We start from the raw sequence: 72,089 nt of genomic DNA on the forward strand, positions 1-72,089 counted from the left end.
CAGACTCGAGAGCAGCACCGGCTTCACTTGCTCAAACTCAATGTTTCAGATCCTCCAATTCCACCTTGAGTTTGAAGGGGGGTGTTAAGTATATGAAAGCCCATCTAATATAGGCCCATATGGCCCATGAGGCTCTCTATATATAGTTATCTCCACTAATGGAGTTATTATCTTCTCAAATTACTCAGGTTAGTAACATAATCACAACAAGAAGAATAAGGACAATGCAAAAGCTCCCAAAAATGACAATAAGTGTCATGGATGTGGAGATTTTTTGCATTTTGCCAAGAGTTGCCGTACTCCAAAGCATTTAGTGGCTTTGTACCAAAAGTCTATCAAAGAGGCTAAGCCTGCAGGAGATAAGAAATATGAAGCACACTTCAATCTTGCAACTGAGGCTAACAAGGAAGTGGGTTGTTCCAAGATAGCCCCTAAGGAACAAACCCATAGTAAATCTCTCAATATTGAAGAGAAAATGCCATCGACACACAACATGCTCATAGATTTTGAATCTGGAGACGTATTTGGAGATTTAGAATAATCTAATAGTCTAAAACTTGATATCATAATATATATATAACCCTATATATAGTGTTGTAATTAGTCTAAGTCATACCTTATATTTTGTGTGCTTGTGAATTGTACATACTTGTTTTGTTACATCAAGTTTGTATCAAGTTGTTCATATTGTAATATATCATACTTGATATTTAATATATATATATATTATCATATTCTTGTATGATTCATTTATAGTATTTATTTTCTTTACTATACATATAGATGTCTGTTGAACTCAATCCACTGGAGGAAGAATTATGTATTGTGGACCCAGGGGCCACAAACTCTATACTTAGAGAAATTAAATATTTCCAAACTCTTAAGAAAAGAGAAGGGAACATCTTGACTATTGCTGGTCATGATGCGTTAATTGTTACTCTCCCAATGGGTACACAGATTATGATAGAGGATGCATTGTTGTATCCCGAATCAACTCGTACCCTTCTAAATTTTAGAGACATCCGTAAGAATGGTTTTCATGTGGAAACACATGAAGATAGTAAAGACGAATATCTTCTCTTTACCAATCGCAGCATTTGGCAAACGAATTTGCGAAAAGATTTCTTCACTCCAACATGGATTGTATTTCACATACATAAAACATGTAGAACATGTTGCCTACAAAATAGTTTTTCGAGATGTCGATACATTCCATAACTGGCATGATCGACTTGGGCATCCTGGAATAGGGATCATGAGGAAAATTATTAGCAATTCTACTGGTCATGACATAGAAAATGCAAGATTTCCCCAAAATAAAGATTTTTGTTGCACTGCTTGTGCTACGGGGAAATTAATTTTAAGACCATCACATCTTAAAATTAGAGCTGAACCACTTAAATTCCTTGAACGAATTCAAGGAGATATTTGTGGTCCGATTCAACCATTATCGGGGCAGTTCAGGTATTTCATGGTTTTAATAGACTCATCCACTAGATGGTCTTACGTGTGTCTTTTATCGACACACAACCATGCTTTTGCCAAAATAATAGCTCAACTTATTAAGTTGAAAACACATCACCCTGAACACCAAATTCAATCAATCCGAATGGACAACACTGCTGAATTCTCATCCCGTGCTTTCAATGATTATTGCATGGCATTAGAAATTCAGGTCCAGCATTCAGTTCCCTACGTCCACACACAAAATGGTTTGGCTGAATCGTTGATTAAAAGAATCAAGCTAATTGCACGACCATTGTTGATGAATTGCAAATTGCCTACGTCGTGTTGGGGACATGTAGTTCTGCACGCTGCTGACTTAATCCAACTACGACCAACTGCATATCACGACACATCCCCTTTACAATTAGTACGTGGGAATCCTTCGAGTATTTTCATTTGTGTAAGTATGGGTGCGCTGTATACGTACCCATCTCACCACCTCAACGAACATCAATGGGCCCACATAGGAAATTGGGTATCTATATTGGATACTCATCTCCGTCAATTATTAAGTACTTAGAACCTCTTATAGGGGATATATTTACTGCCCGGTTCGCTGATAGTATTTTTAATGAGGATCATTTCCTGGCATTAGGGGGAGAATTTGAAACGACCTGATTTTCCACGAAGGGAAAATCCACATAGTCGAAGTGTAAAATGACCATTTAAATCAAATTACCCAATTCCAGTTGATAATCATCATCCATACATCGTACAAAAGCATTAAGAATAGAGAATATTACATTATTACATTGCCACATGGCAGAAACAAAATCTAAATTATCAACCGGAACAGCTCGATAGATGCGGAAGGTAGAAACTCCATCGACTTGAGCGAAGGCATGAATCCCCTAGTCGCTATATCCCTCGGAATCATAAGAACCTGTATGCCAAAGTATCAGTACGATTTGTACTGGCCACTCCCACCCTATGCGCTAGCTTTGTGGAATTGGATGCAATAAAGGTAAATTCAAGAGGCCTATAATGAGCTCTGGTTTTCCTATGCATAAAGTAGTCAAATTTTATAATAATAATAATAATAAACCAATTATTTATTCCATACCCTTACCCCACATCTCCGTCCATACCAAACCATATCCAACCACCCCATATCCACCTCCATCACATTCACCAACATAACCCACACTCAGGTCGACATGACAACTCCCACTCGGCCTATCTCAGCGGCCCGCAGCCCTCATCCTATGGCTCACGGCCGGAAGTATCTCTCGGGGAAGGTAGAACACTCCTCTCTCTAGTCTAGTGAAAACAGAACACAGGAAAGGTCCATAGCCGAAAGGACGGCATATGTATCGATCGATCAAGCATACACTCTGCAGAGGTTTCACCATTCCACAAGATAGCCGTCATCGATGCTTGGAATCATCTAGGCAGATTCCGGGCGCCTACCGGCTAGGACAATGCCACTCTACCTCTCAACCCTGGAACACCCCACCTAGAGTGGCTGAAACTGTGAAGTCATGTCCCCTGTCCCGAATAGGGAGCCATGATCGTCTTGGGAGGGTGTGAGACCAACCCTGCCCGTACCTCCCTAACACATCCTCGCCTAGTAGTAGTGGCATCACCCTACCCGGTGGTTCGGCCGTCTCCCCCCCATGGGAAGCGAGTGGAAAGCAAGGATTCCTATGATCCGGTTACTAGCACTATCAGTCCTTAGGTGTGACCAAACTGGAATATCTTCACTAGGGTTTCCATTTATCGTGCCACCACAGCACCTCCTCCCCGAAGCTCCTCCCATCGGAGACTTACACCGGGTTCACCTCGCATACACCTCTACCACATATTTACCCGCCACAGGTATAACCAACACGAATGTCCAGTTCATTCCACAGCATGACTCGCCCCACAAGCTCGTCGTAGATCCCAGCCTGGTCGACTCAACCCTCACCCTCCACACACCTAAGACACACGCCAAGATCACCACATATCCTCACCATAAACCCCAGATCCAACACGATCACCCGGTTCAACTTCCCAAGCCAAACCATCCCCTTAGGTTCACCATCGGTGTCACATCATCGATATAAAGCCGAAGAATATATATAAAGTAGAAAATATAAATAAAGCGCGTGTCTAATCTATCAGCGGGTGAGCAGGGTGATAGGTAACACAAGGCAGGGTATAAGTATAGTAATTCTACTATGCAACCCTATAGCAGCAGTTATATTCAACAGAAATATAAAGCACTAGCAATTCTAATATTTGCGATGCGTAATGGGATCTACGAAAATGGGTGGGATGTGGCACCTTCGGAGTAGTCTTCGCCTAACTCCTCCCGATATTCCCGATCCTCGTCAGTCCGGTCCTCCTCTGACTCTGCACGTAGATTATTGGTCGTAGAAACGACCCCTATTGATGAGCACAAAGAACGAACAATAGTGAAAAGATCCAAATGCACACAAAAAGTATACCATCAGGTAGAAATTTATTTTATATAAATTTCGATATTTATTGTGTGATTTTTGGAGTTCGTATGAACGAGATATGATTTTTCTACGATTTTTAGCAATTATTTAATATATTAAATAGGACCTCATAAATTAATTAATGGTAAACTAGTAATCTATAGCTCCACTGTGTAGATCCTGTCGAGACGAACCCAACGCAATTTGAATCGCTCGAATCGAATTTAAAATGGAGAGGTTATAAATTTTCAAAGTTGATCTACTTATTTAAAAGAAAAAGGAATTTTCTTTGCTGTTTTGCGCGTGGGCCGAAATGAGGGGCAAGGCCTGCTTGGCCACTTCCTCTCTCGGGCTGGCCGTGGACGAGCACCGACTGGGCCGAATGCAGGGGGTCAGGCCCATGCGGTCTTCCCTCTTCCTCAGGCGTGAGCTGGGCCGCGGAGCCGGCCCACTCGGCCTCATCGCGGCCTGCGGCGCGGGGCTGAACGGCGGCGGCGTCCGGGGCGCGACGCGGCGGTGTTCGGGGCGCGGCGTGCGGAGGCGCGGCGCGGCAGAGGCATGGCGCAGCGCGCGGAGGAACGACGCGGCGGTCCGGGCGAAGAAAGAAGGGGCGGCTAGGGTGCTCACCTTGGAACGAAGTGGGTGTGGAGCGGGTACGGCTCGTCGTCGCGTCGCGGGCAGAAGACGACGGCGGCGGCGTCCGGTGCGCGCGGTGTGGCGCGGCGACGTTCGGTGCGCGCGGTGTGGCGTGGCAGTGCGCGGCGGAATGGCGTGGGGGCAGGTGCTGTGCGAGGGCGGGGTGTGCCGGCGGCCTGTGCGCGAACGGCACGATGTTGGTGCGGTGGTTGCGTCGTCGGGCAGGAGTGGGAGGTGAGGCCGCGGGGGCCACTTATGGTGGGTTGCAGCGGCTGCGCGTGGAGTGCGGGGAGGGCAGGGGCGGTGCATGCGCGTTGCGGGGAGCGTGTGGACGCATGGCATGGCGCGGTCGTGCGGAGGCGCAGAGCTCGTGGGCGTGCGCTGGGTCCCCCAGGAGAGCGCTGTGCGCGGGCGGTGATGCGCGATGCATGCGGGAGCGCGGTGCGCGCGCGTGCGCGCGGTGGCGAAGGCGGGGTCACGGCTGGATGACCACGGCCTCATCTCTATGCATGATCAATGCTCACCATCCGAGAGAGCAGAGGGAGAGGAGGGTTGCTCGGTGCCTCGGTCAGAAATAGAAAGGAGAGGAGAGGACATATGGCTATTGTTTCTTGCATGAAAGAGACTTGTCCATCGCCCATCTGAAAGTGAAAGGAGGGAATTGTGGGTAGCCATGAGAATAATGTTGCCTCCTTTTATTTGTAACTAATAGAGGGTAGGCTATATATAAATTATTACTACTTCCAGAGATTGCTGTGATGCTCCATACGTGCATGGTTTGGCCAAATTAAAGTTAGGAGTGTGGATTGTTACGTGAATGAGAAGTATATATTTATTCTTTTTGTTATGTGAGTGTGGATTGTTTTGCCAAGGACCGGTACACCCTTATATGCCATTAGTTTAACATAGTAATTTAATAGAGTAAATAATTATTTATCACTTAAATAATTATTTAGAAAATTGAACTACAATACAAAAGTCCAAATAAAATTCCAAATCACCGTCATGAGTTATAATGCAATAAGAGTATATGCTTTTGCAATAAAATCCTAGGGTGACAATATAATAAAAATAAATGCAATGTGGTGAGGCTTGTTACATGCCACTCATCAATCATGGGATATTTTCATAAATTTTTTTTGTAGTTGCTATTTTTGTATTTGGTAATTTTTAGGGTTGTTACAGAATTGTACCAAAAAGAATGCCAGGAAATAGATTGGGATGCTAAAGGCATCTCATTTACTGATCCACGTACTACAGAAACTGAACTACAAGTTCAAAGTATCATTGATTTGCAAAATATTGCAAACAATCTGCCAGACGCTTTCATTGATCACAAAGGTGTCACAAAGTCTCTACATCCTGCAAGGAATGTGTCCGAACGAGTGGAGGTACCTAATAAAACCACTCAACCCCAATTTGGTAAAAAAAGGGGGAGAAGCACTTTCAATAAACAGGATCTGACTATTGACAAGCAAAGACACCTAAAGGACACATATTATCCATCAACTAGCTCAGTTATGCGCATAAACACTGAGGCTGGAACAGCTGAAAACCCTCGATCCATCATCTTGGGAAATCATGATGAATCTTTAAGGGTAGACGAAATTTCTATAAATTTCACTGAGACTGGAGAATCTTACAATCGTAAGTCCATAATTGTCGACGTTTATTTGTCTAAAGAAATTGCAAACATCATCCAAACTGATACAGATCCCAAGTCCATAGCTGAGTGCAAAAAGCACTCGGACTGGGATAATTGGAAGATAGAAATTCAAACAGAGATTGCCTCGCTTCATAAAAGGGAAGTGTTTTTGGCTGTAATGCCAACACCCCTGGTATCTTCCATGTGGGATACAAATGGGTTTTTGTCGGCAAAAGGAATGAAAACAACGAAGTGGTGAGATATAAAGCAAGGCTAGTGGCACAAGGTTTTACGCAAAGACCTGACATTGATTTCGACGAAACTTACTCTCCGGTAATGAGCGGAATAACATTCTGATACTTAATAGCATTGGCAGTACAAAATCGTCTATCTATGCAGTTGATGGACATCGTGACCTCATATTTATATGGGTCATTAGATTCGCATATATACATGAAGGTTCCAGATGGAATCAGTATACCGAACCCTAAGGCAAATCGCAATATGTATTGCGTAAAGTTGCAGAAGTCATTATACGACTTAAAGCAGTCAGGCCGAATGTGGTACAATCGGTTAAGTGAATTCCTTAAGCTAAAGGGATACACAAACAATGATGACTGTCCCTGTGTCTTCATTAAAAAGTCATCAACTGGATTCTGTATTATATCAGTTTATGTTGATGACCTCAATATTATCAGCAATGGACCCAATATTGATGAAGTACGTCATCATTTAAAGACGGAGTTTGAGATAAAGGATTTAGGTCAAACCAAATTTTGCTTGGGTTTACAACTTGAGCACCTACCTTCTGGTATATTCATATACCAATCTACCTATGTCCAAAAGATATTGAAGAAATTCAATATAGACAAGTCATATCCAACAAAAACACCGATGGTAGTAAGGTCCTTAGATGTGGAAAAGGATCCATTTAGACCTCGGGAAGAGGATGAAGAGATATTGGGACCACATTTCCCATATCTCAGTGCCATAGGAGCACTAATGTATCTTGCTAATAATACCCGGCCGGATATTGCATTTGCAGTAAATTTGCTGGCAAGACATAGTGCTGCACCTACAAAACGCCATTGGGTAGGAGTCAAAACGGTATTTAGATACCTTAATGGCACAAAAGATCTTGGTTTATTCTATAGCAGAAATCAAGATCCAATTTTGTTAGGATATACAGATGCTGGTTATCTATCAGATCCACATCATGGTAGATCCCAGACGGGCTTTGTTTTCTTACAAGGTGGTACAACAATATCTTGGAAGTCTTCAAAGCAGACACTAACGTCCACCTCTACCAATCACTCTGAAATAATTGCTTTATATGAAGCATCACGCGAATGCATATGGCTTCGCAGAGTAATTCACCACATAACACAATGACGATTATTGGTATAGCTGAGACACCGACGATTATCTTTGAAGATAATTCGGCATGTGTTACTCAGATGGAGGCAGGATATATTAAGAGTAATATGACTAAGCATATTATTCCCAAATTATTCTACCCTCATGAGCTCCAAAAGAATGGAGAAATAGAGATCTTGCAAACGAAATCTTGTGATAATCTAGCAGATATTTTCACAAAATCTCTACCATACTCCACATTCAAGAAATGTGTTGATGGAATTGGTATGAGAAAGCTTAAAGATTTGCAAAGATCAGGGGGAGAATCTCTCTAAAAGATATTCTACTTCATCATTATATTATACTCTTTTTCCTTTATATGAGTTTTACTCTATTAAGAGCTTTCTCACATAAAGTTTTTAATGAGGTAATAGTAACACAAGGTAATTGTCATATTATCTATTTTTCCTCATTGAGGTTTTTCAAGGATAATATTTGACGTTTCGATATCTGGTCAAATTGTTTTAGACTAAGTCTTTAGGTCACCTAAAGGGTCTATTAACATTGATTTTGTGTTTCTCCTTATTTTTCCCACTGGGTTTTAGGGAGTTTTACCTAGTATATCGATATACTTTGGATTTTTTCCACAGAGTTTTTCCAAAGCTTCAAGACATTTACTAATGAACAAGGAACGGTGCCCATAAGAAGATTAATTGATCAAGGGGGAGTGTTAAGATTAATTAGGTTAATTAATTAATGATCAATTATTGTAATACACGTAATTAGCATGTGCTAATTACCAACAACCGCTTAGGCCTCTTGGGCGCCAAGAAACCTTTTCGTCCTCTGTCACTAACAAAAGCAACTGCTTTGTATATATACCATTACTGTTCATCAGAATAAAAATACAATAATTATCAAAACACACTTTTCCACTTTCACAAAAAGAACGCACACGTTGTCTCCCTTCATGTTTTCAGTTTTAATTTCATGTCTGAACCGTTCAGTAAATCAAGGACCTGGGACGAACCTAAGCTCCTGCGGAGTGTGAACTGCATGTGCCATGGCTACTCGAGCTGGTGTCGAGCATGCCTAACCCTACTGCGCCTCTCGCCATCGCCGCCGCCGTGGTGCAAGAAGCCGTGCACTCTGCCTTCCCGCCCAACAATGAATCACCCACTGCCACTGGCAACACCCCCTTGCCAAACCATGACTGGAACCGCAATGGTTTCGTTTCGTCCCCTCTTTATAATTTTACCCCCTCCTCCCCCTTCGTAGAGAGCATTGCTGCTGCAGACATACTGTAGACATACAAGGAGCTAGGCTGTCAGCAGACTCGGATCAACAACGGCTAAGTGCCCAGGATATTAGGATCTCAACTATCTACCGGCAGAACTTGCGCCCACGCCGCGCTCATGCCGCATCTAAGACTTGATGACCACACTCTCGCATGCCCGGTCTTCACGGTGCCCGCGCCGCTGGGCACACTCGCGGCTCTCATGTGTAGCCATGGCTAAAGGCCAATGATGTAACACTATACATGTAGATATATATGATCAATGCAAAGTGTCCAGTTGATCAATTCTACTATATACATGGTATCAGCTTCTTCTTCAATCCTACATAATCCTTTTGCCTCCACTTCCTCTTCTGCTCCCATGGTGCCCTCCTCTGTCCACTCCTCCTCCTCCTCCTCCGACAGCTTCTCCACCGCCCCCACCTCCGCTGCACAGATTCAAAGCCTCTCCATCTGTCATCATGTCCCCGTCATCCTCGACATGGACGAGGGCAACTTCGGACAATGGCGCCACTTCTTCACCTCTAATCTTTAGACCAAAAAACCCTTGACTTATTTCTACTCTACCTTCTAATTTGGGCTGTAGGCTAGCGTGCGCACCACAACAACTCTGTCCAACGACTGCGATTGCGAGTGGCGCGTGATCGATTCATGCGTCGTCAACTGGATCCTCGCGTCCGTCTCCAAGGGTGTCTTCGACGTCGTGCGGCGTGATCGCCACGGCGCGTTCACCCTCTGGCACACCATCGAGGGGCTCTTCCAGGACAATGAGCTACAGCACGCCGTCTACCTCGAAACCGAGCTGCGATCTCTACAGCAAGGTGACATGTCCATGAATGACTACTGCACCAAGCTCAAGCGCATCGCTGATCCGCTGCGCGACATCGGCCACTCCGTCTCCGAGCCAAGCTAGGTGCTCAACCTCCTTTGTGGCCTCAACCCCCAGTACCGCTACGTCAAACCGGTGATCACCTCCAAGTCCCCGCTGCACACCTTGCAGAGCACCCACTCCTTCCTAATCCTCGAGGAGCTCAGCTTCCAGCACGACTCCAACGCCGAGGCAAGTCAGGCGCTCACCGCGTCCCATGGCGATCACTCTGGCAGCTCCTCCAACACCAACTTGGCTTCCTCCAGCACCAAAGATAGGTCCTCTGCCTCTCCTACCCCGTGCTCCACCAACAATCGCTCCGGCAATGGTGGCGGCAACAACCGCTCCAACAATCGCTTTGAGCGGCGTCACGATCGTGGCGGCGGCGGTGGCTCATCACGGCCCAATGCCAATGCCTCCAACACCCAGTCCACGCCATGGGCCGCAGGCTACAACCCATGGCAAGGCATGGTGCAGGCCTAGCCCATGCCTTTCTGTGCCCCAAGAGCCGGCGTTCTGGGACCTTGCCCCCATTCCAGCTGCAGCAGGCAATGGCAGCGTCCTCCTCCCACCCCAACAACGCCTTCGACACCAGCGCTCTGTACGCGGCGCTACATTCTTTCGGCGTGCCACAACATCTGCCGAGCACCAACGACCGGTATTTCGACACCGATGCGACATCACACATGTCTTCTTCTCCTGGTAACCTTCTTCCCTCGACTCTCTGATCGTCCTCCTCTACCATTATAGTAGGCAATGGTGCTCATGCGCTAGTCACACATCAAGCACAAACATTCATTCCTACAGCCACAACTTCGCTTTGCCTCGATGACATTCTCGTTTCCCCTTTGCTTGTTAAAAATTTGATTTCCATCTGCCGTTTAACTCACGATAACAATGTTTCTATCGAGTTTGACCCCTCTGGTTTTTCCATTAAGGATCTTCCTACTTGATGTGAAAGCAGCAGCGATCTTTATCCTCTCTGCCTCCCACACCATCAAGCCCTTCACGCGTCCTCGGTGATGTCCTTGTGGCACCAGCGACTTGGACACCCAGGTGTTCTAGGCTTCCAGCAACTACTCAAATTTTGCATAATTTCTCTTTCCGATGTAATAAATCTGCTGCACATTCATGTTCTGCATGTCGACTGGGCAAACATACTCGCCTGCCGCTTCATGATTCTACATCACAGTCCTTTTTCCCTTTCTAGTTAGTTCATTCTAAGATTTGGACATCGCCTATGTTAAGTCACTCGGGATATAAGTATTATGTTGTGTTTCTTGATGATTATACTCACTATTTATGGACTATTCCCTTACGCAATAAATCAGATGTTCGTCCTTCCATCCATGCATTTATTTCTTATGTTCGCACTCAGTTCCGTCTACCCATCCTTGCCTTCCAGATCGATAATGGCCGAGAGTATGACTCCAATGCCATGCGCCTCCTCCTATCCTCCCTCGGCACCCAACCCCGCCTTTCATGTCCTTACACATCGCAACAAAACAGGAAAGCTGAGCGCATCCTCCATGCTGTTAACGACTCTCTGCATACAATGTTGATTCATAGTGCAGCACCACTGGAGTTTTGGGCCGAGGCACTCGCCACGGCGACATACTTGATCAATCTCTGCCTTTTCCGTGCCGCGGGAACCATGACACCTTACGAGCTCCTATTCGGTGTGGCATCGTCCTACGATGAGTTGCGTGTTTTTACTGTTAGTGCTTCCCCGACACGATCGCAATGTTGGCTCATAAACTCGCCGCATGCTCGTCCACCTGCGTCTTCATTGGCTATCCGGTGGATCATCGTGGCTACACCTGCTACAAGATTGCGAGGGGGCGCGTCATCACCTCTCAACACATTATCTTCGACGAGACCGTCTTCTCATTCTGCGACAACATCAGGGTCGTGTTGGCAAATCTTAACGCGATCACCAAAGGTAGACACAAAGTCTAGTTCCTCAGCAATGACGCCAGAAATGTTTGTTGGCACTTCTTAGCAACACTAGTAGAGGACAGAGATTAACTACTATCCTAGTAGTGGTACTAGAGGTGCCGGGTCGGTTGTTCTTAGCTACACCTACGGTGAGGCTAGAGTTGGCTAGTCTACTAATGCCTAGTGGGGTTGTCAATCTCAACACTAATAGGGCCAATAGGAGTGATCGCAATCTACCTAGATAGATGGGATCTGCAAGCACACAACACTATCGTGTGTAGCACTTCGCCTGGTGAGTAGCTAGGTGTAAATTTATAATTTCCCAAAGGAAGGCTAGGGGGATGTGGTCAAGTTGGATAAGAATGAATGATCAGAGTTAGGATTGGTAAGGAATGGGTTGGCTAGCAAGAATGGATGGATGGGTAATCAATATGTGGGTAAAAGATAAAATAAAAGATAACCAAACTAACCTGCCAACTAGCCTGAGGGGGTTAAAAGATAAATAAGAGCGGTAGTAGATTTAGGGGACTCAGTAAAAGGATAGCACTAATTATTCAAGTCAAGCAAAGAGGCGTACGCATCCTAAACTCACTCAAGAGAGTTGATTAGGCACGATGTACGAGCCTTACGTTTTAAGAACTAGACCGAACATGGGGGAATATGTAGGCAATCAAGGATGTCACCACCTGGTGCTACCCCTGCTATCGTGGGTCTAGCCATATCTGAATGTAAGCCTATAGCCTAAGCACCACGCTTAATCTATATTCCTACTATCTTTACCCGAGCTCTAGAGTAAATACACCCTAACCAGACGATAGAGAAATTCCTTAGCTTGAATACTAACACTAAACTAACCAAGCACTTATCCCAACACAATGAAGTACCTAAGCTCACTAATGATGGTATGCATTCCTTTTTGTGTTTTCCTTTCCTCCCCCTAGCTCTGGTTCGTCACCATCTTAGTGATCAGTGCAGTGGCTTTGTTGATGGTGAGGGAGAGGAAGGCTCCTCTAGCAGCAGCATCAATGTGCCCCTACACATCTAGGTTAGCCCATCATAGAAATACTAGAGCACTAACCAATCGTTGATGCCGTGGTATGGGCATGCTTGGATGTAGTCTTGTAGTCTTTCCCATGCCTCTGGAATTGACTCGGTGGTGTTCTGATGGAAGTTGGAAAATTTTCCCCTTAGGGCATTGGGGTTGCTAATGGGGAAGAACTTGGCGAGGAACGCCGCGGAACATTTGGCCCACGTGTTGACAACTTCCTTTTCCTTGTAGAACCATTGTTTCACTTTTCCCACAAGGGAAAAGGGAAATGGACAGAGCTTTATGCTTGCAGGTGCGACGTCTTTGATGACTATGGTGTCGTAGAGCTTGAGGAAGTGTTGGAGATGTACGTTTGCGTCCTCACTTGGCAAACCATGGAATTGGTTTGCCAGCACCATCGTGATGAGGCCAGTGCAGAGCTCAAAGTTTACGTTCCCAGTGTCGACGGTAGGCTCGGTGGGCACGTTGGCAACATCGCGAGCAGAGTATTCACGGAGAGTCTTGGCCATAACAGTAGTAGCGGATGGTGCATGGTGGACGAGATCATCTATCGGTGGAGGAGATGTGGCAGGAGATGTGGTGCGGGAGGAAGTGGTTCGTGTATGACTCCTCCTCAGGATCGCCTTTGGGTTGTCGACGAAGTTCTTCGGCAGATCGGACCTGGTCGTACACTATCCCTATTTTCACCCACCACAGGAGAAAACAAGCAAATTTAGCCTGTCAATGGCTATCTTGCATGCATACTATTATGAACATATCATTATGAATCTTAATCATTTATGCCTTTCCCGTCAACAGTGCTAGAAATGCTTGTTGGCATTTCTTAACATAGTCACTAGGAGTAGGCAGAGAGCCTATCCCCAGCCACTGTGCCAGAAATGTCGGGTGTCGATTTTACTTAGAGACATCACTAAAGTATAGTACTGTCACTAGTATTGACCTTGATAGTTCCCTGATCTCTTTTAGATATTAATCTGCAAGCGTACGGAGCTATCGTTTGTAGCATTTCACCCAGTGAGTATTCAGGTATCGTTATTTTTATTTTCCCAAAGGAAGGCATTTGATTAAGATTCTAATATGATCATGAATAGTAGTGCTATGCAATTTAACTAGCTGTTCATACAGGGGGATTGATAGTAGAGATAGTGGATACACAAATGAGCTCATCTCAAATGATAAATAAAAGAGAAACTAATAAAATAAGATTTCTAGACGAGCATGCATTAATCAAGTATAGTCATGTTACGGTTAGTTAATATTCATACAATTCACATAATTAGGATTAGTGCTAAGTGTGATATGGATCAAGAGAACATGCCGTACTAGTCTGCCAGCAAATGTCGTGCCAATTTAGACTCCTACATCTCAAACGAACAGGGGGAATGCCAAGGACTTACAGGGTTGTCACCACCTGCCGTCGTCCACCTCACTAAAGCAAGGGCCATGCAGACACCTGCCTCTCCATACCCAGGCACCTAGCCTACGTATGTAGAGTCTACCCAACTCACCCCGTGACTCCAACCCTACGGATCAACAAGTTATGAATTGGCACACCTTGTGGTGCGATGAACCACCACATCCAACCTAACTCTAGCTTTAATTAAGTGAAATGTATTTATTAGGCACAATGTTAATGATGTCACTCTATTGACACATAGGCTATACTCTAGTTCATATATCAATAGCATAACATCACAACTATACTCTAGTTCATAATCATGACTAATTAAATAATGAGAGAATGAACTTGGAAGAACTCATGATTCTATTCATACCCCAAGTGGCCTTCTTCCAAGGAGTCAAGCTCTCCAAGGTAGCTTTGGGTTACTCTTCTACTAACAATAAAATAAAAGAACTACAACTAGAGAGTGGAGATGGAGAATGGCTCAAGTGTTGGTGTGTGTTGAGAGGGGGGGTACTGCCCCCTATTTATACAGGTGAGCGAGGCGATGCTCTCCCACAATCTGTGCATAAGCACTCAATCCACCGACCCCAGGGAGCGCCATGCAGCCACACAACAAAGGCGGTGCTGAGAGGGCTCAGCCGGCCAACCCCTAGGTGGCGCCCCTCGGCCTCCAGCTTCACGTGTTGGACCTTGGGCCTCTTCTCATGAGGGCTGCGTCTGGGGAATTGCTCTGGAGAAACTTCACTTGACGTCTTGGTTATTTGATAGCGTAACCTTGCATTAAAAAGCGACTTTTTGTGGTGTCCTCATGTATTTGTGCACACGTCCTGTAAAAAATACAATCTTCCAAATACATGTGGAACTAGGTTAGAAATAAATGCATATGTGATGTTTGTTTGCCAAATTTACCTATTTTTGATAGTAATTGACGGTCGGATTTATGAGTTAATGACCGTCAATAGACTCTCGTACCGTGACCACCTGGCGCCGTGTCATCATAGGCAAGTGGGTGTTCAAGCACAAGATGAATCCAGATGGTACCCTTTGAGCGCTACAAGGCTCGATGGGTTGTTCGGGGATTCAACAATGGCCTGATATTGACTTTGGGGAAACATTCTCACCAGTGGTGCCACGATTCGCACTGTCCTCACGCTCGTGGCAACACACAACTAGCCGACGCATCAACTAGATGTCTCTAATGCATTTCTCCATGGCAACTTGTAGGAGCAGGTGTACAGCCAATAGCCCACTGAGTTCGTCGATCCTCGCTGGCCAGATGATGTTTGCCTACTGTCTCGGTCGCTCTGTGGTCTGTGCCAAGCACCACGGGCGTGGTTCGACCGCTTCGTCGGTCATGTCACTAGCCTGGGCTTTGTCCAGTTGAAGTCTGATTCATCCCTCTTTGTCTACCATGGCAATGGCGCGACGGTGTACCTTCTACTGTACATCGATGATATGATCCTCTCGGCATCCACGACCATGCTTCTTCAGCACATCATCACCTGACTCCATGACACTTTTGCTGTGAAGGACATGAGACCAATGCGTCACTTCCTCGGCATCAACGTTCGGTGCACAGCAGCAGGGTTCTTCCCATCGCAATCTTCTTATGCCGAACAGCTACTGGAGTAAGCTGGTATGGCCAACTGTAAATCAGTTGCCACGCCTACGGACACCAAGCCTAAGGCATCGACAAACGATGACAAGCTGATCGATGACGCCACAACCTACTAGAGTATCGTCGGTGCATTGGCGTACTTGACGATCATGCATCCGAACATCGCCTATGCCATGCAACAAGTCTGCCTCCACATGCACTCGCCACAGGACGTTCACCAGACGATGCTAAAATGCATCCTCCGATACGTCAAAGGCACGACACGTCTCGGCATCCAGCCGCGTTGTGCACCAACGCTGACGATCACTGCCTACTCTGATGCCGACTGGGCAGGCTGTCCCGATACTCGACGTTCAACATCTGGGTTTTGTGTCTTCTTCAGCAACTCGCTCATCTCGTGGTCCTCCAAACAGCAAACCACGATTTCACGATCAAGTGCCAAAGCTGAGTACCGTGCCATCGCCAATGCTGTCTCCGAGTGCTCCTAGCTATGACACCTTCTCGATGAACTTCTCTACAATGTCCCGTCCACGACTGTGGTTTTCTACAACAACATATCGTCTGTATACATGTCTAGGAACCCCGCTCATCATTGGCGCACCAAGAACATAGAGCTCGACATTCACTTCATCTGTGAGAAGGTCACCATTGGGGAGCTCCGTGTCACCCACGTTCCCAGTGCACGACAACTTGTTGACATGTTTGTCAGCGGAACAACCTCTCCAACGGCCAGAGCCTACCGCGTCACCAAAGATCAGCACCTAAGAACGACGTTTGCGCACTCGCCACACCAATGGCTTCCGCAAAGCACGCTCAGCCGCGCACACACGCGCACCCGGTCTTCACGGCGCCCACTCACCCGAGGCTCGCGTTCATCCACTCTAGTGTAGTGCATGTGTGTGTTCATAGTCAGAGAGGCATTGCACTATATAAATGTACACTGTATGAGATCAATACAATCATCTAGTTGATCCTCTCCACTCTACATGGTATCAGCCTACTCTCAGATCCTCATGAATCCCTTTGCCTCTACTTCCGCTTCTGCACCCATGGACAATTTTGTTCTCTCCTGTGACTCCTCTGATGATGAGTTCGTCGCCCCCACCATCGCCTCTTCCATTTAGGGCATTTCTATTTGCCATCATGTCCTCATTGTCCTCGATATGGAGGAGGGCAACTATGGACAATGGCGGTGCTTTTTCGACTCTAGGCTCGGCAAATTTGGCCTCACTAGCCATGTTCGCTCCACCACCCCTTTTGTGGAGCGCGATGGTGAGTGGCGCATGGTGGACTCATGTGTCGCCAATTGGATCCTCACCACGGTCTCCAAAGGTGTCTTCGACATCATTCGTCACGACCGCCAGGATGCCTTCTCTCTATGGCACGCCATCGAGAACGTCTTCTGTGACAACAAACTCCAGTGCATCATCTACCTCGAAGCTGAGCTGCACCATGAATGATTACTGCACCAAGCTCAAGCGCCTTGCAGATCAGCTCACCGACATCAGTCACCCCATCTCCAAGCCAAGCCAGGTGCTCAACCTCCTCCGCGGGCTCAACCCCAAGTACCGCTACATCAAGCCGGTCATCACCGCCAAGTACCCTCCGCACACCTTCATGAGTGTGCGCTCCATCCTCATGCTCGAGGAGGTCAGCATCCAGCACGACGCTGCCGCCGAGGCTACTCAAGCCCTCACCGCCACTCATGGTGAGCAGTCCGGCAACAAGGAGGGCTCCTCCTCTAGCGCACCTCGCCGTGACAACTACTCCAACAACGGCAATGACAACTCCTGCTCCAACAACCGTGGCGATCATCGCCGCGGCCACAACTACGGCAACGACAATGGCGGTGGTCCCCGATCTAACAACTCCAACGCCCCCAACAACCCATGGTAGGGCTTGTGCAGGCCTGGTCCATGCCGTTCCACGCTCCCCATGCCGGCGTCCTCGGGCCTTGTCCATCGTTTCAGCCGCAACAGTTGACGATAGCCTATCATCAACTGCCCGACGGCGCCTTCGACAACAGTGCCCTCTACGCCACCCTCCAGTCCATGGGTCATCACCAGCAACCCTAGAGCATGTCCGACTGGTACTTCGACACCGCCGCAACGTCGCACATGTCTTCTTTAGCTGGTAACTTTCCCCCATCTGTTCTTCGCCCATTCTCTTCCTCCATCACAGTAGGCAATGGTGCTCAGCTGCCTGTAACTTACCGAGCACAAACACTCATTCCTACTGCCAACTCTTATCTTCACCTAAATGACGTTCTTGTTTCTCCATCACTCATCAAAAACTTAATTTCTGTTCGCCATCTTAACCGTGATAATAATGTGTCTATTGAATTTGACCCCTCTGGTTTCTCCATCAAGGATCTTCCTACCAGGGCGGAGATGCTCCGATGTGAGAGCAGCAGCGACCTCTACCCCCTACGGCTGCCTCACCATCAAGCTCTCACTGCATCCTCGGCAACCTCACTGTGGCATCAGTGGCTGGGTCATCCTGGCAGCCCAGTTACCAATAAGATTTTACAGTCATTTTGTTGATGTTCACTCTTGCTCCTCCTGTCGATTGGGCAAGCATACACGTTTACCTTTTAATGATTCAGCATCACATTCATATTTTCCATTTCAACTCGTTCACTCAACTTGTTCACTCTGATGTTTGGACTTCCCCTTTTCTTAGTCATTTTGGGTACAAATATTATGTTGTGTTTCTAGATGACTACACCCATTACCTATGGATTGTGCCACTGCGCAACAAATCAGACATGTTCCAAACCATTCGAGCATTCATCTCCTATGTTCACACACAATTCCATCTCCCCATTCTAGCTTTTTAGACTGACAATGGCCGTGAATACGATTCCAATGCTACGTGCCTCCTTCTTTCCTCCATTGGCACACAATTGCGCCTCTCTTGCATCTATACATCTCAATAGAATGGGAAAGCCGAGAGGATTTTATGCACTATTAAAATGACTGTTTACGCACCATGCTAGTTCACAGTGCAGCTCCACAGGCTTTCTGGGAAGAAGCACTTGCTACAGTGACATACCTGAGCAACCGCCGGCCATGCCAAGCCACCGACAACACGACGCCATTCTCCATGCTCTTCGGTGTTCCACCATCCTACACTGAGCTGCGCGTGTTCAGTTGCTGCTGCTTCCCCAACATGACAGCAACCGCACCTCACAAGCTCGCCGTGAGATCGACGACGTGTGTCTTCATCGGCTACCCAGTGGGTCACCGCGGCTACTGGTGCAACGACATCACCACCGGCCGCGTCATCACCTCACATCACGTCGTCTTTGACGCATGCGTATTCCCTTTTTGACAAATCGATGGCCAACCTGAGCTGCGCCCACCATGATAAACGATCGACGACCCAGACAACGACGACACACTGAACCACGGACCCACAGCGCGGGCGCCTGCACACCTCGTCATCAAGCTGATCGCACACCCCAAGCACGCACGGATTGTGCGCCCAGGACGTGCCCTAGCAGCAGGGGTCGACAACACCGGGACCGCGGTTCCCTTGAACGTGGACTCTGCACCCACACCACCAGCGACTTCTACATCCTCCCTAGGCATGATGTTGACTCCATCCACCCCGACACCAGGCTCCTCTCCTGCACCAGCAACCACCGTCGCACCGACTGGCCATCCGATGGTCACCCACGCCCGTCCTGGCATTTACAAGCCAAACCCCAAGTACGCTTTGGAGGCAAGCGTCGACAACACCATCTCGCCGGTCCCTCGTAGCGTCCGCTTTGCCATCAAGGACCCAAATTGGTATCCTGCAATGAAAGCTGAGTTTGATGCATTACAGGCCAACAAGACATGGTCCCTCGTGTCACGACCACAGGGCACACGATTGATCACCGACAAGTGGGTATTTAAACATAAAATGAAGCCCGACGGGACCCTTGAGCGCTACAAAGCTCAATGGGTCGTCCGTGGCTTCTATCAGTGTCCCGGCATCGACTTCAGGAAAACCTTTTCACCGGTGATCAAACCGTCCACCATACGAACGGTGCTCACACTCATCGCCAGCAAGGGCTGGCCGGCGCACCAGCTCGATGTCTCCAACGCATTCCTGCCTGGTGCAGCGAGCAACCCACCGGCTTCACCGATCCAGCAAGGCCAGACGACATCTGCCTCTTGTCCCATTCCCTCTACGGCCTTAATCAAGCACCACAAGCGTGGTTCCAACGCTTCGTCGCGCACGTCACTTCTCTTGGGTTCATGCAGTCCAGAGTAGACACCTCCCTGTTCGTCTACAACAATAATGGCGCCAGGGTGTATTTGCTGCTCTATGTCGATGACATGATCCTGTCCGTGTCGATGACTTCGCTCCTTCGACACATCGTCCAGCGCCTACATGACGTCTTCACCGTCAAGGACATGGGGTCGGTTCATCATTTCCTCGGGATCAGCGTTCATCGCAACTCCACCGTCTTCTTCCTCTCGCAAGCTCAGTACGCCGAGGAGCTTCTTCAACATGCGGCCATGGCCTACTGTAAACCAGTGCCCACGCCAGCTGACACGAAGCCGAAGGCCTCCGCGACCGAGGGGGCACTCATCGCCAACGTGATGAACTTTAGGAGCTTCGCCGGCGTGCTCCAATACCTCACCATCACGCAACCCGACATCACCTACGCCGTCCAATAGGTTTGCCTACATATGCATGCACCACGAGATGTGCACCTAATGATGCTGAAACGCATACTACGGTATGTCAAAGGCACCATCCCCCTCAGAGTTCAGCTGTGCACCATCTCAACACCAACAATCTCCGCCTACTTGGACGCCGACTCGGCTTCTACATCTTCCTCCTCCCTGATATCATGGTCGTCAAAGCGCCAAACCACTGTGTCGAGGTCTAGTGCCGAGGGAGAGTACCACGCCATTGCCAACGCCGTCTCCGAATGCTCCTGGCTACGACAACTACTCGGTGAACTGCTCTGCCCAGTGACCACCACGACAGTGACGTTCTGCAACAACATCTCTTCAGTCTACATGTCTTGTAAACAAGTACATCACCAACGAACCTAGCATATCAAGTTTGATATACATTTCGTCAAGGAGAAGGTCGCGGTCGGTGAACTCCGTGTCACACATGTTCCTAGTGCGGTAGCTCACGAACGTGTTCACCAAAGGGCTTCCCTCAGCGCAGTTCTATGACTTCTGAGACAGTCTCTCCATTACAAATGGCGACATCAAGACTAGGGGGGTATCAGCGGAACAACCTCTCCAATTGCTAGAGCCTACCGCTGTTGCACCCGACCAACATGTAATTGTGTCAAACATTGTATCCACATGTAGGTGCATTAGGTGTGTGTTTAGTTAGCACGTAGAATCATGGGCATAGCGGAGGCTGCACGCTGTGCATCGTGACCGCGTCCTGGGTGTTTCCCCCCGCCATGGTGAGCGCGCCGTGCATGTCGCACGGGTGCCGCAAAATAAGGTTCACCGTGTAGCGGCTGATCGTGGTGGGGAATGCGGATCACGTCCCAAGTTTAAGAACACGAAATGCATCAGAAAAAAGGTACGCCATTGCAGTGAAAACTCCACTCTCTCTCGTGTGTGCTCTCGCCATCCAGCTCGCGATCACCAGGTTCCGGGCATCGCCGGAGCCGGTGTTGTTCTTAGCGTCGGTGTGTCGCTAGCCCTAACACGTGGTATCAAAGCGAGTGCATGTTCTATAGCGGCTCTGTGAGCCTGCTGTTTTCGCCACTGAAGAAAGTCCGCATCGTTCCTCGCCGGTCACTGGTGAACAAGATGGGAGATGTAGAGTCAAGTGTTTGGGGGCATCAAGGAGAGCAGCCTCATGTGGCCGATGCTATCAAGGGACAACTACTCCGAGTGGGCAATGCTCATGCAATGCAACCTTGAAGCGTTGGAGATCTGGGATGTGATGGACCCAGGCACCAACCCGAAGCGCGCGCAAGATCGCCAGGCTATGAGCGTGTTGCTGCGCTCAGTGCCGAAGGAGATGTGGCAGGATCTTGGGCGGCACAAGACCATGAAGGAGGCATGGGAGGTGATGAAGCTGATGCATTTGGGGGCCGATCGAGTGAAGGAAGTCAATGCCCAGCGACTCTTGGGAGAATTTGAGAACATTCGGTTCAGGGAGGGTGAATCAATTGAAGATTTTGGCTTGAGGAGCACAAATCTTGCCAGGAATCTCAGAACCCTAGGTGAAACTGTGGAAGACGTGCGCGTCATCAAGAAGTTCTTGCGCGTCATTCCGGCAAGGTTCGCTCAAGTGGTAATCTCCATTGAGATGTTCTGCAACCTCAAGGAGTTGACAGTGGACGAGCTGGTAGGGCGTCTGCACGCGGCGGAAGATCGACTCGACGAGAAGGTGGATCACATCATCGACAAAGTGGGACGACTCTTGCTCGCGGAGGAGGACTAGCTAGAGAAGAACAAACATTGTTTCCACCCCAAGGCCAAGCTGGGGGAGCGGTGCAGGCGCGAGATCCTCGAAGGGCAAGGCGGCGACACGCTCAGGTGGCGGCAGCTCAGGTTAGGTCAAACTGACCTTCGAGGGCACGCTAAGGAGGAAGGGCCAATGCCGAAATTGTGGCATCTACAGTCACTGGGCCAAAGACTGCAAACGGCCTAAGAAGGACAAGAAGAAGGATGGTGGGTAGCCGGAGGCAAATGTTGCCATCGGCGGCGTAGACCAGTCTGGCGCTAAAATGCTGGCGGCCTGCGACGTCGTGCACGGGCCACACTACGTCCATCTCTCAGAAAAGGTAGTACCTGTGGATGTCCCTGAAGGTCAGTGGGTGTTGGACACTAGGGCCAGCAACCATATGACAAGCTCAAGAGCGATGCTGCCACAACTTGATGATGGGGTCTATGGTTCAGTCCATTTTAGAGATGGATCACGCGTTCAAATCCAAGGTATGGGATCTGTGGTGATGCAAGATCGCCACCGAGGTCACAAAGTCCTAACTGATGTTTACTATATTCCTGCATTGAGAAGCAATATCATTAGTTTGGGTGAGTTAGAAGAAAAAGGTTTTAAGTATGTTGGTGAAAATGGCAGAATATGTGTGTTTGATCAGGAAAGAACACTGTTAATCTCAGCACCTAGAGTTGGCAATAGGTTGTACCTTGCTAAGTTTGATCTAGTCCCTCCTGTGTGTCTACTATCACAAACTGAAGATGAGTCCTAGAAGTGGCATGCTAGGTTCGGGCATTTGAATTTTAGAGCTCTAAATGATCTGAGTACTAAAAGCATGGTGAATGGATTGCCAACTGTAACTAGAGTTGAGAAAGTTTGTGATGGGTGTGTCCTAGGAAAATAGCATAGAGCTCCATTTCCAAAAATGTCAAGTTATAGAGCAGAAAAGGTGTTGGAACTTGTACATGCATATCTGTGTGGGCATATTACCCCTAAATCATTAGGGGTGCATCCTATTTCTTGCTGGTAGTTGATGATTGCAGCAGGTATATGTGGGTGTAGATGCTCAGGTCAAAGGACCAGGCTCTTGAGTGTTTCAAGAAAATCATGCTCAGAGTTGAATCAGAGTCTGATGGCAAGCTCAAAGCATTGGGGATAGATAGGGGGGGTGAGTTCAAGTCCAATCTGTTCTCAGTTTTCTACATAGATGGAGGCATAAAGCATTACACTACCACTCCCTATACTCCACAACAGAATGGGGTTGTGGAAAGAAGAAATCAAACAGTGGTGGAGATGTCTAGGTGTATGCTCAAAAGTATGAGAGTTCCATCAGAATTGTGGGGTGAAGCAGTATGTACTGTAGTCTATGTGTTAAACAGGTGTCCTACAAAGTGCCTGAACAATAAGACCCCATATGAAGCTTGGCATGGGAGGAAACCAACTGTAAGTCACTTAAGAACCTTTGGGTGTGTTGCACATGTGAAGAAAGTTGGGCCAGGACTAGATAAATTGTCTAATAGATCAAGAAAACTAGTTTTCATTGGTTATGAATCTGGGACAAAAGGCTACAGATTCTTGGATCTTGTCACCAACAAGCTTGTGGTGAATAGGGATGTGATTTTTGAAGAAAATGTACCTTGGGACTGGAACAACTTAAGTGGCAACACAGCTACAGTGTGAGATGGTTTTGTTGTGCGCTATGACACTACTGACAGAAATCCGACAACAGAGCAATTGGGAGAGCAGCATGTAGCAGAAGCAGAGGCTATCAATGGTGAGGAAGGTGTTGTGGCTCCAAATGAAGCAGCACCTAACTCTCCAAACACACCAGCATCAAGTCAAGGACAGAATCAAGGGTGGGTCACACCACCAGGTCAGAACTCAGGGAGTTTAGACAAAGGGCCTGTCAAATTCAGAACTCTAAGAGATTTATTTGATTCAATAGAAGAAGTGCTTGACTATGAATACAATGGTGTTTGCATGCTTGCAGCAGATGAACCAGCCAATGTAGAGCAAGCTCTAGAGGAGACTTGTTGGAAGGATGCCATGAGGGCAAAACTAGAGGCAATTGTTAAGAACAATACTTGGGAGTTCTCTGAATTGTCCAAAGATCACAAGGCAATTGGCCTTAAGTGGATGTTTAAGGTGAAAAGAGATCTTGCTAGAAATATTGTAAAGCATAAAGCAAGGTTAGTTGTGAAGGGATATGCACAAGTTCATGGAGTGTACTATGATGAGGTTTTTTCACCTGTAGCCAGGATGGAGACAGTGAGGTTACTGTTGGCCCTAGCTGCACAGGGTGAGTGGGAAGTCCATCATATGGATGTCAAATCTGCTTTCTTGAATGGAGATTTGAAGGAAGATGTGTATGTACAACAACCCCCTGGTTTTGTTGATCCAAGAGCACCTAGAAGAGTTCTAAAACTCAAGAAGGCCTTGTATGGCCTCAAACAGGCTCTAAGGGCCTGGAATGATAGACTCGACCTAGAGCTGAGCAGGCTGGGTTTTAGAAAAAGTGTTGAAGAGCATGTCGTGTACAAGAGAGGATTAGGAAGATCTTTGCTCTTGGTAGGGGTCTATGTTGATGACCTAGTCATCTGTGGGCCAAACAAGAATGTTATTGCCAAGTTTAAGCAACAGATGAAAGAGAGTTTCAGTATGAGTGATCTAGGACTATTGAGTTACTATTTGGGCCTAGAAGTCAAGCAGAAGCCTGGAGAGATCACCATAAGTCAGAGTGCATATGCTAAGAAAATTGTTGATATTTCTGGAATGAAAGGATGCAATCCTGTGGATACCCCAATGGAGCAGCATGTCAAGCTATTGCCAGGCAAACCTGAGTTGGTGTCCAATGCAAAAATATAGAAGTCTAGTGGGCAGTCTTAGGTACTTGGTGAATTCTAGACCTGACCTTGCTTTTGCTGTTGGAATGGTGAGTAGGTTCATGGAGACTCCAAACTCTGAACACTGGAGTGCCATCAAGAGAATTGTGAGATATGTTGCAGGAACTACTAAACTTGGTTGCAGATTAGTAAAGGGATTGCATTCAGAATTGACTGGTTTCACTGACAGTGACCATGCAGGTGATTTAGAGAAGAGAAAGAGCACAACTGGTGTCTTATTCTTCCTGGGAGAAAATGCAGTTACTTGGAGTTCACAAAAACAGAAGGTTGTATCCTTGTCATCTTGTGAATCTGAGTACATTGCAGCTGCAACTGGTGCTTGTCAAGGGGTGTGGCTCAGCAGGCTGTTAGCAGACCTTGTGGGTGGTGATGTGAAAAAATTCAGTCTGCTCATCGACAACAGGTCAGCTGAAGAACTGAGTAAGAATCCAGTTTTCCATGAAAGGTCCAAGCATATAGACACTTGGTACCATTTCATCGGAGAGTGTGTGGCAGATGGGATGGTGGAAGTGAAGCACGTGTGTACTGATGATCAGCCAACTGACATTCTGACCAAGGCACTTGGCAAGGTGAGGTTCATCGAACTGAGGAGGCAGCTGGGCGTCATCAGAGTTTGACAGGATTAGGGGGTGAAATGTTGCACCCGACCAAAATGTAATCGTGTCAAACATTGTATCCACATGTAGGTGCATAAAGTGTGTGTTTAGTTAGCACGTAGAATCGTGGGCATAGCGGAGGCTACACGCTGTGTGTCGTGACCGCGTCCTGGGCGTTTCCCCCGCCATGGTGAGCGCGCCGTGCATGTCGCACGGGTGCCGCAAAATAAGGATCACCATGCAGCGGCTGATCGTGGCGGGGAATGCAGATCACATCCCAAGTTTAAGAACATGAAATGCATCAGAAAAAAGCTACGCCATTGAAGTGAAAACACCGCTCTCTCTCGTGTGTGCTCTCGCCATCCAGCTCGCGATCACCAGGTTCCGGGCATCACCGAAGCCGGTGTTGTTCTTAGCGTCAGCGTGTCGCCGTCCCAAACAACCACGTCGCGAAAGATCAGCACTCCAGAACGGCGTTCACGCACTCACCACGCCAACGGCTTCCGCAGAGCACGCTCATCCGCACACACACGCACACAGTCTTCACGGCGCCCACTCGCCCGAGGCTCGCGTTCATCCACTCCAGTGTAGTGCGTGTGTTTTCATGGTCAGAGAGCCATTATACTCTATAAATGTACACTGTATGAGATCAATACAATCATCCAGTTGATCCTCTCCACTCTACAATGTTCACTAAAGGTTTACCCTCGGCGCTCTTCTTCGACTTCAGAGACAATCTCTCCATCACCTCGGGCGACGTTGAGACTGCGGGAGGGTGTCAGCGGACTCAGATCAACAATGGCTAAGTGCCTAGGATATTAGGATCTCAACTACCTATGCACAGGACTCGCACCCACGCTGAGCTCATGCCGCATGTAGGACTCGCTCGTCGTGCTCTCGCATGCCTGGTCTCCACGGCGCCCACGATCCCGCTAGGCACGCTCGCCGCTCTCGCGTGTACTGCCATGGCCAAAGGCCACTGATGTAACACTATATATGTACACATATATTATCGATGCAAAGTGTCCAGTTGATCAATTCTACTCTACATAGGCATCCGCAATTCGCTCCATTCTTTTCGGATCTCCACTGCAGCAATGCCTGCTGGTTCTATGGTGGCGACCACACCAAAACCCTCCCGCACCAAGGATCACCACCGACTTGAAGATTGGCAGCCCAATGCCCCGCTCTCCATCACCTGAGGCCAAGAAAGGTGATGACATGAAGTCACCAGGGGTTATGCTCTTTGGACGGGCGATACTGACCAAGGAGCATATGAAAAGCCTTGCAGTGACCTCACAGTGAGCCACCAGGTGCGGCTTGTCCAAGCCCGATTGCGATGACAAGAAAGCGTCTAACATGTCTATTGATTTGGCTCTGACGACGTCGTCACCCATGGATGTCCTACCAAGAAGAATTCACCTCCTAGAGATTGTGGTGGTGCCAGGTGTTTGTGGAGTCTGACGCCATCGGTAGGAACCTTATCTCTCAGCGCTAGGCTCAGCTCTGCGCGCATGTCCAACATATTAGGCATCCACAATGCTGACCTGAGGAGCCACATGGTCTACGACATCATCGTTGGTGAGGTGAAGCACGTTGGCGACGAGCCTTTTATTAGGGGAGAACATCAGCATTAGCTACTTCATTGTGTTTACTTTTTTATACAAATTAAAACCGTACCATACTATACAACTCCTTTCGATGTGATAGATGAGATAACTCAGTGATTGAATTAATCAAGGAGCAAGCGTACATACTGGCTTAAGGAAACAAATGTCTGGTAGAATAGGAAGGCGGCCAGCCACCGTATCTGCACTCGCCTAAACAGTGCCATGAAGTGCCATATGCATGATATACAGAGACGCACAGCAAGGAAAGAATCAAATAGGGGTCTACCGATGCCCGTGAACATATGTGTCCATATAGGGGTAGGGTTTGTGTGTATGTGTCCCTATGAGCACCTTTATAGGGGTAGAGTTTGTGTGTATGTGTCCATATAGGGGTAGGGTTTGTGTGTATATGTCCATAGTGGTGAACGTGCATGTGTATTATAAGCATTTGTATCTATACCTAGGTAATTCAAAAAAAAGAGCAAGAACACCTAAATCTCACTCAATGAGACCAACTTTTTTAAAAAAGTTTAAAAAAGAGGTATCAAAAGAGCAAGAACACCTAAATTCTCGCTCAACAAGAGAAAAAAAAGAGTTGGAAGAAGAGGTGGGGCGAACCGACACATTGCGAGATTTCAACAAGACCAACTTTGACAAAAAAAAAAGAGTTGGAAGAAGAGGTGGGACGAGCCGACACATTGTGAGATTTGGAAGAACGGACCTTAAACCAACATTTTTTTATCTTTATGCTCCCATATATCCCAACGCAGCACTGTCCGGCGCTCAACGTTGGCTCAGGCCTGTTCACCCCTCCAAACTCGATGCATTGGGACTGGAATGGGCTTAACACGCCAACACTCGTTAACCTCCCGCCAAACAAAGAGCACGGTGGTGCTCTAAGTTGTCAATTGTCAATGGTGGCTCAAGCCTGTTCACCTCTCCTCCCAACTCTGATGCATGGGCTCTAACGGCTTATTTGAGCCTGCTTCCATACCGCTACGAGAACGATACGGTACTAATTAACGATACCATACGCACGTGTTGTACATTATTTATAGGTACGTACTCCTACGTGATTGTAGAGTTGTAGCCGTGCAGCTAGTAGCAGATGCAGATCTAGTAGCGAAAGACTCACGTCCATGTATAAGGCCCGGACCCACTATGTTTTAGCAAAGGAAAAAAAATTATATTACCTCTCTCAACTTCGATAAAAGTCTATTTTTCCTCTCTAACTGTAAAAGCGGACAAAATATTTTCCTCAATTTAGTTATAGATTTTTATTTAGGTTTATACTTGTTAAATATAAACAATTTTATAACTAAGTTATACATGATTTAGAGAGTATAAATTTTTTACTACAGTTCAATCATACAATAATTAGCTTACCATAAAATTTTTATCATGATTGGACAACAGAAATTGCAGTTATGAACTATTCCAATTAGTTATAAAAAACATAGATCTAAAACCACAGTAGAAACTTTATACTAGAGCATATAATATTATATATTGATTATGTAGATCTCATATGGAGTTCATAAAAATTAGATTTTTTATTTTATGATTTTTCTAGAATTTATTATGATTTTTAAAGTTTCAATTGAAATAATTAAACAAAAGAAAAAGATAAGACCGCCTTTAAAACTGCTTATAATAGTGCCAAGGAGGTAAGATAAACAGTTTCTAAAGTTAAGAAAGATGTTTTATCCGGTTTTAGAGTTTAGAGAGAAAAATAAACTTTCGCAAAAGTTAAGAGAAGGGTAATATGGACTGTTTCTTTTAGCAAAACAAAAGAACTCAGCCCAAAATCCCACGTTGGCCCACTCCAACTATGTGTACTATTGGGCCAACGTGTCATAACGCAAACGGAACCACGAATTTTTTTTCACTTATTAATTCCCGGAAAAATCTGCTCAACTGTTCACTTGCATGATTGCGTCCTTCTTTTCTCTTCGACAAATCTAGCATCATTGGCATGGATTATTGAATTATGCCTTCAAGTTCATTCGAAACGTTTCATCTACTTTTTTTTTGTTTTGTGCTAAAGTGGAAGTGTTTTTCTACAACCAGATTTCAGCTTACGATTTAGGGCATGTTTAGTTTACCATGTAATGCAAAATACAAAATATCAACTACTCTGGAATAATAAAATATAAAATGCTAAAATTCTCAAGGTTATATTTAGTTCTATCTAAAGTGCATAATTTATTTGTCTCACTATGGCATCTTGAGTCTTTTTTAGGTTTTTTCCTCCTGAGGCCAAAATCGAAAATGGAGAATGACAACATTTTGCCAAAAATTTTACATGACGTTTAGTTTCATTATGCAAAATGAAAGACCAAAACCTAGAAATTTTTGGATGAAAGGGGAACTAAGGGGGTGTTTGGGACTGCTCCATGAAGTAGCTCCACAAAAAACTGGAGTTTGTGGAGCACCTCTTTAGGTGCTCTCACAACTTTACCCTTTTTTTTCGAATTGAGTGCATGGAGCTAAAACTGTTTGATTAAAAAGATGGAGCAGAGCTACAAAACATGAAGCAGAGTAGTCCTAAACACCCTCTAAACATCCCCTTATATTCATGAAGTCCACGAAGAATTCAACTAGTAAGCAGTACATAGGGATGAGAATGCGACAAAATATAGAAATAGATTTCAAGTCAGTAACCACAATAGTCCTTGAAAGTCAGATTTCCCATGAGTGATTGACGTTGTGGACCACCTATATAAACATTTTTTTGGGACAATTGACATTATTTAACGCCACTAGAATTCAATTTTTAGGATGATTAATGTTGTCAACAACCCTTCAAGTTTTTCAAATTGTGCATATATATGGAATCCATATAGAATTAGCTTGTTTTTAGAATTATATAGAATTAGATTAGATGTCCAATGATTGTCAAAAAAAGATTAAATGTCCAATGTACAACCTCTAGATAGTGTATCGGGCTTCTCTCATGGGTCAGAGGTTAACTAATCAATGTATTAACGAGCCTATTTTCATCCCTACGTATAATCAAAAGAGGAAGAACTCATCCCAAAACCTAAAAAGGCCAACTTTTGTGAAAAAGGCCTAAATTCTCACATAACAAGACCAACCTTTTTTTTGAAACATGGAAAATCCGTTACTCAATAACTAGGACCAAATCATTGGCCAACAGTTCATAGATAAACATTGGGATACTATCAAAGACAGCAGTATCCGGACACAATTTGAAGCCGCCAAACAATGAGCAACTGGATTTATAGGACCTTGGATTATGAGCTACTACCCAAGAACTGAATTTACAGCGCAGCAATGCTTTTAGCTCCTACACCAAACCACTAGCCGAGCTTCGATCATCAGTAGAAGACAGAGCTGCCTGGACTACCATCAATGCATCTGTTTCTAGAATGACCTTTTGTAGACCAAGATCAGTTGCTCTTTGCACCGCCTGTAAACAAGCAATGATCTCCGCGTGGAAGGGTTCCAGCACAGCAGCACTCTTTTCAAATTACCGAACCCTGTAGAGATGACCTCCCCTTCAGAGCTGTGCATGAAAGCTCCATCACAATTTATTTTCGACCAACTTTGACAAAAAAGAAAGCAAGAAAAAAAAGAGTTGGAGGAAGAGGTGGTGGGGTGAACCCAATGACATTGTCACCTAGCAGGCCTCAACTTTAAAGAGGCCAAAAGCTTTGAGAGTAACTAATCAATGTATTGATGAGCCTATTTCACCCCTACTTTACTATCAAAAGATGAAGAACTCCACCCAAACTATCATAGTATCAGCTAACAAGACCAACTTTGACAAATAAAAGAGTTGAAAGAAGAGGTGGGGCGAACCATCTAGGCCTCACCTTGAAGAGGTCCAGTTTTGGGATTGGAATGGGAAGACATGAACATTCCTTTAGTGCCTCTTTAGCAGGGCTCTTGTAGTTGTAGAGGCTCCGGCTTTGGCTCCTGTAGGAGTTGCACCAAATGGCAGTTTGCAGAAGGGCTCCTCCAGTGTAGCACTCGGAGAGTCGGAGCCCTTTTGTGCAGCGGTAGCTAGGCGAAGCCACAAAACCGAGCTTCTCCCAAGTCTTCCTCCATCAGGGCCGGGCGTGAAAGAATGCGGTGGTCCTCCGCTGGTTTAAGCATCCGTCCCAGAGGTCGGCCTGTTTTTATTGCGTGTGTCGTTGCTTGTACGTAAAGAAAGAGGACCTGCTAGCAAGAATAGAAGAGAAGATAGGGTTCCTAATGTAAAAATATATAAGAGAGAAAGAAAACAGAAAAATAGCTCCAATAATTTAGAAACAAACCAGGTTGGTTAGCTTCCTGTTGAAATGGACCAAATCACCTAATGCTTGTATAATACATAATAAATCACACAAATCAAAAAGAGTAAAGTCCATTAGCAGTCCTCAAACTTGTTTGGATATGTCATTCCGATCTCTAAACTCGTAAAACGACCATTTAGGTATCTGAACTTGTTCAGCTATGTCATCCTGGTCCCTAAACTTGGAAATCTCACATATAAGTCTTCAAACTTGTTTAATTGTGTCATTCGGGTCCCTAAACTTGTTTTTAAGTCTCATCTGGATCAAAACATGGCGAATCTAAAAACTTTATATCAAAAAATATTTTATAACTTTTTCATATGAACTCAAATGAAGATAAACTTTATATCAAAATTATAGCCAGCAACGCAATCTACAACTTTATAGTTGAAATTTTTTTAAACTAAAATCATTTAGGGTCCTCAAATATTTTTTGTAAGCTTATAGATTTTGAAATTTAAATTTTAAAATTAAATTTTATAACACTAAATGACTTCAAACAAAAACTCTGCAGCTTCAAAGTTATAGGTCGTGTTGAGGGCTACAACTTTGATATAAAATTTATCTTCATTCGAGTTCATATAAAAAAGTTATGAATTATTTTTTGATATAAAGTTTTTAGATTGTGCTTTTGACCCCCGATGACACTCAAAACTGAGTTTAGGGACCGGGATGACACAAGTGAACAAATTTGAGGACTTAAACGAGTGATTTATAATTTTAGGGACCGAGATGACACAACTGAACAAGTTTAGGGACCGAGATGATATAGACGAACAAGTTCGAAAATCTAAACGGTTAATTTGCGAGTTTAGGGACCAGGATGACACTACAGTATAAGTTTAAGGACTGGTGGTGGATTTTACTCTATCAAAAAATATAATAAAACCAATTTTTCTAGGTCAGGTTTTACTAGATCCGCACCTAGTAAAATAATAAGCAGTGGTATTACAAACATTTACCAGCTTTCACCTATTCTGTTAGCTTTCACCCATTCTAGAAAATAGGAGGAACAGCTTCTAAAGTACGTAATAAATCACACACAAAAAATAGTAAAACCAATTTTTCTAGGTTGGGTTTTACTAGATCTTTCACCCATTCTAGAAAACGCTGGTGCTTGTACATAAAGAAAGAGGACTTGCTAGCAATAATAGGAGAGAAGATAGTGTTGCCAATGTAAAAGTACAAGAGAGAAAGAAAAGAAAAAAATAGCTCTAATAATTTAGAAACAGACCAGGGTTGACAATGGAAAAGCAACTATTAGCTTCCTGCTGGATTGGACCAAATAACCTAATACTTGTAAAATACGTAATAAATCACACAAATATAAAAAAATGCTAAAACCATTTTATCTAGGTTGAGTTTTACTAGATCTGCACCATAGTAAAATAATAAATTGAGGTATTATAGACATTTACCAACTTTTCGATCATTCTAGAAAAAAATAGGAAGATCCGCTTGTAAAATACGTAATAAATCACACAAATTACAAAAAGTAGTAAAACCAAATTCTAGGTTGGGTTTTACTATATCTTTCACCCATTCTAGAAAACGCTGAGGACCTACTATCAAGAGTAGGAGAGAAGATTGGGTTGCCAATGTAAAAATATAAGAGAGAAAGAAAAGAAAAAATAGCTCTAATAATTTAGAAACAGATAAGGGTTGCTGATGAAAAAGCCAAGTATTAGCTTCCCGCTGAAATGAACCAAATCACCTCATGCTTGTAAAATATATACCTATCTATAAAGAGGAAAATTTCAGTCTGCCCCGCCCCTTTCGTCAACTACCGATTAAGACTAGGAAAGATAATAGAAAAAAATACAGGGTTCCAGATGTAAAGATAGAAGAGAGAAAGAAGAATTCTAAGGACCTTAATAGTTTTTAAAATAAATTAGGATTTTTGATGCAAAATGTCCAAATTCAAGTGGGCTTTTTTTACTTAGGCCTTCGTTGGGCTGGACCAAGCCCATGCAAACATTTTTATTTTTATTTTTATTTTTCTCTTTTTTATAAAAAACAGTGATTTTACAAAAATTCAACAAAAATCATTAAAAATCAGAAAAATTTTAGACCAATTTTGTCAGATTTATAAAAATATGATCTATCCATAGATGTTATGAATCTTGTAAGATTGTGCTTTAACTATAGGTGTATTAAATTATCTTTACATATACATATATTGTAAGCATATAGGTTCAGAGATGACTAAGAACGATGCCAAAGGTAGACCTAGAATACACGAAGGTGGCTAGGAGTACGAGAAGGATGTCCTCGTTGTTGGTGTTCCCAAAAGCTTCACAGGCACGCCTCGATGGATAACCCCTATTTTTCAACACTTATTATGTTGTTTGTGCATTAAGTTATGGAGGTTGATATGATGCGTCAAAAAAGCTACAAATGTCGATATTGAGTCATAGAAACACATGGGTAGTATAAAAAAACTGCAAAGTTAGAATATATTTATATCTAAATAATTATGTGTTTTGCAATGGAAGAAAAATATATTAAGGCGTATTTTAATTCAATACAGGTTTAATAGAATATTTGTTATTTATTGTCAGCATTAACTCACATTATGAATGTGACTGTCATCATGAAATAAACTAAAAAAGCAAAAAATATAAAATACATATGTACCATTTATGTTATCGTTTTACGTGACTATTTAGTAGTTTTTTCATCCATTTGCAACGTACGGGCATATTTGCTAGTATGTAATAAATCACACAAATATAAAAAATACTAAAACCAATTTTTCTAGGTTGGGTTTTACTAGATCTGCACCATAGCAAAATAATAAATAGAGGTGTTGTAGATATTTACTAGCTTACACCCATTCTAGAAAAACAGAAACAGCCACTTGTAAAAATACGTAAAAAAATCATATAAATCTATATTTCTTATAAAAGAGAACCCCACTATCATATTTCTCTGTGATTTTGTGAAGCCACGTCATCACGAGGACCCCACTAAATTAATACTACGTTCAAACACTATTTTTTTTGTTGGATCCCATCAAGTCACTAGTTTTGACGTCAAATAACGAAGAGGCAGCACCATAGTCTTCTCCATTTGGTTTTCCTTTAGTGCACCAATTTAACTCTGCCTCCAAAAGCCATAGCAAAAATTTGCACCCGGCACCTTCTCTGTTGTGACTTCATCCAACATTAAACTCTCACGTCCTTCTAAGGTGACTGTTCTGCTCCATATAGGCAGGCAACAAACGAACAACCGGCCGGAGCAATTGAGCAGCTGAATCATTTGATGCCCTCTTATTTATATCCTTGCCCATAGTTTGTGCTCAGCTCTATATATACTCCATCCAGTCCATGATACACCTCGCTTTTGGCCAGTCCGCTCATCAATAATTGTTGGCTCACCATCTGTCTCTTCCAAGCACACTTTTTCCTAATCTATTCCGGTCTACGATCTTCACAAGACAAGATGCCACACACTGCATGTCCACTGGACGGTCCTCATTCCCGTCTCTCCTCTTTGTACCGCTGGCAGATCATGTGTTGTTTGTCGTAAATTGGATCATGGTCTTTTCATTAGTGTATATGCAGACTATCCTTCATTCCTTGCAGTCGCAGATCATGTACTGTATGCTATTTTGTGATTCCCACTATCCCACTGCCCCCCTGTTATTAGTGTTTTTCCCCTTACTTTTATAAATCTGATTATTTTGCAGGCCTAATCTATTCAGTTGTTGCATCTACAAATTAAGTTTCTCTCAAAACATATATTAGACATATTTTATTGTCGAGTGATATATGTTGATATAGTTAAAGCATAAGGTTTTGTGATTCATTTTTTCTATAGTTGATGTGGGATTTATTTACATAACAAGTTCATAAGTGTACCTGCATTATCAACATCATACATATATAATTATATATACTTTATTTTTTAGTAGTTTACATCCAAATACATCTGTATTCTCAGTGGTTTACATTTAAATCTATCTGTATTTTCTCTTGACTACCCGCAGCAATGCACGGAAAATTCTTCCAGTACAACCAATTTTTTAGGTTAGGTTTTGCTAGATCTTTCACTCATTTTAGAAAACGTTTTTCCAAAACGGCTTTGACAAACAAGCCTTTAATCTTTGCTAACCCAAGCCCGCATCTACACTCAAGGTCATCAATGTTAGCTCAAGCCCATTCATCTCTCTTCCCCATTCTGATGTTACGAAATCATACGCACGTGATTGGAGAGCTGTACCCGTACAACAATTTTTTTTAGGAGAGTACAGCACTACAGCTACCATCTATTAGCGAAAAGGCCCAAGTCCATGGATAAGACCCAGCCTGATTATATATTTCCTTTAGCAAAAAAGAGCAAGAACTTAGCCCAAAATCCTACGTCCGCCCGCTACAACTACGCGTCGTTCACTATTGGGCCAACGTGTCATTAACGCAAACGGAACCACGATTATTTCTTCTTTTTTCCAATCCAATTATATTAGTTCCCGGAAAACTCTGCTCAACTCGTTCTGTCGTCTTGCTCTCCGCATCCCCTCCCACCTCCAACTCTCCAATCGACTCCGTCCCAAACTACAATCCGCGGCAACAGAAAAAGGCGGCTCCTTTTACCAGAAACAGAAGCAAGATTTCCGGATTGCTCCGCTTGATCGCCGGTGAATCGACCCGACAGAGCGGCCCATGGCCGGAACCGAGCGGCCAAACGGCCCGATGGACCCGCCGCGGCCCGCGAGCGGCCGCTCCGGCGGGGTCGGCGCTGGTGACTCGCCGGTGAGGTGGGACGACGACGATTACGACGGCGGCGGCGGCCGCGTCGAAGGCTTGGCGGTGAGTTCCCCCCTCCGTTCTCTCTGCCTGTTTCGTCCCTGTCAAGTCTGGTTGCGTGTACGCGTCCTTCAGCTGAGTTGGTCTTGCTGAGGAGCGTGGAGAACTGTAGATTGATTCGTTCGGTGCGTAAATTGGGGAATTTCGGGAGCATGTGGTGCGCTGCTTGGCGCGAACTTAGGATTGTCGAATTGATGATTAGGGCTAAGCGATGAGCGAAAAGTTTCAAGTTTTCAAGGGCGCGTATGGCTTGTGCTGGAAAAATCCAAAATTGCTTTGCTAGGTTTTATCTTAAGCATGTGGCTAGTGCCTTGTTGGTAGGAGTGGGCTAGTTATGGTCTTTTTGTGGCTGGAGTTCAAGTCTTAGTAGTTAGTAGTACAATCAATCATTCAACTTTCGCAGGCTGAGTTTGACAGTTTGTGCTATAACTCAATTTTGCTTTCCTGGTATAGGGACTCCACATATTTGACCAAGAGGCAGACGAGCCACCAGTCAATAACGACATGGCTAGCAGCCTTGATACTAACTGCATTCCTATTGCTAACGGATTCAACACTGAAACAACCGAAACTTCTCTAGAGACAGAACCTGGAAAGGGCATTAACCCGCTTCATGAGCATACTGGCATCTGGGTCCCTGTTTCTGTCCCGCCAATGACAGCGCAGGCCCGCGAGGAGTGGCACAGGGGGTTTGGTTGCAATGGCGGATACTTCCCCGAAGAAGAGTTCGGCTGGGAGCTGGATGAAGAGAACTATGAGATGACGATGTGGGATGTGTTTGCTGATATGGTTGTCGCAGCAAAACGTAAGGTGATATCTGCCGCAACATATGACTTTGGGAGACATGGGATGTCAGTGGTGTCCAACTTCTTTCTCCAAGAGGCTTGGAAGGACATGGCACAAACACTTGCAGATGCAAACGCTGGTATTGCGAACGAGCTTCTTGAGACCGAGCCAACTAAGTGGTTGCCTGACAGTGCTGCTACCTCTTGCATGCTCTGTGGCGTGCGGTTTCATCCAATAATGTGCTCTCGCCATCATTGTCGTTTCTGTGGTGGAGTATTCTGTAATGGTTGTTCAAAGGGTAGAAGCTTGATGCCTCCAAAATTTATGACTGCAGAACCTCAGAGGGTTTGTGATGTCTGCGGAGTACGTCTAGAGAGTATCCAACCTCAATTGATGAATCAGATCAGTCGGGCCTCACAACTTCCAACTCGGGATGTCACAGACCTGAGTACCCTGAGGTCATGGCTGAATTTCCCTTGGGCACACACAATGGAATATGAGATATACAAGGCTGCAAATTCTTTACGTAGTTACTGTAAGGTATGTCTTTTTTCTCCTTAATTATGGACTACTTCTATTATGATACTTTTTCTCGATGTCTTCTTTTCGGCTACTTTAGTTGTCATGTCTCTTCTTATTCTTATTAAGTGTTATTGTGTTAAATACTCGTGTCGATCAATATTTTGCACCAAATAGGCAGATACTAATATCTTGATAGCACTACCACAAATCTAGTATTCCTACATTGGTGTTGATAAGCTGATGTCAAGAAATCTTGTAGCGAAATGTGTCTCACAAGTCACAGGTCACCAAGTATGGTTGTTTTCTGTTTGTATAGTAATTGGTTGGATGAGTGTTTGGACTAATTGAGTGGGTAAAATATGACATGGAATGCTGGCAAATTATTTTTTCTAGTGCAATGATACAATCTGGATATGCGATTAGTCTTATAACTGAAATGAACCTATGCAAAAAAAAAAATGCATAGGCATCTGTAAAAAATCAATTTCTTAAGTAAATAACTGCTTGTAGTTCCCCAGTCTGCATTTTAGTAACTTTAGATAGATTATTTAAGCTCAACTTAGTTGTTCAGGGGAATTTTATTATTGGAAATGACTTAGTCATTGTATTCTTATGAAATGCTGGAAATGATGTCTGGCTGTGGGGTTGCTGATTGTTCTGTTAATTATTCTGAGCCATTATAAAGACAAATTCATGTATTTTTCAGGTGGGAGGACTGAAACCAGAGAAGGCTATCCCTGATACTATTCTTAGACAAGCAAAAGGTCTTGCTATAGTTACTGTGGTGAAGGTTGGGATGATGGTTACATACAAACTTGGCACTGGGCTGGTTGTTGCTCGAAGAGTGGATGGCTCCTGGTCACCGCCTTCAGCAATCTCCACCTGTGGTATTGGATATGGGGCTCAGGTGATACAAGCTTTTCAAGTGTTTTTTCCACATGGAAGGACTTCTTATATGAATCTAGCATCATCTAACATATAAGATGTTTGACTCTTTCAACAGGCTGGAGGTGAGATAGCTGACTTTATTATTGTTCTGAGGAACACGGATGCTATCAGAACATTCAGTGGGAAGGCACATCTGTCTGTTGGTGCTGGTGTTAGCGCTTCTGCTGGCCATGTTGGACGTGCAGCTGAGGCTGACTTCCGTGCTGGTGATGGTGGTTATGCTGCATGTTATACATACAGTTGTAGCAAAGGTATGTTTCGAATTATTACCAGCTTTAGATTACTGGGATCCAAGAGTTCATAGTGAAACAGTAATTCAGTAGATTTTCCAGGCACTATTTACATTTAGAGGCAATATGTGAGACTGATTTATTTTGCTGATGGTATATGAATACTCTCTCCATTTCAATTTTGCTGCCATTCTAGCTTTATCCTAATAAGTGAAACATTTCTATCTTTGGCCATGGATTCTTATAAATTCATATAGTTCAACATCATGCAAATTGTATATTATGAAAATTATTTCTCATGATGAATCTAAACAAATAAATCTTATGATGTTAAACAATATGAATTTATCGAAATTCATGTTCAAAAATAGAAAGTTTTGATTTTGGACAAAGCTAGAATGACATCTAATATGAAACAGAGGGAATAGTTTAGAACGGCCGTCATTTCGAAGTTCTTTATTGAAAAAAATTGAAATTGAGATGTGCTTTCTGTTGCAAATTAGAGTAATGCATGACATCTACAAAGTTTTGAGCTGCTTAATTTGCACACAGAAACGGAGCACTATGACCTGTTTAGTTTGACAAATCTTTCTTGTTTGGTCTTTTGAGTGGTTAGTCATTTAAATATGTCCCACCAGAGAAATGAGTAGATGGCCAAGTTACAGGCTAACATAACCATGTCTCACAAGGCTAATGTAGTAATGTGTGCATTAAAGGTCTTATGATAAGGTTTAGGAAGTTGGGAGCACAATTTTCTGTCACAAAGAAAAACAAGACCAAGTTGACATGTCCTGACATCATTGGGGTGTGAAGTTTAACCAAATAACTGTACAGAAGATACTTAAAGAAACCAAAGTATGCATGATTGACCGACCTTTAATTATGGCGTCAATTGTTATAGCGGTGAAATGTGAATCGTGCCATATCACAGAGCAACTTTGTTCTATCAAATCAATTGTTAGACTCTGAATTATTGAAACTCTTGAGGAAACAGTAGTTTGTTGAAACTTCATTCATTGCAAATACTTGTGGGTTAAGTTTTAACAAGTACACTCGTTCATATTTTTTGTAACCACTTATTTTGTATGCTGTCTCCTCCATATTAGGTGCCTTTGTGGGCTGTGCGTTGAATGGCAGCATAGTATCAACTCGAGATACTGAGAACGCACGATTTTACGGAGGTCCTGTCAAGGCATCTGATATCCTTCTAGGATCAATGGCGAGGCCGCCTGCAGCCTCTCCTCTGTACAAAGCTCTGTCAGAATTGTTTGACAAGATTGGAAGATAATCCTCTTTCTTGCAGACTCTGCCTCACCTTGTAAATACATTCGAATTTGTGCCCTTCACGAATTGGTTGGAAGCAATTGCTTAACTGTACAGTAAGGCCATTCTTCAACACATCAAAGGCTCCATGCCTTCATTAGTGTTTAGTGGATACTATCAACAAAACCACTCTGTACATACATGTACATTGGATTGACAATCGCATTAAGATGTGAAAAAAGAGGTGTTCATTCTTGGTCATCTGTGTTGGGTGCATTTTCGCAACTCCAGGGAAACTGGGGCCTTGTTTAGTTCCAAAATTTTTTGAAAAATAGGCACTGTAGCACTTTTGTTGTATGTGATAAATATTGTCTAATCATACACTAACTAGGCTAAAAAGATTCGTCTCATAAATTACAGGTAAACTGTGTAATTAGTTATTTTTTTAACTATGTTTAATACTTCATACATGTGCCACAATATTCGATGTGACAAGAAATATTGTCCATTTTGCAAAATAGATGTGAAAGTAAACACGGCCTGGGTGCGGCCGTGCGGGCAACCCTGACGTCTGACGAGTATGATTCGAATTACATGGGAAGTACAGTAATTTTGTAATGCTATCCTGTTGACTGTTGTGATTAGGATGAAAACGAACAGAAAATTTCTGTTTCAATATTTTCTTTGGTGGATACTGGACTGGGTTCTTGGGTGGATATGGGACTGGGTTTGGAAAAGCTGGATTGGGTTCTTGGGCGGATATGGGACTGGGTACGGAAAAGCTGGGATCGGATCTGAAGCAAAATCGGGATATCATCTTCCATTTCCGTAGACAAAAATAGAAATTAGGTCGGGACGAGATTAATTTTTCCACCCATTTGCATCCCTAGTTATGACACAGGTACTGCCTCCGTTTTGACGTGTCCTGTTAGGCCAGTCTCAATGGAAGTTTCATTTGAGTTTCATTTGCATTAAATAGGTTGCCACATAGACTTTTTTTGATGACATGACAGTGTATTGAAGAAGAGAGAGAAGAAATGAGTTTCATCTAGATGAAACTCTCTTGACACGCTCTATGAGTCTTGGAATTAAATGCCTATGAAACTATGAAATGAAACTCTCCATTGAGAGTGGGTGTTTCATCCAAGTTTCATTTAATTTCACATGACATGGCAGTCTTGGAAACAGCGCCATGAAACTCTCCACTGAGACTGGCCTTAGGGCGCATTCATTTATGTATTTGGTTCGTTCATAAATTCTAAAACTCTACGTATTTTAGCAACACGTGAATATATTGTGAAGGTATTTCTTATAGTGAATCTAAATCTTATCTTTTTAACTTATATTTGTTTCTGTAGTTGACAGTCAATGATAAAAATATTTGATTTAGAATGATGCTAATAACATGTTAGAAAAAACGGAGGGAGTATCTATGTTGGAGCGTGTCGTGGGCAAACTATCTTGCTCCTGCAATATAGCACCAGGAGAAGGCATAGCCCTGCCCCTGTCCTTGAAATAACCCATAAGATTTGAAGCAAATATGAAAAAATGCAGGAAAAATGAATTTGAGAAGCAAAGATTAGGTCGCTGCCAAGATTTGGAAAAGGCTTTACCGAGATCATGCTAATTACTGCTCACTCAGTCCTGAAAATAACATATCACGACAAATCAGCATGCCATTGAAACATCTATACGCACTATTGAAAAGTTTATTGTGACTACTAGCTTTTGAAATTTTCTTCACTCTGATGCCACTTCCATCAAGTGGATGTTCACTCATTGGTTGGCACTGTTAGTGATCGAGTGGCGCATAGCGAATTGTCTAAAAAACCAAACGCCACATGTATGAATTTTTATTGAAATTTTAACTTCTAAAGAATGTTAAACGAAAACAAATTAACTTCAAAGTTTTATATCTCACCAATCACTGCAACTTTGATTTTGGGTTTGGCTCCATTTTAAGATCATTTAAAAAAAATCAAAAATTGAATTTCAAAATATAACAACTTAATATATGTACGGATCATAAATGATCTCGAATGAAAAATTCATGAACTGCAATGTTTTAGATCTTGTCCGTCTCTACAATTTTCATATATTGAAAACATTATGAATTTATTTGGTATACATCTATCTTGCATATGGTGCCCCACTACAACAATCACTTGATAGTGGCATCAAGTGGAAGAAAACTTCAAAAGCTCATAGGAGTTACAAAACAAATTCGATGGTACGTACTGGTCAGCCATATTTTCTAGTGGTATATAAGAAATTGTCTCTTTTATACTTGACTAAGTTTATATAGAAATATTGAACTTTATTATATAAAAAGGTATATTAGAATGCAGTATATATAGTACACTTATTTAGTTTCACAACATTCATATTTTGCCAACAAATTTAGTCAAATCTTAGATAGCTTATAACTCAGTACAAAACTAATTATACTCCCTCTGTCCACATAAGATGCAACTATAAAATTTGTACAAGTCAAATTAGCTTCACTTTTTGACCAAGTTTATAGTGAATAGTAATAACTATAGTATATTTTTATAATTAATTTAATGTTACTTATTTTGTATTATAAATGTTAGTAGTTTTTAAAAGCTAGTATAAGAAACCTCTTTCTCTATATTGGCATTAAATCCTTTTATAGATGGTAGGAGTATTTTTTCTAGACAGAGGTAGAGGTACTAAACACATAATGGCCATTAGACCTTGCACTGTCAGGTGACATCTAAATGTCAGATATATATTGACATTATGACGATGAAAAGGGGTGTGTGATTATCTCCACACTAATGAGATTATAGTTAGTTAATCTATGCAGCATATCTGCCACAGCCACAACACGAGTTGAGAGTGGTCAGAATCTGTGTCCTTGACCTGGCAATACTAGCCTAAATATCCCTAGTCTATCAGACGCAATCCTCAGTGAGTTTAATCAGTGTCTGACAACTTTTCATCTTAGCCACTATGCCATGGAAGAAGTTGACATGAGACCTTTACGGTACAACTCAACTTCACTAGTGAAAAATATTCCATAAAGTAGCTTCACCAGTGAAGCTAAAGCTTTTTTAAAAAGCGTTTGGCATATCATATAGAAAGATGGAAGAAGTTGGTATTTTTAGGGCTTGTTTGGTAGAGCTCTATCTGATTCTGATTCTCTATGGAAGCTGATTTTCTTAGAGAAGTGGTTATGTGGTTGAAAGTGTTTCTCTTTGATTCTTCAACATAAACTCGTAAAATCACGATGGAGATTGGAGAATCACTTCGGTCCTGTTTGGCAGAGCTCCCAGAGCTGATTCTCTCTTGAATCTAGTAGGAGTAGATCTGCCAAATAGAGAGAAGTGATCCTTTGTTAATTCTATGAAGTGATTCTCTGAAATGAACAAAGACGCTCTAAGAGCTAAAAAAGTAGCTTCTTCTGATTTTGTAAAGTGATCCTCCATCATGATTTTGAGATTTTAGAGAATTATCTTCCATAGAGAATTAGAATCATATGAAGCTTTATCAAATAGGCTCTTCACGAATCAAGAGAAGCTACTTTTTCAGCTCACAGCCTCTTAGTTCATGTCAAAGAATATAATTACTTCACGGAATCAGCATAGAATCACTTCTCTCTAAAAAACTATTTGGCAGAGCTCCTGTTGGATTTAGCAAAGAACCAGCTCTGAAAGCTCTGTCAAATAGGGCCTTAGCTTCACCGAGCTTCACCTAGAGAGTTGTTCCTGAGACGAAGCTAAAAACTGGAAGCTAAAAAATAACTTTACCTAGCTACATCAGAACCCGTTTTGGTACGAGAAGCTGAAAAATAGCTTTGTGAAGCTGATGTAAAAGCTATACCAAGCACACCTCAGTGGATCCTACCACTACTACAGAATGAGGCATTGGTCGATGCCCAAAATGGCCAAACACCTCGGCCTTTTTGCGGTCTAGGGTTAAAGACCCCTTTAACACCGGTTCGTAACACGAACCGGTGCTAAAGGGTCCTGCCCAACGGCTACTGACAGGTGCTGTCGGGGCAGAGACCCTTTAGAACCGGTTCGTGTTACCAACCGGTGCTAAAGGGTCCCCTTTAGCACCGGCCAGCGCCACGGGCCGAGGCAAAGCCTTTAGCACCAGTTTGTGTTACAAACCGGTGCTAAAGGGTGACCCTTTAGCACCGGTTTTGTTTCCGAACCGGTTCTAAAGGTCCGGTTTATTGGCCGGATCACTCCTCCTCTCTGCCCATTTGAAACCGAGAGCACCATTCACCATTGTTGTTCTTGGAGCTTCTTCTTCCTCATTTGTTCTTCATCTCCGACGCCCATTGTTGATCTTCTTCGACTCCGTCATCGTTTCTTCGTGTTTGGAGGTGACTAACTTTTGTCTTTCTTGTCTTTTTTCATGTTGTTTTTGGCTTGTGATGTTCCCATTATTTTTAGCTCAAATCCACGTTGTTATTTTGAATCATTCACATGAATTAGTATCCATATATATATATCATATTTCATGGTTGACCTAGTATTAATGTAGTTTGCAAGAATGAATTATAGTATCTTTTTATGATCTTAGAAAGTAGGATAGTTCAAATTAATTGGTTTGTTAATATCACTTGATTTATTTTTATTACTACATATAATGTCCATTGTATCATACATGTTTACTAGTAAATGTGGAATTTATAATTGTTTAAAAATTGAGTATGGATAGTAGATGGCAACCGTGACCCGGTCTTCGGTCTCTCAACGGGTTCAAAAGCGATACCGTCCGGAACTTCCTCTCATTACTTGTGGCAAGTGTGGGCAGAAGATTTTGATGGAGTACAAAGTGTCGAAAGAGGGAGTAAACAAGGGTCGTATATTCTACAAGTGTCCAGATCGTAATGTGAGTTATTTCCAGACATTTGCTTATATATGTGCATATTTTTTTAAATGATATTAATTAAACTTTTGATTCTCTCTTTTAATTTCAGTGGGACGGTACCGGCGGATGTACAGGTTGGTACTGGGAGGAAGAATACGTTGAACACATTAAGAAATCTTTTGCACAGGTGGTTGAGGCTGAAGGTGGTGAGGCAGTGAGCCGACGAAAGGAGTTCAATGATGTTGATCAAGCAAATGATCTATCTATTATAGTTGGGATCGGACGCGAACTAATTATGTTGCTTAAGTGTATTTTAGTTTTGGTTTTTTAGTGCTAGTTGCGATTGTATTTGTTGTAGCAAAGCTTTCCTAAATTAATTAACTATGTATCTTAGACATGTTGTGCAATAAGATGAGAAACTATATGTGTGCATGGTTTTCATAATATATATGTTATATTTAATGCAGATGGTAACACGTAATTGGATGTATAATGCCGATCGGCGCTCCGAAGAGTTCATTAATGGCGTGCACTATTTCTTAAGTGTGGCCGAGTCAAATAAGAGGGACGGTTTCATGTGCTATCCATGTGCCGTGTGCAAGAATTTGACGGAATATTCTAACTCAAGAACTCTTCATTCACACTTATTAAAGTCTGGTTTCGTACCAAACTATATTTGTTGGACCAAACATGGAGAAAGCGGGATTATAATGGATGAAGGTGAAGAAGAAGAAGAATTGGACAATGCCAATATTATTGCTCAGTACGGTGGCTTCAATGATGTTGCAATGGGGGGAGATAATGAAGAAGAGGTGGCGGCAGAAGATGATCGGGGCGATGATGCTTTTGGTGATGCCATCCGTGATGCACAAAGAGAATGTGAAAGTGATAAAGAGAAAGCCAAGTTCGAGCGCATGCTAGAGGACCACAGGAAATCGCTATATCCCACCGCTGAAGAGGGGCAAAAAAAGCTGGGTACCACACTAGAATTGCTCCAATGGAAGGCAAAGAATGGTACATCTGACAAGGCATTTGGGCACTTATTGAAGATCATAAAAAAGATGCTTCCGAAAGACAACGAATTGCCCACCACTACGTATGAAGCAAAATAGGTTGTCTGTCCTTTGGGATTAGAAATCCAGAAGATACACGCATGTCCTAATGACTGCATCCTCTACCGTGGGGAGGAATACGAGAATTTGGATGCATGTCCAGTATGTAAGGCATCACGGTATAAGATTAGACGAGATAATCCTGGCGATGTTGAGGGTGAAGAACGTCATAGGAAGAAAATTCCAGCCAAGGTTATGTGGTATGCTCCTATAATACCACGATTAAAATGTATGTTCAGAAATAAGGACAATGCAAAGTTGTTGCGGTGGCATAAAGAAGACCGTAAGATAGACAATATGCTGAGACACCCTGCCGATGGATCCCAGTGGAGAGCGATAGACAGAGAATTCCCAGATTTTGCAGATGATGCTAGAAACTTGCGGTTCGCCTTAAGTACAGATGGTGTGAATCCTTTCGGTGAGCAGAGCAGTAGTCACAACACTTGGCCAGTTACTCTATGTATCTACAACCTTCCTCCATGGCTATGCATGAAGCGGAAGTTTATTATGATGCCGGTGCTTATCCAAGGACCGAAGCAACCTGGCAATGACATAGATGTCTACCTAAGGCCATTAGTTGAGGAACTTCAACTTTTATGGAGCAAACCAGGAGTTCGCGTGTGGGATGAGTACAAACAAGAGCACTTTGACCTGCGAGCAATGTTGTTTGTAACAATCAATGATTGGCCAGCTCTGAGTAATCTTTCAGGCCAGTCAAACAAGGGATATAATGCATGCACACATTGTTATGAAGACCTTGACTGTGTATTTTTGAAAAAATGTCGAAAGGTCCAGTACCTTGGCCACCGTAGATTTCTTCCTGTGAACCACCCAGTACGAAAGAAAGGCAAGCATTTTAAAGGCAAGGCAGACCACCGGACCAAACCTCTCAATCGAACCGGGGATGATGTACTCGAAATGGTCAAGGATATAAAAGTGGTATTTGGAAAGGGACGAGGCAGCGAACCTATTCCCAAGGATGCTAAGGGACACGTACCCATGTGGAAGAAGAAATCCATATTTTGGGAGCTACCTTACTGGAATGTCCTAGAGGTCCGCAACGCGATCGACGTGATGCACCTGACAAAGAATCTTTGTGTGAACTTTCTCGGATTCATGGGTGTCTACGGGAAGTCTAAGGATTCACTTGAAGCACGACAAGACTTGCAGCGCATGAAAGAACGAGACAACCTGCATCCAGAAAAGACAGATGATGGACGTCATTACTTAAGCCCTGCTAGCTGCACTCTGAGCAAAGAAGAGAAGGAAAGCATGTTTGAATGTCTTAGCAGCATCAAGGTCCCATCTGGATTCTCCTCCAATATCAAGGGAATAATTAATGTGCCAGAGAAGAAATTCCTGAACTTGAAGTCCCATGACTGTCACGTTCTAATGACGCAATTGCTGCCGGTCGTTTTAAGAGGAATTCTACCTCCACACGTACGTCTAGCCACCGTAAAGCTATGTGCATTCCTCAATGCAATTTCTCAGAAGGCAATCAATCCAGAGCAACTAGCTACTCTGCAGAATGATGTCGTTCAATGTCTCGTCAGCTTTGAGTTGGTGTTCCCTCCATCCTTCTTCGATATCATGACACACCTCCTAGTTCATCTGGTCAAAGAGATTCGTATTCTCGGTCCTGTGTTCCTACACAACATGTTCCCCTTCGAGAGATTCATGGGTGTCCTAAAGAAATATGTCCATAGTCTTTCCCGGCCAGATGGAAGCATTGCCAAGGGCTACGGAACAGAGGAGGTCATAGAGTTCTGTGTTGACTTTATTCCAGACCTTGACCCAATTGGCATTCCTAAATCTCGACACGAGGGCAGACTCAGTGGAAAGGGAACACTTGGGAAGAAAACATATATTGGTACGGGAAACGATTACTTCAATAAAGCACACTACACAGTTCTCAAGAACTCCTCATTGGTGGAACCATATGTTGAGGTACACAAAGATTTCCTACGGTCCCAGTGGCCCGGGAAGAATGAAGCTTGGATAATGCGTCAGCACATGGAAACTTTTGGCGATTGGTTGCGCAAAAAATGTCAAGGTGATGAAAACATTGATGAGCAGCTTTATTTGTTGGCCAGGCAACCATCATGGCATGTCCTCACATACAAAGGGTACGTACGAGATAAATGGTAACACATTTTACACAGTTGGCCAAGATAAAAGGAGCACCAACCAAAATAGTGGTGTACGCGTGGATGCCACGGATCTAAATGGGAACAGACAAACATATTATGGACGCATAGAAGACATATGAGAACTAGTCTATGCAGCTAATTTTAAAGTTCCTTTGTTCCGGTGCCAATGGGTGAAGATGACCGGAGGTGGGGTAACAGTCGACAAGGAGTATGGGATGACAACCGTGGACCTTAACAATAGTGGGTTCAAAGACGAACCATTCGTCCTTGCTGCAGACGTGAGTCAGGTGTTCTATGTCAAAGATATGTCTACGAAACCAAAGAGAGGAAAAAATGATGACCACTCAATCATCAATGAGCCAAAGCGCCACATTGTCCTTTCTGGGAAAAGAAACATTGTCGGAATTGAGGACAAGTCACACATGTCAGGCGATTACGAAAGGGATGATCGAATTCCACCCTTCATAGTCAACAAAGACCCAAGCATTCTCTTAAACAATGAGGATACTCCATGGTTACGGCAGGATCATCACCAAGGGTCATACGTCAAGAAGAAGTTCACTGTTGTGTCGGCTTGACTTTGTATGAAACTATATTTGAGAATTATGAATTTTGATGTGTGTAACAAACTTTGTATTCATGACTTTTCCAATTGTTAGAGATCATCAAATGTAAAAATTGTCATGACTATATGTGTCAATTGTGGATTTTCAACTACACCTTCCCAAAACTTTGTCAAATGCAAAAATGGTCTATATATGAAATGTAGATTTTGATGAGTGGAACAATATTGGTATTCATGACTTTTCCATTCGAGACCATCTAGGGTTCCGAAACCGCTGCGTGGCTATGAATTCTCTGAAAATATAGAATTCAGTGGTTCAAACTTTTCCAAAAGAAAAGTTGACCTTTAGACAAAATGTAGAACTTGATGAGTGTAGCAAACTTTGTATTCATGACTTTTCCATTGGGGACAATCTAGGGTTCGGTCTAAGGGTGTGTTTGTAAAAACCAATGCTTTGACTTTGGTCAAACTTGGTCAAATGGCCCATTTGATGACTTCAAATGAAAAAAGTTTGAATACAAAGTTGTTAGAGATCATCAAGATCTACATTTTATATATTTTCTATTTTTCCATTTGGATAATTTTGAGCCAATCCTAATTACATTTCTATAAAATCCAAGACGGGTTCTGGTCAAACTTGGTCAAATGACAAACTAAATTACTTCAAATGAAAATATTTTGAATACCAAGTTGTTAGATATCTTCAAGATCTAAACTTTTTATATACACAACTTTTCCATTTGAGAAAGTCTAAGTTAACAATACCCACCAATTCTTGAATCTCACACAAACTATATGAAACTATATGTGTCAATTGTGGATTTTCAACTACACCTTCCCAAAACTTTGTCGAATGCAAAAATAGTCTATATATGAAATGTAGATTTTGATGAGTGGAACAATATTAGTATTCAGTACTTTTCCATTCGAGACCATCTAGAGTTCCGAAACCGCTGCGTGGCTATGAGTTCTATGAAAATTCAAAATTCAGTGGTTCAAACTTTTCCAAATGAAACGTTGACCATTAGACAAAATGTAGAACTTGATGAGTGTAGCAAACTTTGTATTCATGACTTTTCCATTTGGGACAATCTAGGGTTCGGTCAAAGGGTGTTTTTGTAAAAACCAATGCTTTGACTTTGGTCAAACTTGATCAAATGGCCCATTTGATGACTTCACATGAAAAACTTTTGAATACAAAGTTGTTAGAGATCATCAAGATCTACATTTGATATATTGACCATTTTTCCATTTGGATAAATTTGAGCCAATCCTAAGCACATTTGTTCAAAATCCATGACGGGTTTTGGTCAAACTTGGTCAAATGACAAACTAAATTACTTCAAATGAAAAATTTTTGAATACCAAGTTGTTAGATATCATCAATATCTAAACTTTTTATATACACAATTTTTCCATTTGAGAAAGTTTAAGTTAACAATACCCACCAATTCTTGAATCTCACACAAACTAAATGAAACTATATGTGTCAATTGTGGATTTTCAACTACACCTTCCCAACACTTTGTCAAATGCAAAAATGGTATATATACTAAATGTAGATTTTGATGAGTGGAACAATATTGGTATTCATGACTTTTCCATTCGAGACCATCTAGGGTTCCGAAACCGCTGCGTGGCTATGAGTTCTATGAAAATTCAAAATTCAGTGGTTCAAACTTTTTCAAATGAAAAGTTGACCATTAGACAAAATGTAGAACTTGATGAGTGTAGCAAACTTTGTATTCATGACTTTTCCATTTGGGACAATCTAGGGTTCGGTCAAAGGGTGTTTTTGTAAAAACCAATGCTTTGACTTTGGTGAAACTTGATCAAATGGCCCATTTGATGACTTCACATGAAAAACTTTTGAATACAAAGTTGTTAGAGATCATCAAGATCTACATTTGATATATTTACCATTTTTCCATTTGGATAAATTTGAGCCAATCCTAAGCACATTTGTTCAAAATCCAAGACGGATTTTGGTCAAACTTGGTCAAATGACAAACTAAATTACTTCAAATGAAAAAATTTTGAATACCAAGTTGTTAGATATCATCAATATCTAAACTTTTTATATACACAATTTTTCCATTTGAGAAAGTTTAAGTTAACAATACCCACCAATTCTTGAATCTCACACAAACTATATGAAACTATATGTGTCAATTGTGGATTTTCAACTACACCTTCCCAAAACTTTGTCAAATGCAAAAATGGTCTATATATTAAATGTAGATTTTGATGAGTGGAACAATATTGGTATTCATGACGTTTCCATTCGAGACCATCTAGGGTTCCGAAACCGCTGCGTGGCTATGAGTTCTATGAAAATTCAAAATTCAGTGGTTCAAACTTTTCCAAATGAAAAGTTGACCATTAGACAAAATGTAGAACTTGATGAGTGTAGCAAACTTTGTATTCATGACTTTTCCATTTGGGACAATCTAGGGTTCGGTCAAAGGGTGTGTTCATCAAGATATATATTTTTATATGATTTTTTATTTGATGAAAACTACACCCAACTAGCATTCCTAGTAATAAATAACAAAAATAAAAAGTTTTACGTCAATATGATGTGAAAATAAATTTCTAGTTGATTGGATATAGTTTTTGTAAATTTATTGGAATAATATATTTTTGCATTAACAAAATACTAAACATTTCTTACAAAATCATTGCAAATTATGAAAATACAATAAGATATTGAAGTTTAAAAATTTTCATGTGTACATTAAAACAAATTACAATATATGTCACTGTTTAAAAAATATTATGCAAAATATTTAATTTACTATACAATTTATAATATAAACTGTATATATAAACAAATGAAAAACCCTAAACTAAAAAACAGGGCCTTTAGAACCGGCCCATAGTGGGAACCGGTGCTAAAGGGTCCTAAAAATTTCAGGAGCCCGCCCTAGCGCGCGCTGAACCCTTTAGCACCGGTCCGTGGCTGGAACCGGTGCTAAAGGATCCCTTTAGCACCAGCTGGTAACACGAGCCGGTGTTAAAGGGTCACCCTTTAACACCGGCTCGTGTTACCAGCCCGTGTTAAAGACCCTTTAGCACAGGTGCCAGCCACGGACCGGTGCTAAAGGGTCCGCCCCTACATATGTGCGCAGGAGCCCTAGATACGGCAGTTCATCTTCGTCTTCGTCTTCGTCTGCAGCGCCGCCGGGTTCATCTTCGCCGCCGTCGTTTCGGATCCCTCGCCGCCGCGACAGTCTCCACCAGCGCCGCCGCGACCCTCCACCAGCGCCGCCGCGGCCCTTCGCCAACGCCGCCGCCGCGACCGTCTCCGCCAAGGCCGCCACCAGCTAGAGCGCGCGCGGGCCACAACTTCTCCACGATCTCAAGTACTTCGATCCGGCCGTCGTCGATCTCCTCGCTCCTATGTAGATCAATCGAACTTCGGCTATAAATAATCTGAAAAATGAATGAATTGTTATGATATATATATATATATATAATAAATGTATATATATATATGTATATATAATAAATGTATATAATAATTATATATTTATATTTATATATATATATATGTGCATTTGTCTATATTGTGTTTTGAATTGTTATGATATTGTTTTGTATATGTTATTGATTGTACTATTATTCTAGTGTTTTGTATATGTTATTGATTGTACTATTATTCTAGTATATTATGAATTCTAGTGTTTTAGTATATTATGAATTCTAGTGTTATTGTTAGTATTATTTTTTAGTATATTATTCTAGTATATTAGTAATTCTAGTGTTTTGTATATTTTAGGTAAGTACTATTATTCTATTATTTTTAGTATTTTATTCTAGTATATTAGTAATTCTAGTGTTTTGTATATTTTAGGGTTTGTACTATTATTCTATTATTTTTAGTACATTATTCTAGTATATTAGTAATTCTAGTGTTTTGTATATTTTAGGGTTTGTACCATTATTCTATTATTTTTAGTACATTATTCTAGTATATTAGTAATTCTAGTGTTTTGTATATTTTAGGGTAGGTACTATTATTCTATTATTTTTAGTTTATTATTCTAGTATATTAGTAATTCTAGTGTTTTGTATATTTTAGGGTTTGTACTATTATTCTATTATTTTTAGTACATTATTCTAGTATATTAGTAATTCTAGTGTTTTGTATATTTTAGGGTTTGTACTATTATTCTATTATTTTTAGTACATTATTCTAGTATATTAGTAATTCTAGTGTTTTGTATATTTTAGGGTTTGTACTATTATTCTATTATTTTTAGTTTATTATTCTAGTATATTAGTAATTCTAGTGTTTTGTATATTTTAGGGTTTGTACTATTATTCTATTATTTTTAGTACATTATTCAAGTATATTAGTAATTCTAGTGTTTTGTATATTTTAGGGTTTGTACTATTATTCTATTATTTTTAGTACATTATTCTAGTATATTAGTAATTCTAGTGTTTTGTATATTTTAGGGTTTGTACTATTATTCTATTGTTTTTAGTTTATTATTCTAGTATATTAGTAATTCTAGTGTTTTGTATATTTTAGGGTTTGTACTATTATTCTATTATTTTTAGTACATTATTCTAGTATATTAGTAATTCTAGTGTTTTGTATATTTTAGGGTTTGTACTATTATTCTATTATTTTTAGTATATTATTCCAGTATATTATTAATTCTAGTGTTTTGTATATATATTATTGTTTGTACTGTTATTCTAGTATTATTTGTTTAGTATATTATTCTAGTATATTATGAATTCTAGTGTTTTAGTATATTATGAATTCTAGTGTTATTGTTAGTATTATTTTTTTAGTATATTATTCTAGTGTATTTCTTATCTTATATAGAATATATATATGTATGGTTGCAGACATAGAAATGGCTGACTGTGCTCATGATGATCCTGATTATATGGAAGATGCCATTCAAAATATAATCGACGACGGTAGTCAGTACTTTGTTGATTACCACGAGATCATGCAAGGCAATCCTACTGAGCAACAAGAGGGCAATGCCCCTGAGCAACAACTTGTCGTGCAACAAGAAGAAAATACTGGCGAGGTATGTAAATGTAAACATATATAATTAATGCATCTCTTACATTAGGTTTTAGACTTACTTGGTTATTAATTTAGTATTTTTGTTTCTATATCTACGTGGAGCCTTCTGGATCGATCTCTACGGGGAGAAGCGTACCTCCACGAGGGCCAAAGAAACCGTTGGAGGGCCGCTATGTAATCTCTGAGTTTGAGATAGCTACAGGCAGACCACTTGGTGAACATGCAAATAAATATGTTAGTCACTATGGATATCTTGTGAGAGATCAAATACCGATCAGTGCTCGTGAATGGAGAGAGAAGCGAGGTGCTCCTGAGATCAGTTTTGTCTCTGCTCATGACAAGGAGTTAGTTTGGAAAGCCGTCACAGACGTTTTCACCTTCGACACCAACGATGAAGAGTTGAAGGTGCGAATTTATGACTGGACTATGAAGAAGATGGCAGTACTCTTCCAGAATTGGAAGAAGACTTTGTACAATAAATATGTCAAAAAAAACGAGACTCCAAATTTCAACCTCAAGCAATATGTAAAGCTGAGGGCCTTCTTGGATGACTTTGTGCAGTACAAAACATCAGAACAGGGCGAGGAACGAGCTATTAGAAACAAAGAGAATGCAAGTAAAAAGACATACCACCATCATATGGGATCAGATGGTTATAAGAGTGTTGTTTCCAAGTGGGACCGAATGGAACAGGAGATGCTTGCTAGGGGGGTCACACCCGAGACAATAGCAAAGAATTGGAGCGAGCGCTCCAAGCATTGGTTCTACGGTCATGGGGGAAGCGTGGACCCAGACACCGGGGCGCTAGTTTGGGGCAAAGAAATCTCTAGAGCAGCAGAGAGACTAGTCCGTGCACGAGAGGCGGTTCAGTCTAGTGAGTTCAGGCCTAATAGGGAGAAGGATGAACTCACCTATGCGCTTAAAAATCCTGAGCACAGTGGGCGTACGAGAGGCTATGGGGCAGTTCCGTGGCTGCAATCATTCCAAGCCGATCAAGATACCTACAGAAGCCGCCAGAGAAAGAAGGATGAGGAGGCAGAGCAGATCCGCCGCCTAGAAGCTTTTGTTCTGCAGTTAGAAGAGCGCGAGAAAGCTCGTGAAGAATGGATGCAGGCGGAGATTCAAAGGCAAGTGCAAGCAGCATTTAGTCAAATGACGAAAGGGCAAGGTACATCACAGCCTGAGGTCAACGTTAGCCCCCCAGGCCAGTTGAAAAGCAGCTGCGCATCCACGGAAGTACCAACCATTCAGGATGACACGAAGCTACACTTCCCCGTGGATGATGTCACAGAGGCTTTTACTACCTGTGAGCTGCATGTACTAGATGGGAATGCAACAAAAAAGGTGGCTATCGCTGTTGTCAACCCTATCGACCGAATGAGAACTCCAAGAATCCATAATCGTCCAGTACCTGGTGGATATGCTAGCGTCTCGGTTGATAGGGTTGAGAAAGGTTGTGGCAATGTGCCTCTAGACATAGAAGGGGGAGACAGAGAGAAGACCTTAGGTGAAGCTGAAAAGACATTTATTTGTTGGCGCAAGCACTTCATAATGATTCCTCAACATAGGTTTGTGTGTGATTTTACTTCTTATATTATTTATTATGTATTGAAATTAAAAAAAGTTTGCTCACAAAACTTGTAATTGTTTTCTTTGCAGGGACTCCTCCAACCTAAGTCCAATTCTCTCCCCAGCGCATCATAGTGCTACGGGCGGTGACAATGCTGGATCTCCTCCAACACCTGCGGCGGCCACACCGACCCCGCCACCGCCTCCACCATGGTCTCCACCTCCTCCACCGAGGTCTCCAACTCCGCCACCGCGTTCTCCAACGCTGAAAAGATCGGCCCCACCACCTCCACCGCCTGCACCGCCCTCTCCAAAGAGTGCACGGTCGGTCCCCTCGCCTCCGAAGCGAGGTAGTCAGAAGCGGTCCGCCCAAGAACGACCGAAGTCATCAGTCCCACCTCCAAAGAAGGCTGCCTCAGCAAAGAGAGCTAAGACGCCAGAAAAATTATCTTATGAAAAGAGTGAAGAGGAGTTAATTGCTGCATCCAAAGCTGAGGTCAAACAATTTTTTGATAAATTGAAGGAGGATAGTAAAAAGCGGCAAAACCCAGAAAAGCCGTACTTTTATGTAAAGCCATCGGAACTGAGGCAGAAGGTGGCGGACCAGCAAAAGAAGCAACGCGAAGCTCAGAAAAAGCCAGCACTTTCGGACTATGAGCGGTCTCTGGTCAAGTCTTCACAGGCTAGGAAGAGAGTAGGAAAGAGGGTCCCACAGCTCGGAGAAGTATCAAAGCCGGTGCCCCCTTTGATTGTGCCAAATCAATACGGCTCAAATGAAGACTTGATGCCAAAGAAATCCTTAGCGTTGTCTGAGCTAAACTCGCTTGAGCGTTACTTTGGACAGAGCGGATTAAATATGGAAGAAATTGCCGCTATTCTTGGTTGCCAAACATTTGAAAAAGCTGAGGTAGTTGATCAATGGAGGGCAAGATATGAGCCGGGCAGGAGTCTATTCGACCCTCAGCGTTTACATGAGCTCGGCACACAAATGTTTGCAATAAACAAATGGTGCATTGAGGCGTCTAAAAGGGGAGACAATTGGATTTCTGTTCGTATTAGACAACATCACTACTTCCGTGGAGATGACCTCATATACGTGCAGTTCGAAGAAGTGCACCAATTATGTCACCTCGACGCTCTCGACAATTCTCTTGTCAGCTGCTTTTGTCTGTAAGTATTTTTTTCTTTTTATTATACTTCTAACTTCTTTAATTACATGTATATAATCCTTACACATTTAGGATTTGTATGTATATATGCAGGCACCAAATGAGAGAGCTCAGAATGAGAAATGACAATAGTATTGGGTTCGTTGACCCTTATATTGTTTTCAAGGCTCCGCAGGCAGTGTGGACAGCAGCTCATGAGACAGAAGTCTGCACCAATCTTATGAGGTTCCTTGTGAACCAAAAAGAAAAACAAAAAATACTCTTCCCCTTCAACTTCGAGTGAGTTATATAGTTATTAAGTGCATGCATATTTTTTTACTTATTATTACTCGAGACAAGTTTTATATAGTTATATATAGGCCTGACTATATATATGTGTGTAAACAGCTTTCACTAGATACTCATGGTCATTGAAATTCCCAAGAACCGGTTGATAATCTTTGACTCAATGAGAAAACCACAAGAAAATTATCAACAAATGGCAAACATTATTCAAAGGTACGTAATGTCGATCTCAGCTAGAAGAATATCATATAATATGACTTTGTAATTATTAGTTCACGATCCACAATGGCTGTGTGTAGGGTTTGGGAAAGATTCATTGACCGTGAACATCTCAGTGGATGTAAATAAAGCGCCGCTTAACATAATACATCCACAAGTAAGTTCTACTAACTAGCAAACTTTCGCTAACTTTTAGCCTTCTTATTGTCGTGGTCGTGAATATTATATATATATATATATATATATATATATATATATATATCGTACAGTGGTGTTTAAGACAAGAAGGGGGGAACAATCTATGTGCATATTACGTGTGCAAATTCATGATGGCACAAGTCAATGAAACACCCACAGAGACGCTCAGAGTACGTTACATGTCTCTTTTCATTATCTCCTGAATTATATTGAATAACTTACATAACTAATACCTTTTTTATTTATTTCAAATTAAAGACGGAATGGTTGAGGGAAAAGGTCCTACAAAAAGACCGAATCAAAGCTATCCAAGAGATGATAGCAGGATTTCTCCGCGAGCAAGTGATCAATCCAAACGGCGAGTTTCACTTCAACGGCAACGAAACTCTTATTCCAAACAACGATGATCATTTGTATCGTTTGTAGACATTGGGAGAAAAAACTCTATGTATATATGTGTTACGAATTTTGTACATATAAAACTATATATATAAAAAGCTTTTTACATATCTATTTAATTTTTGATGTGGCCTATTCATTTTATTATAGGCAAAGCTTAATTATTAAGCTAAGCCTATAATTTTCATTTATATATGCTTAATATGCGTGTAATATAAATATATTATTGTATCAGCAAAAACATGTATTGAAAAACCTATTATTATATATTATATATAAACAATAAACAGAACCGAAGAAGTGAAATAAAAAAAAACCCCCAACCGGTGTTAAAGGGTCCTGCAACGTGGCAGCCCTGGCAGGATCCTTTAACACCGGTTGGTATTACCAACCGGTGTTAAAGGAGAGGGCTTTAGCCCCGGTTCCCCGAACCGGGACTAAAGGGAGGGCCTTTAGTCCCGAAAGGGCAGCACCGGCTCGGGAACCGGAGCAACAGACCCTTCCCGACCGGTGCTAATGCCGTAACGTCCTGCAGTGTACCAAGCCGATCAGCCCAAACAGCCACACATGCCACAGCTAGTTTTTTTTTGGACCAGGGGGTGCTCCCATCCTCATAGGTGCAGTGCATCCATTGTCTCTCTCCTGTAGCATATGTATATCCATCGTCATCCGACGGTTTTAGGACGCAAGTACATGCCTATAGAAGCAGATTTAGGCTCCCATAGAATTTTTTTCCTGGTTCTATAAATATAATGTGTGAAATTTTTGTATGATTACTATGAAATTCTTGTATTCCAATTGGGTCCATAACTTTTCTGCGTCCTACATAGTTGCTCGTAGAAATCAGTCGATGAAACCATGCAAACTGAAAAATTATTGCCAAAGAAAGCACACACAGCAGCAGAAGACATTTAATTGCTTAACTATAACTGATACTTTTCATTAGCTTTAATCCAACCGCCTGGCAATCCATGATTACATGAAGACACAAGCCTTCCCATTGCCATGTCTGTTTCCGTTTTCATTTCTTGCAAAGATAAAAACAGAAGAAGAGCAAACAAAGATGGGAAATAAGGATAACTGATGACGAGAAACTAGATGGATAGTAAGAGCAACTCCAATAGTTTGCTAAAACTCACTTGGCAAATCTATAGTTTTGCCAAGTCTCGAAACCAAATGCCAAGTGAAAAAAGAAACCTTCTCCAACAATTTGTTATTTGGACTTGGCAAAAGAACTTGACATTGTAGGATTTTTGCCAAAATCATAAAATTGAGCCTCCAACAAGTTGGCAAAACTAGTTGGCAAATTGGGATACACATAATGCAAGTGATGGAGGACTTGGCATATTTGCCAAGTGAAGGGGAAATTTTGTCAATCTCACATAATTGCCAGGTAGGTTTGCCAACTTGTTGGAGGCTGTTTTTTTTGTGGTTTTGGCAAAAATCCTAGAATGCCAAGTACTTTTAGCAAACTGTCGGTATTAGTAATAATTAAGATAGGCTAAAGTTACGATGAGATACTAAGATAGATAGTAATAAGATAGATAATAAGATAGGCTAAAGTTAAACACCAACACCCAACAGTCTTTGGTGAAGTTAAATTATGACCACGCCGAGTGCCTGATGAGTCCCTACCCTACTATATATAAAGATAGCTTCATTCCCAATCAGCTCATGCGCGCATCGTCTTGTTGCAGCAGCGGCTCGATCAATCGGTGAGCTCAAGCGCGGTCCTTGCGCGTCGCCGCGTTCCCCAGGGTGAGCTCCAGGCCATCCTCCTCGTCGGCGTTCTTCTCGGTCATCACGTCCTCCTCCCTCGCGCCCGCCTGCTCCCCGCCGCTCCTGCGGAACGAGAACCCGAGCGGGGACAGCAGCGCGCCACCGCGGCCCGACATCAGCGCGCCACCGCGGCCCGACATCAGCGCGCCACCGCGGCCACGGATCGCGGCCGACGCCCCACTTCTGCTGCGTCCCGGCAGCGGCGGGAGCATCCAGGGCTTCCAGCCAGAACCAGATGCAGAGCTCCCGGCACCGAGCGACGACGCGCCGGACGCCACGAAGCTGCTGCTGTACGCCGCTGCCTGTTTGTTGGCCGCGGCGTTGGATATTTGGAACCCCGCCAGCAGGCTCACCGGGTCGGGGCCGGGGGTCCGGCCATTGACGGTGCTCATTAGCGGCGGGGTGGAGGTCTGGAAGGAGAAGCGGCTGGCGCCAGCACCCGTGGCCCACGGAGGCGGCGGCAGCACGTTGGAGTTGGAGGCCGAGGCCCTCGCCGAGCTTGGCGGCGGGGAGGAGTAGCGCGACATCTTGCGGAGGCGCAGCGGGGACGAGGGCGCGGAGCCGTCCTGCGGCGTCGCCGGCGCCTTGGAGTTGGAGGAGCTCGCGAAGAAATTTGGGTACGAGTTGTCGCTGAGCTGCTTGGACTGGTTCTTGAGCCACGCCGGAATTGGGTCGGACGACCCGCCGCTGCCACCGCCGCCGAGCATGATGCCGGAGGGTGACGACGCCCGGGTCAGGCTGTAGGAAGCTCCGCCTGGGTTCTTCACCGGAGCCGGAGCAGACCCGCCGATGTCGGCCATGTGCTGATCACCTGCCCGATCAGGCTTGGGTCCCTGAATAAATAAACACAAAACGAAAGCCGATCGAAAGATATCATATCAGTGAACATATGATAGACATGCATTCATGCACGCGAAAAATGTGCAATCGCAAGGCATTGTAAAAGCAAACGACAACACGGGTTTTCTGTCCCTGAACACACATCCGTTATTCCGTTTACAGTCGACATTACGTACGACTAACGACTGAACGAAGCAGCAGCATCAGAACACGCATGGAGAGTAAAACACAGATCAAGAACAAGGACGACAACACAATCTGCAGGCATGGTGCTGTAAGTCTGTAACGTGACATGCATGGTAGCACAGCTACCTTTCGTCAGAGCCGTGGCTGCACTGCAGTGGATAGCTGCTCATCCAATCTTGTTGGAAAGGCAGGCTAGGCAATGGAACAGCAGTCGATATAGCTAGACGACAACTTGACAAGCAACTGTACGGGATCGAAAATAATGAAACAAATTTTGGAGTTTTGCTACAAAAGTACAAACAAAAGCGGAAAAGAGAACTGTCGACGATACTACACTACACACGCAGCGCAGCTCGATTGGCAAAGCGAAGCGAAGCAGGACGACGACAAGAACAATATTGGGAAAAAAGACGGCGGCGCGCGGCGACGACCACGGAACACACACAGCTAGCGCGCGAGAAAACGCATGGGTACCTTGCGGTAGGTGGTGCCGTCGGCCTCGACGGTCCAGCCGGCCTCCTCGCAGAGCGCCATGAGCACGTTGTTGTTGTCGCAGTGCCTGGGGAGGGCGTAGTTGCCGTACAGGCGCAGCCCGGCGAAGATCCTCCGCGCGATCACCCGGCGACAGCGCTCCCGCTGCCGGTTGTTCTCCCGCTCACGCCACGACGGAGCCCGCACCGCCGCCGCCTGCTTCCCGTCCCCGTCCCCGTCCCCTGCGGCCCTAGCCCATGCCTCATCACCCCCACTACTCCCTCCGGCCGCTCCTACTCCTCCTCCCTTCATCCCCATGCCTCTCCACCCAGAGCTCAGCTCGCTCGCTCGCTTGCTAGTGATGACGAATTGAATCTGCTGTGTTGCTGGCCGTGGACTGTGGTGGTGGTGGTGGTGATGCATTGGCGGCCGGCGGGCCGGGGCACCTTTATATAGGCCGCCACTGGTAACTGGCAGGACAGCGATTTTACCATTATGCCCATGAGACAACTGGACATGATGGCCAAGGAGCAGGAGGGACACCTTTGGGAATTGCATAAGGTGCCTATTGCAGCAGTGGCAATTTTTAGCGGTGGTGTATTTGCCTTAATGACATGCCAAGAATGGATGACAAGGAGTGATCATGTTAGAGTAAACATAGATGATTGCTAGTTTTAGGAGAGCTGTATTCATTATGGTATATAAACTATATGGGGCTGGCCGGTGGTGCCCTGTGAAGGTTAAAACATAGATGGTTGCTCATCCAGGTCCGGACCTGCTTATCGTCATCGAGCGGCTGCTGATGCACTAGCACCACGTCTGTCTTTCCCACTGGGTTGTGCCTGTTGGGTTTAGTCCTTGCCACGGTTGTGCAACCATCGAGTATGGCCTTGTTTAGTTCATGAATGAAAAAATTTCGCGATACTGTAGCACTTTTGTTTGTTTGTGGTAATTATTGTGCAACCATAGACTAACTAGGCTCAAAAGATTCGTCTCGTCAATTTCGACCAAACTGTGCAATTAGTTTTTATTTTCATCTACATTTAATACTCCATACATACGTCTAAAGACTTGATGTGACGGAGAATCTTGAAAAATTTTAGGATTTTGGGTGGAAGACACGTGCGGCCAGCGGTCGCACAACCGTGAAGTAACTCCAAATACGTGCGAGTTTACTTAACTCTAGATACATGCAGATTTGGTTCACTAAAAAGTCATTATATTTTACGTGCATGTTTGGATGGTTTTCCGAGGCAATAGCAACGCACTCCTTGACAAAATGACGGCAGTAACGGAGACTAGAGGGGCAAAAGTGTCACCACTTCTACTTCGATGTGGAGTTACCGAAAATAATTGTTTCTTTTTAGTATTCAACGAAGATCTATGTTACTATGCATGGTTATATGTATTACAAAACATGCACAAGCACGGCAGTTTCATATACATTCATGCGACAGAGAATCATAACGACACGTGTGTATGCACGTGCATATTATAATGCAAAAAGATTGTTTCTAGAATCAAATGATGTCAACCATTTTTCGACAAAAATTAGATGGATTACAACATATCCTCCTTGACTATAGTTATTTTTGTAGTTGTAGTGAATGATCCTCGATCATCATAGAAAGTTAATGAACATTTACTTAACCATTAAGCTAGCTACCATCATATACATCCTCAACAATGAGCAACAACCATCTATGTCAGATCAAACATTTTACAAAACAAGTCAATTATTACCATTTCTCCAACTCGATGCATTGAAATAGCATTGTACATTAACTTGATAGTTTTGCCGGCATAGCTTGATAGTTTTGGAAACATCATAGTTCTCATTGATAGGGTCGCTATAGCTGTACCAATATTATTGTGATACATCATGTAACAAATTTTAACACGATGGTGGAGTAACCTTGTGTTTGTGCATGATTATACAACTACATCCATATATGTGGAATTACAACAACATCCCTTGTGAGATGAACATTTATACAACCATGGATCGATCTTTGCCAAATAAGATGTGTAGGCACATGCATGATTGTTAGGAAAAGATAGTTTCCTCGAATAGATGTTGATGTACACCATTGTTTGCTTTTTGCTTTCCTTGTTACATAAAATCTCTAAAGGTTTACAACACAAGCTCCTTGATGATAGATGTTGGTTATAGTTGTAAGGGAATGATCTTTAGGATCAAAAACTAAATGAACATTTCCGCAACCATGAGTCTACCATCACAAATGCACAACAATGAACTACTACAAGAATCTATGCCATCTCAAGGACATTTTACAGAACAGTTGGTTGATAACCTTTGTGCAAATTGGAAAGTTGACAAACCATTGTTTCAGAATCCAAAATAAGTTATTGCTAGCATGGCTTAAAAATCATAGATACATTATATAATTCTTGTTTACTAACAACAGATGTAACAATTTTTTTCTAGGAGTGAGCAAGTGCATTCTAGAACCAAACACCACGCCTAGATGAAGTATGAAAATGAAAGCCAAAATTATTTTTTTTAAACAAGCACCATAACTTCAAATTTCATAGTTGTATCAATCGTTTTGAACTTTTGACTGTTACATCAATCCTTTGAACCCAAACAATTTGGTTTATAGGATATTGGGTTGTGCAAAGAACGAAACCATGATAGATGCGCGCGTCCAATTGGTTAGGTTTGAGCTGTCAATTACCCTTGGTTTAAGTCAAACTAAATCGTTTCCTTTTCTTCTAGTGCAAGTCAGCAAGTGGTTGATCATCACTCCACCTGGTTCCATTGAAGTCACACGCCAATTGTTTTTTGACCGAAAACTCACCCTAGTTGTTTTAGGACACTTTTATTTGCTTCCTCTAATTTACTAGAGTAAAATTAGTAGCATTTAGTGTACTGCCAAAACATTTCTGTTTGCTTAATCACTGTTACCTCTACCTCTACCTTAGTGCATTGTTTGGCATTCTTCTCATTCAAAGTACAGTATAATTAATAGGCTTTGCTTAACCAGGGTGGTTCTATTTGAGAATAGTGATGCTGCTGCACAATTTAATATGGATTTATTGAAAAAAATAATAATATAAACAACAAATATATACATATAAGGTGTCATATATGAAAACTTGATGTCATGGCAAAAAAAAACGAAAGAGAGATGCAATGAGTTTCATCTAGTTGAAGCGGCACTGTTTCCACGTCTGAATGTGTCATATAGTTAAGTGCAATGAGAGCATTTGAAACACAAAATTAAAATTATGCAGTGTCAAAGGTTGTCTGAACCATGAAGCAAATCCTATTTACTAACATGACATACTTAGAAAATAAAACTATGCTTGAGATTGGTCTCTTGTTCATTTGATTACTGCTATACTGCTACCAAGCGCAGTGTTTAGCACGCCTTCAATTCAAAAATCAAAACAGAGAGTGCAATTAAGCATCACCAAAATAAAAAGAAAGTACCATTAATACGAGTTACTATTGACCAGACGGTTATAATTTGACCAAGGGCTCTGCAGTACTATGGATATATATGAGTTTTCTTTCACAAGAAAAGACAAAAATATTTTTTAAAAATGCTAATATATATGAGGGTGCATGTATTAGGTGATACTAAAACAGTAGTTAGTAATTTTATGCCAAATATTTCCATTTGATTTTTATTACTTCTATGAGCTTATCTACTGAATCTGCCAGTCATACAGTAGTGTTTTTTCTCTCACAACAAATCAGCGAACAATACTTTCAACCATAGCTTATTAGCTAAGCGAACAGAGCGTACCTTACTGCAATTTTAGCATGGTTTCGATATACATTAGAGAGAGAGAGAGTGCAATTAAAGCCCGCTAAAGATGGACAGAGTACAATTAATAGTAGTGCTTAGCCTAAGGGGCGGTGTTGGTTCTATATATACTCCCTCCATACCCATAAAGAAAGTCATTTTGGATAAGGTTTGGGTCAAACATTGAGAATATAAATCATGAATAACTTTTAGTTGTCGAATTTGGAAATATGAAAACTATATGAATAGATTTGTCTTAAAAAATACTTTCATAAAAGTATACATATACCATTTTTTAATAAATATTTTTATAAAAACAAGGAGTTAAAATTAGGCTTTGGAGACCGTATCGTTGTCCTAAACGACTTCCTTTATGGGTATAGAGAGAGTATATATGAAAAATTGAACGACCGAGGTCTGCTTCTAGTTTTTTTTTAAAAAAGCAAATCAAACAAGCATGAAGTTCAAATTGGGCAAAATAAAAAAAACGATACAACTACGGTCGGTTGGAGGCCCGCTCTTGTGTGACCTATTGTGGCGTTTTGGATGGTCGCGTACCCACTACACTTGTGTTGAACTTTGTTCGTACCAGCTATATGTCATGACAACAACTCTCGTTCGGTGGGCCGCGCCCTGCATGCATGCAACGACGCACACGAATGGGATGTTAAACGAAAAATCCAAGGGTCATAGGATTTCGGGGTGACATGGCACCCACTTCTTCCCCTAGAAGCTGCCGGATGGTTTAGATGAGAATGAAGCCCGATCTGCGCGCGCGTTAGCTTTATTGAATTTCCATTTGTTTGTGCCCTTTGTGGGTGACACTCTGCAAATCACTTTTTACTGAGTGCCCGATATAAAATACTAAACAAAGCGTTTGACACTCGGCATAGAGCGTGTCTCCGGTAGTGCACCTTTATGCTCTGAGGAGAAAAAAGGCTATTGTAGTACTAGTTTCTCCCAAGGTAGATAGTGTGTATATACGTAAGCAAGCACACCATTATATGACCGTGTGTTTTTAAAATGAGCAGCTAGCTAGCAGCTACCGTCCATGTGTGTACAGTTGCACACCACTCCATATCCCATCGCATGGGTTCCTACTGTTCTCCTTAAGTTTCACTTACTCGATCGACTGTTTGCTTATCTGTGAAATGAGTATGCTTTTAAAAAAACTGCTATGAAAGGAGTGTTACCATTGGCAGTTTTGTTCACTGAGCTTTTGGGTCGTCAGCGAGAAAGTTTTTCGATCTACCCATGCATTGTTTGATGAAGGAGATGATCATCTAGGATGCTCATAACTAGTTATTTGGCTAATAACTCGTTGAACATTTGGCTAAATAATAATACATGAGGAGAGGCCATTGTTGACGGTCCTTAAGTACCAAACATAATCATCAAATAAATAAAGAAAAGGATCCAAATGCAACCAACACCCAGACTTAGGGTTTTATCTGACAGAATTCCACGAGTTTTGGTGTTTGTCTATTTCTGCAGGGGGTTATCAGAAAATAAGGAAGAAAGGCCCACATGTCGGGATTACATAGAGATATCAACGCACCGCGCAATTTTCTACCATCTAGAAGACTCCAGAAGCCACGGGAAGAAAGCAGAGGCCGAAAGGGGCCAGGCCCAGGGCGCCCGCCCTGTCCTGGACTCCGTTCAGGACTCTCTTCGCACACGATGTTCCACCGACCTAAAGGATCAAGGATAACGTAGTACCACATCGCCTACCGACCCAAAAACGCATAGAGGAGGAGGACTATATAAGGAGACCCCCCTGGCCCCTGGAGAAGAAAAGAAGTTATCATAGAGATTGTGGGGTGCCCTCGAAGGAAAACCTCTTCTCTAAATAATATTTCTTTTTAGGCTTAGCAACCAATGTAAGTAGAAATAGATCTTCTAGTTTCTACTAGATTGAGAGAGATAGAGTGAAGGTGTAGATCGGAGGAAGGCCGGCCTGTCGGTGTCTACTCCGAGTTGTACCTGCGGGATCAAGTCTCCTAACCCGAGGCTTGCTTCTAAGATTCTTCAGTAATTCGGCTTCTAATTCTAGTAAGTTCTTGTTTTATTGTTCTTTGGTTTATGAGTTTACTTTAATCCTCTTCCGGTTGAGTATTAGAGTAATCATTGCTAGCATAAACGTGGTGTTTAGGCTAGGGTACTCATAGATATCCCCTGACTAGCTGGACCGTGGTATAGTAGCGAGGAACGTGACATTTCCGAGTTACCTTTGTATCCCATATCTTGTTAGCAGGACGGGTAGGGTTTATAGGTGCGGGTCGAACATCCTTTGTGGTGTCTAGATTCCGTAAGCTTCCCCAATAGAACAGTAGATCATCCTTACCAAGGTTAGAACGAGACTACGGTTGCAGTCTTCTCTATACATCACTCACATCGAGAAACATTCTTTGTAGCCTAAAGGGATAGTAGCAATAGATTTGGTTAGTCAGATGCACCCTTTCTCCCAGTGGTAAAAATATAAATACGATACTCTAGAAAACCTCCCGGGTGAAATGCTCACCGATATCCGTGCGCTTGCGGATCATTTTCTTATTGCGTTACCAAATATCAACAAGCATTTCTGGCGCCGTTGCCGGGGAGAAAGACGGTTTGCTGAGATAACTTTGAGTCTTGCTATTATCTTGTATTATACTTTTATACTTTTATTCTTTTATCTTTTTATTTTTATCTTTATGGATAACTTAAATTCCATACCTATTATTGAATTCTTTGCACCTTCGGAGACTAGCCATAGACCATGGGAGTCAACAAGTCCTGCCCCTAATTATGATCTGTGTCCGGAGTTGATTGCAATAGGTCAAAACCAACCCTTTTCTATAGCTGAGGTCCTATCTTTTAATCAAGAAGATAATGCACTTTTAGCTAAACCTAGGGAATGTGTTAATCTTTCTATAAATTCTGGTTTAGACCTAGCCCTACAAGACCATGTTTGTTCTCGATATTTTCATATTGGTCTTAATCATATACCCTTTGATAGAGTCTTTCTTTCTTTATCTATTTGTAAAGGAAGGTATGTCTTCATTCGTGGACATCCTTCTTGTACTAGTCTTTATAGAAAAATCTTAGAGATAGAGAAGGAATCATCTCCCAGACAAGGAAATAAAGTTTCAATAGCCAATTTCCAAACATTTCAATCCCATGATTTGGCTATCCAACCCATCCTTGAGCCTAATAATTTCTACTATGCTCTTTCTCTTGAACCTCCCGATAATCCTATGAATCTCTCTAGACATCCCATGCATAAGAGTCACCAAGACCACAAGGAGGATCGAGAAGAGCAACATCAATGGCTAGAGGGCATTAAAAATCCATGTGCTATCACCATTGAATGGATAGATAAAACAAACTTGAGAGACAATCCTAGAGGAATTTTAATCATTCATGAAGAATCATCCTTGGAGTTTGAGAATGAGAGAAACAACAGTGAGCATGGAAGTTATTTCATAAATACCTCATCAAGTCCTTGCTCATATAAAACATCTCCCCAATCAATTGGTCTCTCTAACCTTACCACATTTGAGATCTCCAACCCCCTCTTCTTTTCTATTTATAAAAACTTTAAAAGAGCGGTTGTCGATGCATATGTCTATAATAAATATTGCAGATCTCGTTGAGTTGATTGATGGTTTCCCAAGGACAAGCTTAGTGTCCTAAAACAAGCACTTATCAGATCGTAACATGAACTTCTAATTATTTACAACATTGCCTTGTGTATTGAGCATATAAGATAATTGTAGAAATATTCCTTCGGGTATTCTTGTCACTAACCTTTCCAGGATTGGAGCAAAAAGATCGGATGAATGACAAGCACAAGGTATGTCCAACCAATCATCATGCAACATTGAATTAAATTCATCCAACATTGAATTTTGCAAAATTCAAGCTTGGGGGAGTACTTTACATAAAAACATCATTTGCCATGTTGCTATGTTGGTTGTCCTTACCTTTGAGACATGCTCAATTTGTTAAATACTAATCACACTACTTCATCTCCACTTGAGTAGATCTCTATAAATACCATCATGCTACCTTTGTTTATCCTAGTAAGTGTTGGTTTGGAAGTACTCGACATACTTTCATTGGCATTTAAATTAAGCATGGTGCTTAGGTTAAACAACCTTCCTTAATCTAATTAGACATGGAGTCTAGTTTGTTTACTGAACTAAAAACTGCTTGAGTAGATATTGGTATATTTTGTGGGACTAACCCCTGCAGGAAAACTTTCAATATCAACCTGGGAAGTCCTGAGATAAACTCACATTAGAGATGAAGAAAGTGACACATGAAGTTTAACAATTTGCACAAGAAAGACGTAGCTCATAAGAGATGATCCATGAAGAGTGCCACAAACACGATGCACAACCGCTAAGAAAGGAAAGCTTCCACAAGGTGATACTATTCCATCACTCTTCAAGTAAGGTAACATTTTAAGGTACACGACTATCACTTTTATAAGTTTGTCCTTGGTTCTGGCGTTCACATGAATAAAGAGACAAACATGTATGATTTGTAACTCCAAATTAACCAACCCAATTAATTCAACATGTTTAGTCCTTTAATCTTTAATCTTAGTACTACCTTCGTGATTCCACACTCCTAATCATATAAGCTAAAGTATTGCACATTCAATCTTTGGAAGATATAAACAAAACATAAATATAGATAGATTATCTTTCCACTAGGTTGAGCCATCTGATCTGACAAATGTTTTAAATGCTACACTCATGATCCTATCAACTTTGTCTTGCTCACTATGCTTAAGGTTAGAGAAGAACAAACACACTTTTGGTTCTGTTGGTATTTTTCACCAACAGGGCCCATGCACTTGATCTCTACCTTGTCTCTATGAGCAGGAACATTTCGAGCATAATATGAAGGAGTTTTATAACTCCCAAACTCCACCAAGAGAAGAACCGGGATCTACGAGCACAAACACACTGGAGATATTGGACACTCAGGCAATCACTGCCCTGAGATGCTTGAGGACGTGAACTCCGTCCTCAACAAAATCAAGGTTAGAATCAATAGAGGCCTAATTACTCAGAGAGGTGATCCAGGACGTCCCGTCATCCCGATCTCCATCAGCATGGTGGACTTCCCAGAAGCACTCTGCGACTTTGGCTCCAGCGTCAACATTATGCCCAGGGTTGCAGATCGGACACTCAGTTTCCCAAAGGAAATATTGAAGAACCTCTGCGTCCGAGTTGGTACCTTGTACACTCTAGCAGACTTCGTGGTGATAGAGACTGGTACTGAGGAGAGGGCACCCATCATCTTAGGGAGGCCATTCCTAAACACCAGAGCTGTCATCTACGTTAATGCTGCCAAGATCAGTTTCTACATCAAGGGGAAGAAGGAGACTTTCCTTCAAGAACAAGACTACACAAATTTCAGAGCAATCCCGACACGAGCCAAGGAAGAGGACCAACAGGATGAACAACCGAGTCAGCTAAGATGGTCACTGCAGTTCAATGAGGTCAAGATCGTCGACTCAAGTCGCCTTTCCTGATCAAGAAGGACGACCCTGGTGTTCCAAGCATCGAGTGCACAATCAATGGATACTCTTTTCAGAAGACACTCTACGACACCGGATCTGACGTCAACGTAATGGCCGCAGTCACTTATCAGCTCCTGCATGGAACCATGCCCCTACAACCAATATATATTCAGCTCCAGATGATTTTCAGGTGATCGACATGGGAGAAGACGAGTACGATCCACCCATCATCCTTGGAAGACCATTCCTCAACACTATCAAAGTTATCATCTACATTGGAATCGGAGAAGTCCACGTGTACTTTCCCTCTGAGAAGGTACACCGCTATTTTACTGACCCTAACTATATAGTTGAAGACTCTAAGCAGGTCAGGACAAGAAGAAGACTACGCAACCGCAACCAGAGGAGGCAAATCATCAAGGACGGATGGGTAGACTACGAAGGAGAAGTGATAAGGTTTGAAGACATACAGCTTGAATAGAATTGTCCCGAGAAGACCGTAGCACCGAGTCAGGTGTTGAAAGAGAAGATAGTTACACACGAAGAGGAGGCGCCGCCGGAACCACCGACTATGCCATCCAGCGAATCCCAAGATGACTGAGAAAACGGAGAGTCCCGTTCGGAGGACTTAAAAATACCGAACGCCTTGCCAAGAGAATTCAAAGATAAAAGAAGACTACACAGAATTCAAGGATAAAAGAGGACTAGTAGACGGAGGACATTCTAATCGCTGTTAGGGTACTACCGACATTCAAATACACCTCCACCACTTGCGAGCTACATCAGAAGAAATTATGTCAAAATCCAGCTTGGGGGAGAGCACCCCCATTTTTCCAGCTAAGTGTTTCTACTCGCATTTATACTTTACTCAAATAATAAAAGATACATAATCATGAAAACCCAAATAAAGATTTTGTGCTTTTATATATATCTTTGCTTAGTTTGCTAAATAAATAAAGAAATAAAGTTTGCTATGAACCCTCATGATAAACTCTCACATGGAAATGATGAATAGTTGCTCTGCATGACTAGTTCTTAAAATTGAAATCTCTCTCAAGTTTAGGCATGACTGTTATGAAGTAAGATTTGCTCTAAACCTGAACTTGTGGGAAGAGTACTTGATCTAAAGTCTAAGTTGTTAACGGATATGATATGGGAAGGTTGAGCTGCTGTTTATTTGTTCCTAGAGATGCTAGAATTCTGGAGAATTTTATCTTTGAAAATCTTTAAAATAACACATGATGAGTTCCTATATGATGAGAGTTTAAAATCCTACCACAGCCATATATACATGCTTGCTAGAGTTTGAACCACACATTTACTTTTTACTGCTTATGAGCATTGAGTGTGGTCAAGCTGTGTAGACCCTTAGGAGCTTGTCATGCGGTTAAAATCAAGATTCACTTGCACGTGCACTCATACATGCTGCTTCTACTCCGGAAGTACGCATCCACATACATCCACTCATTTCCATCTCCAGATTCACCCAAAATTATTCTACTCCTAATCCGGGAGAGAATAGCAAAAAATATTTTCCTATCCCTGTGAAATAAATGCTCCAGTTATTTTGGTTACTACCACTTGCTATATTATTTCAGGAGATGAGTGCTCAAAAAAAAGAGAGAAAAAAAATAATACGAGGAAATAAAAAGGGGCAAGTGCCCGGAACCTCGAAGAAAAGAAAAAGTGAGACGAGAGGTAAAAATGGACAAGTGTCCGACAGTAGAATTAGGGGTACAAGATACCCACCTGAGAGAAAAGAAAAAGAAAATATAGAGCATCTCATTCCCCTCAAAAAGCTTCAAAGTGCAAGAAAGGT

At 42.6% G+C, this 72,089-nt stretch overlaps 4 protein-coding genes and 1 long non-coding RNA gene across 6 annotated transcripts; 3 read left to right on the forward strand and 2 right to left on the reverse strand.

The window, feature by feature from the left end:
• Positions 2,160-4,768, reverse strand: LOC110435126. Of its 2 annotated transcripts, none has more exons than XR_002452804.1 (3): positions 4,560-4,768; positions 3,775-3,876; positions 2,160-2,389 (listed from the first exon to the last, which is right to left on the reverse strand). It is a non-coding gene; the product is annotated as an uncharacterized LOC110435126 (long non-coding RNA). The 2 variants fall into 2 exon arrangements; XR_002452803.1 differs by having other exon boundaries at positions 3,775-3,843; positions 4,560-4,756.
• LOC110434727 lies at positions 9,228-10,217 on the forward strand. The gene is made up of 3 exons (XM_021459440.1): positions 9,228-9,329; positions 9,453-9,761; positions 9,867-10,217. The coding sequence occupies exons 1-3, from the start codon at positions 9,228-9,230 to the stop codon at positions 10,215-10,217; spliced, it is 762 nt and encodes a 253-aa protein (XP_021315115.1).
• LOC110434728 (uncharacterized mitochondrial protein AtMg00810-like) lies at positions 15,893-16,231 on the forward strand. Its single transcript, XM_021459441.1, has one exon. The coding sequence runs from the start codon at positions 15,893-15,895 to the stop codon at positions 16,229-16,231; it is 339 nt and encodes a 112-aa protein (XP_021315116.1).
• Positions 35,981-40,381, forward strand: LOC8085562. Its single transcript, XM_002451786.2, has 5 exons — positions 35,981-36,384; positions 36,835-37,707; positions 38,396-38,596; positions 38,693-38,888; positions 39,974-40,381. The coding sequence occupies exons 1-5, from the start codon at positions 36,238-36,240 to the stop codon at positions 40,153-40,155; spliced, it is 1,599 nt and encodes a 532-aa protein (XP_002451831.1). The 5' UTR covers positions 35,981-36,237; the 3' UTR covers positions 40,156-40,381.
• Positions 59,422-61,294, reverse strand: LOC8073815 (protein BZR1 homolog 4). Its single transcript, XM_002453531.1, has 2 exons — positions 60,980-61,294; positions 59,422-60,312 (listed from the first exon to the last, which is right to left on the reverse strand). Exons 1-2 carry the CDS (start codon positions 61,292-61,294, stop codon positions 59,422-59,424), a joined length of 1,206 nt encoding a protein of 401 aa, XP_002453576.1.

Source organism: Sorghum bicolor, chromosome 4 (genome assembly GCF_000003195.3).
Source record: "Sorghum bicolor cultivar BTx623 chromosome 4, Sorghum_bicolor_NCBIv3, whole genome shotgun sequence".
NCBI classification, from domain to species: Eukaryota; Viridiplantae; Streptophyta; class Magnoliopsida; order Poales; family Poaceae; genus Sorghum; species Sorghum bicolor.

Excerpts from the sequence above, each read along its gene's own strand:
- LOC110434727 (XM_021459440.1), top strand. The coding sequence starts at position 9,228 with ATGGTGCCCTCCTCTGTCCACTCCTCCTCCTCCTCCTCCGACAGCTTC. Across the intron at positions 9,330-9,452 it reads GCCTCTCCATCTGTCATCAT|GCTAGCGTGCGCACCACAAC; the intron begins GTCCCCGTCATC and ends TTTGGGCTGTAG. Across the intron at positions 9,762-9,866 it reads TGCGCGACATCGGCCACTCC|AGCACCCACTCCTTCCTAAT; the intron begins GTCTCCGAGCCA and ends CACACCTTGCAG.
- LOC8073815 (XM_002453531.1), bottom strand. The coding sequence starts at position 61,294 with ATGGGGATGAAGGGAGGAGGAGTAGGAGCGGCCGGAGGGAGTAGTGGG. Across the intron at positions 60,313-60,979 it reads ACGGCACCACCTACCGCAAG|GGACCCAAGCCTGATCGGGC; the intron begins GTACCCATGCGT and ends TTATTTATTCAG.
- LOC8085562 (XM_002451786.2), top strand. The coding sequence starts at position 36,238 with ATGGCCGGAACCGAGCGGCCAAACGGCCCGATGGACCCGCCGCGGCCC. Across the intron at positions 36,385-36,834 it reads GCCGCGTCGAAGGCTTGGCG|GGACTCCACATATTTGACCA; the intron begins GTGAGTTCCCCC and ends TTCCTGGTATAG. Across the intron at positions 37,708-38,395 it reads CTTTACGTAGTTACTGTAAG|GTGGGAGGACTGAAACCAGA; the intron begins GTATGTCTTTTT and ends TGTATTTTTCAG.
- LOC110434728 (XM_021459441.1), top strand. The coding sequence starts at position 15,893 with ATGCATCCGAACATCGCCTATGCCATGCAACAAGTCTGCCTCCACATG.